The sequence below is a fragment of the Pituophis catenifer genome, unplaced genomic scaffold, assembly GCF_029215685.1.
Source record: "Pituophis catenifer annectens isolate HBS135680 unplaced genomic scaffold, rPitCat1.0.hap2 SCAF_1, whole genome shotgun sequence".
NCBI lineage: Eukaryota > Metazoa > Chordata > Lepidosauria > Squamata > Colubridae > Pituophis > Pituophis catenifer.
In genome coordinates, this window is record NW_027256881.1 from 114985844 (window position 1) to 115057932 (window position 72089).

Below are 72089 nucleotides of genomic sequence, written 5' to 3' on the forward strand. Positions count from 1 at the left end.
CCAAAGGTTCCCCCCTCCCTCTCCCCCACCACAAAGGTGGGGGGGGCAGCTGGCCTCAGTTTCCCGATTGGCAAGGCCGCCTGGGCCTCGGCAATCCCGCGAGCCTTCGCAAGATACCGCAAAGTACCTTGAGGACCCGGGGCTCCACCTCCAACCCTAAGTGAAGACGGCCGGGATTGACCCGGGCATCCCTTGCGTGAATCGACTCTCCAAGATGCGCAGGGCGGGCGCCTGCGCCGGGAGATGCCACCCGGAAAGAGGGGGCGGGAAAAAGAGAGGCGTCACGTGCGTAAGCGCTTACGGTCCATGCCCAAAGGTGCTGCAGCCTGGCTTCGGCGCCGGTTCTTCTGCCTTTGCCATCTCTCTGCCCCGGGCACGGGTGTCGTCCCCGGAGAGGCGGAGCTTGAAGATAGACACCCAGAGACAGAGATTTAAATTTCATTTCCACCTGGAAGGAGGGGAGCAGCAGCAGCAGCAGCAGCAGCAGCAGCAGCCCCGGCCGAGAGCCAAAGACTCGCCTGTGCTGAGCTGACCTAAGCTAAGCCTGCCGGTTTCTTCTTCTTCTTTTTTTTGCTGCTGCTGCTGCTGCTGCCGGCCGCTGCTACGACTGCTGCAAAGTCGCCCGCCCGCCTGCCTGCCTGCCTGCAGCCATGGGTCACTCCGGAGAGCCGGGCCTCATAGCCAACGTAGTGAACGACACCTTGGAGTTCTACCGCTGGACCTGGAGCATCCGAGGTAAAAGCAAGCGCCAAGCCCTTTTTTTTTTTTTTTAATGCTTAAGCCTCTCCTCTCAGCCGCCTCCCGATGCGCCGGCACTTGGCCTGCTTTCCCGTTAGCGCTCCTGGCTATGCAGCACCTGCCTGTCTCTTCTCCACCTCCTGCAATCCGCATCCGCCGGCCCGGCTGCTGCTGCCGCCTTCTCTGCCTTCCTCATCACCTTCCCATTCAGGCTCTCAAGAGGGGACTCCTCCCTGCCCCATACCCCAAAATTCCTCCTTGGCTTGTGACTGTCACACAACGGTCAAAATGGCTCCGTCTCTCTCTCTCTCTCTCTCTCTCTCTCTCTCTCTCTCTTACCTTGTCTAACTCAAAGGGAATCCTTTTACAAGACATTGGAAGGGGTGGGGGAGGCTTTTTCCTCATCCCCACATTTGGGGGTGGAGGTGGGGAACCCTAAGTCATAAGTAGAGAAGAAACAGCCCTACCATTTCAGTTTGTGGCCAGGGATGATGTTCCGTCTCCTTTTTTTTTTATATATATATATATATATTAGACAATCTTCTAATGAGAGTAGATAGTGGAAGCTTACCAAGCATTTAGAATGAGTTCTAAATTCTTCCTCTGAAAGCTGGTGCTAAATCAAAGCCAGGTTAGCCCAAGACTGGGGATGGTTGCTGCAGAGCCGTTCTAAAACATTGACCCTTTTAACTGTGAACATATCAAGGAAAACGAGCTGCTGCTCACAAGCTGCTTTACCTTAAAAAAAAAAAATGTTTGGAAAGTGCTTACTCTAAGTGTAACATCTGAAATATGCTTACCATAACTCCACCAGTCACAAATCTCACGTCTATGGAGGTGCCAAGTTGACTGGCTACGCTGATTGGGAGTGACTGAAAGTGGATAGTCAATACATCTGAAAACTGGTGGCCAATGCAAATTGGGGGAAATGAGACTAAAAGTATGATCCAGTGGCATCCTTTGCACTGTAAAAGGAATGTGCTGTTAATAAATCTTTAGGGATTTTCTTCCTTCTTTCTCCCTCCTCTCCCCCTCTCCCTTCTTTTTTGTCTTTCTGTCTATTTGCCTCTTTTTATGGAAATCAGATCATTCCTGATAATACATTCCAAGTTTCATGGTGTGGTTCTAATCCCAAACTTAACAGTTTATTTCAAAAAGGGAATGAAAAATATAAAAATTAGCTAATAGATTTATATCAAATGTGTTTAATGATATAGAAGGTATAATTTAGGATTGACATGGCAGGTGCAAGAAGACAATAGAACAAGGTGATCACATGGCTTGTTTATTCTGAAGAATAACTTTTTGTTCAGTGGACTTTAACCCCAGATAAATTACCTAAAGTGCAGCCTTAGATTGCTTCTTGTCTTATGCATCAGCAAATAGCTTTGTTCTGCATGCATGATAAATGAAACAATACATGGATAACTGGATGTTTGACATTTTCATGCTTATGACTGCAGATGATATGCATACATATTCTTCAGGAGCCAGGTTTGCATTTTATATTCGAGTGGCCAATACCTAATTTTAAATGCTAGGATGATTCTGCAACATACTGTATGGATTTCACTATAGGGAATAATAAAATTCATACTGTGTGGGTTATAAATTTTGAGAATTCATAGGTAAATGCTGGCACTTATTGGACAATGCCATTCTCACTTCAGAAACTTTGTTTTGTGTACCATCTGCCTAATTATTCTCTACTATCTTTTGCTTTTAGTCATACTTCAGATATAATCATCCAACATCAACACTAATCCAAAACTTTAAACATTGAATGTGTTTACACAGAGCCACCTTCTTTCTTGTTACAAGGCACAGCTATGTAACAAGTTGTTTCTTACAAGGCACAGCTATATTAGTTATTTCTGAAAACAAATTGTTAATTGTATGGAATTATCAACTTTTTAAATAACTGCTTTATCTTGTGATTGTTACTTTGTACTCCATACTACATAGCCAGAATCTCACTGAACTATAACAATTCTAAACTTTCAAGAATGGTACAATTTGGACTTCTGCTAAAAAAAAAAACCACTTTATTACTTCCTTCTCTTTAGAAAGCCTAGCTGTCATCTGGATAAATTAGAAAATGTTGCCTAACATCTCGTGCTGAGCGGACTAATTTGTACTACATTAAGTAATAAGGCAACATCTAAGACTGGTATATGTATATCTGGCATTATCTGATGTTCCCAAAGAACTTTATGTTTAATTACAATGATTAAAACACATTTCTCAGTGTATTGGTTATCTTGAAGCTCTTGAAATGAGGTGGATATAATTTAGATGGAGAAAAGCATAGAACTTCCATTGTATTCCTAGGCTGGATCTAGCAAACTCTTATTGCAAGAAACTTTTTTTTTGTCTATGAAAGACTTTTGATCCAATAAAAACATTTTCACTGCTTGAAGTGGGCAAGTAATCATACTTATTCAGCTACTCCTTCCCTTTGCAATCCTCTGAAAGCCTGCTCCAGAGATTTGGAGAGCTTCCAGAAAATAAAGGAAATGGTGGTATGGTTGTAGAGGGTAGGATATTTACAAAAAATCTTTCCTTCCATTCTGAAGGTGAAAGCAGGCAGAGCAGGTCTAAAGCTGGTAGAAAAAAAACTCTAGATTCATTATGAAGGAATTATATTAGTAATATGATTAGTTTCAGGCCATTAGAGTATGTGTGTCTCTATAGTCATTAAGGGATGTGTATGTGTGTCTAGTATTCAAAACTATTTGATCTGTTCAGTAGAGTTAGAAAAATACAATGATTTCATAATGCTATGGGAAGTGTTACATGACTTCTGTTTATATCACTGACAGTAAAGATTGCTTCCTATTATTCTAAATAACAATGTTGGCCTTTATTAACTTTGCCCAGTCTCTTAATACTCTTAATACTCTTTTAGACATTATCATCAAATGCATCATTTACTTAATTGTTAACAATAATTCCATTAATTATTCCTATTATCATTGTTATATATTTTTAACAAGGGGCTTGGCAAAGGGGATAGGACAAATAGTTTTCTTAACTCTTCCCAGTGAGTTTTTTTTTTTTAATTTAGGATTTCATTTTCTTAACTGCTATCCTTCGTTATCAATTTTACTTTGTCTAAATTTTCTTTTGGAAAAAGAGTGGATCAAATGCTTCTATTTCTTCTCTCCTCTAATCTAACTATGGATTTGCTCCTATGGTCCTTTTTATTTATTGTGAGAGAGTTTAGAAAAGTAAACTAATCTGAATTAAGCTTCTGTTGGACAGATGGTAGCTTTGGTCCTTCAGACAACTTTTTGGATTCCAACCTTCTACTTTTAACCAATTGAAAAAAAAAGAAACACATTCCATATAATCTTCTGAAAACAAAATACCCAAAGAATCTGACCACAGTAATGTGTCGTTCTTTGAACCTGATTACAGGATTCTCTGATAATAGCAATGGTGCTGCCAAATGGATGAATCAGTATACCTAGTGCTGTACCACAGCATTTTCAATCAACAACATCTTGAAATTATACCACGCTTTTCTGGCCTTGCCCAGCACCCTATCATAAAGGCCTGGCCATGTTTGGCTATTGCTCAACTCATGGAATATTTCACCACATTGCAAATATCCCTGCACAGCCACATTGCACAACAAATGAAGAAATTGTATTCTCACTAAGACACCTACACAGTTTCTCTCCATTGTTTTCAACATTCTTATAGTTCTAAAATCAGATTCTCAAATTATTCCTTCCCAACTCTAATCAGATGCTAGAGGGCCAATTCATGCAACTGTGCTCTCACTAAGTTGTGGGGGTGAGGTGATGGTGTAATAATTGGAAGTTAGTTACAAAGAATGTGTCATGATTCCACTTCCCTGCAATTTCAGCCTATCTTCCATGCTTAGATTTTGGTCTAGGCTTAAAATGGCATCTCAAGTAATTATTGTACTTCCTAACCTTTTTATGACGAAATAGAAGGGATGAAAGTGAATCCAACATGAGAACTTTCTTCTTCTGAATCTAGTATATAAGTTCTGAATTTTACGTCTTGTCCAAATCTAGAGATAGCTCATTTTTTTAATTTTCAAATTTATTTATTTATTTCCCAGGGTTTCTGTAAATTAAAAACTTGCAGGGTGCAGATAATCAAAAAGTATTGGGGAAAATATTCGATGGTTTACACATTATGTCAGTAATGTAATCCTGTGGATTTGTAACATTATTGAAGTGATACAACAGATTGATTTTGTTCCATGTATTTCAAAATGGCCCCAAAAAATCTTTTGAAAAACATAGGTTGTCTATGTTTAAAACTGACACAACATAATATATAAAAACATTTAAGAGTTTTTTATAAGATCCCTTTCAGTAGTATTAAGACCAGATAACCAAAATTCTAAGCAATATCATAAGTCATTCTAAAATTAGCTTCAAGAATGAATAAGTAAGCTATAGGCAACAATATAAGTCAAAATGACTTTTCCAAAAAATTAACAATAAAAATGAAACTGTTCTGCAAGAAAAGTGACATTCATGGTGAATGTCATCCAATTAATTGCCTCATTACTAATATCAAATTAAGCTGTTTTCTATTTTAAAAATCATAAAGATTGTAACATCCAAAATGTAGGTACTAACTACAATTAGAGAGAATGTGGTTAGGCTATCAGAGTAGAAACCAGGGCACTGTTGAGTTCTAATCCTGCCTTAGGCATGAAAATTGGCTGGGTGACCTTGAGACAGTCCCCCCCTCCCTCCCTCCCTCCCTCCCTCCTCTCCCCCCTCTCTCAGCATAACTCACCTCAGCAACAACAAGGTTGTTATTGTGGGCAAAATAGGAGGAGAAAGGAATATTAGATATGTTCACCATCTTGTGTTGTTTATAAAAATAATCAAGGCAGGATGTAAATAATATAAATAAACAGCAAATAAAATGTCTAACTTCTATCAGTGAGGACCATTAGGCTGATGTTATGCAGGACATAAATATTCAAACTATTCTCCATCAGATAATGCCACACTAAGGATATTTTGTCCCAAAATATTTCTGAACCCTTCTCTTATTAAACTCTAGGCATGGGTCAAAGTTAGAGAGTTCTAACACATTAACTTTTAATGTGGTACTCCAGCTGCAGAACCTTTCCCATTCATTTCAATCAAAACACACAAGCATTTGTTTGTACACATCACTTTCCCTTTTTCTGCATCAAAATGAAAGGAATGGCACATATGAAAAAGATGTATATGTTACACTTGATGATGACAGTGAGACTTCTAGACAATTTTTACTGCCATGGAGAAACTGTGCATGGGGATCAAAGCTTGGAGACCAAAAACAATACCTGAAGCATTTCTGTACATATATTTTGTGTACAGCTTTACCCTTTTGAGTTCAATCAGTTGCATTTTGCAAAGAATTGCTCTGGGGATGGATACCCAATTTCTTTTTCAGATGAAAACAAGAATAGCATTAATGGCACTGTCCAAGTGCTAGATTAACTAGTACTGATGTGCAAATTTACCCTCCCATCTCTCTCTCTCTTTTTTTTTTTGTACTTTTCAGAGTAAATAGTGGATTATCTATATTTTTTATCCAAGAGGTTGCACAATACTTTGTGATGACAGATATGCCTTTCTTCTTGATTTTCTTTTGAAGGTAGCTTATGAATGAAGCTTTTTCTTCAGGGAAATGCATGTCTGAGGCTAATTTGTGCAAAACATTATTGTGGCACTTTGTAAAATATAATATTTTATTCATTTATTTAATGTACTTAGAACATTACTCCATGAAAATATTTGTAAATGTGCATATGTTGATTATTTATTTCTGCTAATTTTGCAGAATTGTCTCATTTTGAATATTTAATTTAAAATTGTTTACTGCAAGGACAATATACTCTAAGTTCATTTAAATTCACTTCTAAGTTTCCAACGTCAGGAAAAACCCAGTAAAATACAGTAATCTTTCTCTCAAAATATCTATGGAGATTCTCAATCATCCAGGCAAGTGGTGGGATTCAGCCAGTTCGCACCACTTCGGGAGAACCGGTTGTTAACTTTCTGAGCAGTTTTGCAAACTGGTTGTTGGAAGAAATCATTAGGGCAGAGAACCAATTGTTAAATTACTTGAATCCCACCACTGCATCCAGGTCATGGTTGTCCCAAAGGGCCTTTTTAAAGAGACTTTAAAGAGAAAGTCCGGTTGCCTCTTGAAAAAGGGTTTCTCTAAAAAAGCTTGATACTTTTGTCTCTCAAAGGTGCTTTTTCAAAAGGCAACTGGACTTTATTTGTTTTTTCTTGAAGATATTTTTTTTGTTCAGTTGCCTTTTGAAAAAGCACCTTTGAGACAACTATGACCTGGATGACTGAGAATCTCCATAGACATTGATACTTTTGTGCACACCATCAGCAAGCATGCAAAATATGCTACAACTTAAATGACTTCTCATACTACTGATTTCTGACCATTATAAAATGGTTTTATATATGCACATTATACCTATAACCACATGTATTTGGCCATGAGTCATATGATAATAACCCTTCTGAGAATTATTAAGATTGCTCTGTTCTTTTCTGTTCTGTGCTGAAATCATTTGTTCTTATTGTTCTCTTTGAATTGGGTAGAGGTTTGGATCTTCTTTTAATTTGGGTTTCTGCTCAACAGCTCAAACCATTCAGCTATAACATGCAATAGCAACATTTTACATAAGGAGCCTAGACTGAACTATTTCCAACAAGAGAAAGAACGCACATTCGGGATCTCTTTATTTCTACTGAGAGCAGCTGAAAGAACTTGAAAATCTTGAGAATAATTTCCACTATTATAAATATTGAACAAAGTGCATGCTTTGGGAAACCAAAATGCATGCCTTGGGAAACCAAGAGCATGCCTTGCCACCATGAATTATTTCTTAGAAAAATGGTAAGCTGATTTCTTAGCTTTTGTGAACATGCTAAAAATTGCACTAAGGGGGGGCTAGTGCAAATACTAAACTTAATTTGATTGATGTGCAATTAATTGGATCTAATTAAATTGAATTGCAATTAATAAATGCAGTTAATATAATTGGCCCACAGTATTTAATGATTTTTGCTTTGTCCCAGTAAAAAGTACTTTTCAACAGTGAACCCTGAAAGGGCTTTATGAAGACCTGGGTAGGCAATTTTTACATCCCTGATATCAAATGGTCCTGTGCATGTTTCCTCAGGAGTAGTTCCCATTATATTTACTGGACCTTCTTCTGAACTAAGGTGGAACATAATTTGCTAATTGTTATCTAGGTACTCAAATGTTTTTCAGTTTCTTCAGATGTCTTTTTATTAGTGTGCTACATTAGCCTGTTGAAGTATAGAATGCCACAGAAAATTCAAATGAAATGTTATGATTTTAAAATATTGCTTGATTCCTATGATAACAAAAGAGTGTCTTCTTTCTTAAAAAGTTGGAAAGGAGAAGAGTAAGTTCAAGGCTTTACAAAGTCAATCCATTTTCAAATTCCTAAGCAAAGGCCAAAGATGGAAAATAAAAAAAGATGGAAAATAAAGCTAATTTATGTATTATCTAAATAATAAAAGATAAATAATTGAAAGCTTGTGTTGTTGTGTTCATATTATTCATCAGCTTTATTTTAACCCAATGAGCTAGTCTGGTCATGCAAGACCTGTGCAGATGTAACAGAATCCAGTAGCAATAACAATAGCACTTAGACTTATATACCCCTCCATAGTGCTTTATAGCACTTGCTGAGCGGTTTACAATGTCAGCATATTGCCCCCAACAATCTGGGTCCTCATTTTATCAACCTTGGAAGGCTGGAAGACTTGAGCCAGTCAGGATCGAACTCCATGCTGTGGGCAGAGTTAGCCTGTAATTCTGCATTCTAACCACTGCACCACCAGGGCTCTTGCAGAATCTAATCCTCATCTCAGAATGTTTAAGAGTTTCATGTGGTCCATGACTGTGGGTTGCCCACCCATTTAAAAAGTATGGATGGAGAGGTACATCATAAAATCTCCATATTCCCTCTGCCACTTTATTATAATTAGCTTCTGATATACATGCAAATAAGCTGACTTTGTATAAATATACAAAAGGATGAAGGCTATTGCTGAGCACATTGTAAGCCGCCCTGAGTCTTCGGAGAAGGGCGGCATATAAATCAAATTAAAAAAAACAAAAAAACATAAAGCCAGAATTTATTTAATATTAATGAAGAAGCTTGAGACAAAATGGTGAGGCAAAAATTAGTATTAGATAACTCAACTCTGTTTTCTTGCTCCTCCAACAACTTGGCTTCCAAGTTTCAATTTATTAGAGAGATAATGTGGAATACCATTTGATAAATGAACAAATCACACCTAACATTCTGCTCATCTTTTCAGTGAAGACAACATCTATATTCAGCAGTATGAAACTAACTGCTGGACTAGATAAAGGAAATGATTGATATATGAATGACTCATTTATACTGACTAAGCAATATATAATACCTGTATGTAGTACATTTTAATTATAGTATAAGGTTCCTCATCCTGAGGTATCTTACAACTATTATTAAAATCAGTCATAGACACAGTCTTTGTTGTGGTTTGCTAAGAAATATTAAGTTATAGCAAAATATGTTAATTAGAAGCAAACCACACCTCTTGAATTTATTCATCTAAAAGTTTATTATATATTGTATTAAGGCTGATCCAAATTTTTGTAGAATTTCTTTTTTAAACCAGACTCATCTGGCATGCAAATTTGCCATGCATGGGTTTTTCCTCACTATACCATGTATATTTCTGGCTGATGGGCATGATTTAAACATTAAATGTTTAAAAACAAGTTGCAGCAAACCTCAGGCTCCTGAACATACTTCATTATCTAGCACATCCACAAAAAAGAATGTGAATATTTTTATTTTTGTTTGATGACTAGAAGCAAGCTAATTTCATTGTAACCATCGGTTTATTTTTTACTATTATTACCATATTGAGTGGTCACCACTATTTTGCACTGAGATAATTCACAAAGTGTGGGTTATCAAAAAAATGGAATCAAAGCTTCAGAGTTTTTGTTTGAGGCCAAGTTGGAACAGAGGATTTGTTCATATACACATGGGGCTAGATTTATTCACCATTGTCTTGTGTTACATTGGAATGAAATTTCTAGCAAGAAGGTTGAGTTCACACACTCACTACCTTCTTACTTTTGGTTTAGCACGTTATGTAAACTAAACTGCTCTGAGGAGAATATGTATATGCATACTCACTCGGGATAATTCTGTATTCATCCACTAAAATGGTATTAATAATTATTAACTAATTATTATTAATAATTCAGAATCTATTTTCAGCAAATATGCATTGGAACATATATGCATACTTACAGGAAGTTTGTATTTCCTATAGAAGCTATACATGCTTATTTTAACAGTTCGGCATGTTTGATGCTGGAATTTCTCGGCAGTAAAACTGGGATACATCTATAGAGAGTTCTACATGAAACAACCTATCTGGATTTCACTCAGAATTCCAAGCAAGTCATGGAGGCAGAAACAGTACTGATCACTTAGGTAGTTATCATTAACATCAGGACCTAGGTGAGTCCCTTCTGATTCTTTTAGACTCTTCATGGTGTTTAATACCGCCAACCATGGAATCCTCTGGTCTCTTTCAAGGATTGGGAAAGGGACATTTGTTTTCACTTGCTATTTAAGTAGGAAGCCCAAACCACAGCCAGGAGGGACCTTTGCCCAACTTTGACTGCTGCTCCAGGTGTAGTCGTACTTGGATTAGAATGTTCCAGAGAGAGGTAAGTAGACAAGTCTCACAGTAAAGTTATCCCACTGCTATATGAGCAGGCAATTCTGACCTGTGGTGCTGGAAGAAGTGCTCATGTCCTTGGTTACTCAGAGCTGTCTTCTATGCCATTTAACATCTATATGAAACCAACAGTGGAGGTGAGTGTCATCAATATACTAATAACATCCACTAGTAGATTTCCCTCTGGGCTGAGCTAGAAATGCTAAGGAAGTCCTTAACCAGTTTCTGGAGGCTATGAGGGACTGGATATAGCAAAACAGCTTCAATTAACTCTTTCAATGATGAACTGGCTGTCCATTAACAGGTGAACAAGAGAACAATAGAGGAATCATCAATAAATAATGTGGCACTCTAACAACTCTGGTTACCCTAACAACACTACCATGTTTCCTGGAAAATAAGACCCTGTTTTATACTTTTTTGAACCCTGAAATAAGCGCTTGGCCTTATTGCCATGCGCTCAAAAGCCCAATTGGGCTTATTATCAGGGGATGTCTTATTTTGGGGGAAACAGGATAGTTACTCTGGATCGATATAGAAAATATGAACTTTCTCTTGTAAATGCATATCTGTTCCTATACATATTTGCTGAAATAGTATGGTATGAGACATTGTCTTTGGAACATTCTAATCCAAGTAGGATCTTAAAGGGAACAACAGTCAAAGTTAGACAATGGTCCCCCTGGTCATAGCTTGGGCTTCCTATTTAAATAGTACATGAAAGCTTATTCAAACTTAATCACCTTTCATCTGGATTATTGCAACATGCTCCGTGTGGGGCTGCCATTGGGGATAATCTAGAAGCTGTAGCTGGTATAAAACACCAGACTAGAAGACTATCTGGTCAATCCCAACAGTGCAGAAATCCTATTTTAAAATCATTGCCTGGGGTTCTGGTAGAATTCCAGGCCTAATTAAAAATACTAGTTATTCATCTTAATGCCACAAACAGTGCAATATCATTTTAATTGGGCAATATCTTGCCATAAAGAATCTGCTTCTGTATCATAAGTATAACCTGCTGAGGGAGCTCCTATTATCTGAGGTACGTAGAATGTAGACATAGTAGCTCCTACTTTCTGAGGTACATAGGATGTAGACACAGTAGCAGACCTTCTCTGAAGTAGCCGCTTATGAAATAAAATAATAAAATAAAATATGTAATAAAATATTGATCAGGGAACAGCTGTGCCAAGATAAAATTACATCACAGATATTTATTGGCATGAATGTTTCTGGTTCTTTTAAAAACAAAATGAGGGGCAATCACAGAAATGTTTATCATTAAGAGGTGTTTTTTTTTCTCCAATGAGCTATTTAGGTTATAATAATCATGTAGAATTCATTGTGAAGATTTATTACTGCTACTGCATATTAGGCCCAATTGTTCAGAAGTGTAAAAAAATGTTCTTATAAATTACATGTAAAATTATTTAGGGGGTGCTAGTTGAAACTTGTAAAACTTTCTTTGCAAATATTCATTTCTGCCTGTGAAATGAATACAATACTGTCATGAATCATCTGGATATAATCTTTTTGTTACAAATTTCCAGTGGAATTACAAAATTAATGGAAAGAATTGGAAAATATATAAGCAGAATTTGTATAGTATTCCATCTCAGGGAACCTTTGCATTGACCTGTAATATCTGCTGAGAGGAACTCAACAATTTAAAAAAAGCAGTTCCTGAGAAAAGCAAACTCTACCTATAGAGATGTATTTACAGTAAATGTTTCCCTCTTAGTTATTCAACTGCAGACATTAGAAGAGGTCACGCTGATTGAATAAAAAGGTGTGCTAGATTGGCCCTGTAAATGTCTTTGTGCTAAAAATAGCAGCCATAGCTATTAATACTTGGTAAAGCTCCACATGTGAATTAGCAAGTAGAAGTTTATGGTTAGGAATTTATTTACTTCAATTAAAATTGAACCAACAAACATTGATTTAACATTTAGCATTTATTTTATTAACTTATTTATTTAACTTATACACTATCTCAATTGTTGAAATAATTCTCAGTTTTTGGTTAGGAAAACTATATCCATGCTCAAATTTCCCCAAACTAGTAAAAATTTAAATGCTCAGCTTAAGGTTTTTATTTCTTTTGTTTGACTCATTATACTGCTTCCAAACAACTGGTAACACTACCAGCCAAACCAAATTGTTTAACTATTCTGCCCTTTTTTTAAATGGATGAAAGGGAAAAAGGTAGAAAAATACAGGAGGATTACAACTGAGAAGACCCCTTCAGTTTTATCCGTTTTTTTTTTTCATTTATCTCAAAGAGGTCAGCTGGATTTTGGAATTCCTTAACAAATTGATTATAAACAAAGACTGAATAACAAAATATAAATGGAATGTTATAAGCAATTAAATTTATTATTACTACAATATACAATTTTATTGGTTTAGGGGGCACTCATATTTCTGGTGTTATATACTGTAAATACAAAAAAACTGTTCTGCCCAGTGTAATAGGTTGAAGTTGCTTAGGGAAGAGTGAAATCCCCTGGCTGGCATACTGAATAGAAGTTTTCCATGGGATAATATTTAATCTCATCCTGTTTGTGTAGTCTGAAACATTGCTTATCATGATAAGCAATCCGAACACAGTGGATTGTTTCAAACAAAAGAATAATTTCAGTATACTTGAGAAAGATATTTATCATAAAGAAAGTAATAATTGGAAAATTAAAAGTAATTCAGGGAATATATTTTCTGTATTTTTCATTTTACTTTATAAAAAGATAACAAAATGCAAAAGATAAACAATTACAGTAGCACTAGGGCCTTGTTGAAGACTGTTTATTATTGGTTGAGAATAATCAAGATGGAGGAAGGGAGGTTACCAAAATTAGCGCTAATGGAGCAGATTATCTTAAGTAATAAAAATAACTGGTTATCAAGAGTTCTGAAGCAGGTATCTAGCTCTGGTATCCCTTTAAATTGGCAGCAGTACGACTATAGGCAGATCCGAAATTGGATTGCACAGAGATTTAAGGACATAAGTGCCCAATCGGATATTACACAGGTGACAGCAGTAAAAGTTTGCCCCTGGTTATCAGCCAATAAACAAATTTTCAAAATAGAAAAATATTTAGCTGTGCCTTTGTTTCCCGTCCTGAGAAGATTCTTTACAAAATTGAGGTTGGACCAACTTGGAACAAATATGCTCTGGGGTAGATATAAGGGTATTCCTGTAAGGGAAAGGGTCTGTCTATGTGGGACGGGGGAAGTCGAAACAACGTCCCACGTAATTTTTGATTGCCCCCTATATTCAGACCTGAGGGAACATCAACTGGGCAGGATCTTTTATACCAGCACCCCTAAGTCTAAAGAGCACTTTTTGCGAGATTGTTTGCTAGGTTCCAACTTGCAGTTGGTAAAATGGATTGCTAAATTTGTAAAATTGATGGGAAGGAGGACAAAGTTGGTGCAGCAAAATGCGGTAGATTGTAAGAATGATCACTTGATCTAACAATGTAATTTTAATAGCAGTTAACACTGATTGGGTAGATGCAGGGGCGACATTATAATATAATTTTAATTATATTTAAATGGTATTTTAAATTATTGTATTTTATCCCGATTTTATTTTAGATCGTATTTTATTCTAATTGTATTTTAATTGCAAGTTATTCCAATCTTACTTAATTTGTTTTACCAAACCTTTGTAATGATTTGTCTTTGTAATTCTGCACTTGATATGGCCCAAAGGGCTAATCAATAAATAAAAAAAAATACAGTAACTATTAGGTACGGTATGCTCAGTGGAATACTTCACTTGGAATTTAGTGTTGAGAAATAGTTGTGGTAAACCATTGGGAAGTGAATTAAGATAAATTAGGTAAAGAATGTTATATGATTCATGTCCAAACTTCCAGCCCCACTTAGAGATTAGCTTGGAAGTGATTAGGATTTGGCTAGCATGTAGAAGCTGTGGTACAGAGACTGAATATTAAGAAGCCTTATAGACTAACTACCACCATGTTAGAAGTGAGGCATAGTCAACACGCATTTCGAGAAAGCCAGTCTTTCCATCCCATAGTCTTCCGAATCCAATTTAAAAGATCCCAAGCAGTTTTATCTACTCAAACTGAGGAATGCTATGACAAAAGGTGTGTTTATAATTTGTAAATTTATACAATTTTCCAGAAACACCAACCAATTCTAGCCAAGAGTTGAGCAGGCACAGTCCATCAGACTTTGCTTGTCAATCATTAACTCACCTTCTGAGTTAATGATGTGTTAATGCTTAAACACTCATCCTTTCCCTTTTTTTCATATTTGTTTGGTTTTGTAAATTTTTTTTGGACATGATACTATTTTTGTGGGGACAAAATTATTTTCTACTTATCTTTTCCCAATATTATTCTGCTTGGTTTATAAAGAGAAGAGTTTCCATAGGAGTCCATGGCTCTCTTTGCTTCTGTTCTTCTGTAAGTTTTTGTAAACATATTTTATATCCAGAAATTTATTGGGCAAGTAAACCTAATGATCCTCATTTTCTCATGATTACCGTACTTGTGCCCACAAAATCAGTTTTAGTTATATATTTTATCAATATTTTATTTATTGTATTTAGTGTTAAAATAATTTTAGCCTATAAAATTAAGCAATAAAATTAAGCATGCTAGGTTTAAAAAACAATCCAGTTTAAAGACATTTTAAAATATTAATATTTAAAAATTTATTTCCAACATAATATTTCACAAATGTTTTCAGCATGAAATTTGTTGATTGATGCTTCATCCTCCTCAGGCAGTCAAACAAAATGTTCCTTGGGACATATTCAGTATCACAACTTTTAAAAGAAGGTAGTCTTTCACAGTTTTGATACATCATATCAAAAGAGAAAGTACTTTTGAAAAAAGTACTTTCCATCCCAACTGCAACTATTTGACACTCACTCACATGGGATACAATAGAAATACTCTTTAGTCATAATTCATAACTCATCATGCAATCAGGAGTGAGAGCAGAGGTGGGTTTCAGCATGTTCTGACCAGTTCTGGAGAACCGGTAGTGGAAATTTTGAGTAGTTCGGAGAACCAGTAAATACCACCTCTGACTGACTTTTAAATATAAGAAATATTAAAATAGAATTAACATGGATTCTTCTTGCTCTCATCTGACAGACCTTTTCTATTCCATCTATTCTCTGCCTCCCGAATCTCAGCTGATCGGGAGGAAATGGGAATTTTGCAGTAACCTTCCCCTGGAATGGGGAGGGAATGGAGATTTTACAGTATCCTTCCCCTGCCATGCCCACCAAGTCTACAGGAAGCCAAACTCCGATGGCAACATAGAATAAAAATCTATACATTCATACCTGCATTTGAATTATAAAAAGTGGATGCCATCTATTTTCCATCGGTTGAAAAATAGTGCAAACTGTTATCAGATATGTCACAGTTTTATCCCTCAGACTAAAACCAAATGGATTGGGATTCCCTCCTGCCTGCTTGCTTTGTTATAGTTTATAGGCCTATTTACCTATTGCATTGAGGGGATTCAGGATACTAGTTCATCTTGAGTTCTATAGGTAGTCCTTGACTTACTGCAGTGTCTTGTGATTGTGTATTATGGTAGTTTTGCCAAAAACTGGCACTTACTTCCATTGGTTTCCTTAATGACCACTGCATTTGCTTAACAATGTTTGCAAAAGATGTAAAAATAGTGACCAACCTGTTTTACAACCATAATGACATATGAGACAGTAATGGTCAGGCTCTATTACAATCATGCATCAAGGAATACATGTATGACAGGATATGTGATACCCTGCTGATTTTTGTCTAAAATAGAAAATTTTAGCACAGGAATATAGTAAGGAAAATTATTGAACAAGGATAACTGTAGGAAACTGGAACAGTGACAAAAGTTTGATATATACCTGGGGAAAAGGTCTGTCAGATGAGAGCAAGAAGAATCCATGTTAATTCTATTTTAATATTTCTTATATTTAAAAGTATTTATAGTTAAGATTTATAGATTTTTTTAAAAAAAATTATGAACAGAGCAACTCTGCTGTTACATTAAAATGGGTATGCTAAATATAAGAAAAATTTCCTAGAAACTAAGTGATAAAGATACTAAAATAGACAGTAATGTAGCTGCTTCTTTGAAACAGTTGAAATCTATTCTTTGAAAGAAATAACAGCAAGCACAGAGAAATGCAGTGTTGACATGTTGGACTGAGTAACTCTGTGTCTGTCAGCTAATACTGAAGAAAACTCTTGATTGATTTAGCAGTTCCAGAAATAATCCCTAGAAATTGTAATGACTATTGCAGTTCAACAATGAGCAGGAGCCCTGCTTGGAAAGTCTAAGATAAATCAATGTACTTAGAGGAGTTCTTTACTTCCAGCAAATAAGGCTCATTATTCATTCAGTTATCATATTTATATAGCCACCCATCTCACAAAATGTGACTTTATTCCTATATTCATGTACTTGGAATAAGTACTGAGCTTGGCATTTATTCCTTAGTAAATATTTATGTAATTAAGCTTTAAGTTCCAAAACGAATAGGCTATCTGAACTCTCATTTTTACTTTAACAAGGTCAATTCAACTTTACAAGCTGCTTTGTTTGCTCAACAGAAAAGTAAAGTGCAAACGTATCCCCCGCATTATAAGAGTTCCCTAGGTCAAAATTATGTTTTGACTACATCTGTTGACTGAGTGATGATCAGAAGAAGATTTATCATCATCTGTGACAGCAAAGGAAGTCGCAAAATGAATGTGATTGAATACTAGCACCTGATACATATTTTTTTATCAGTTGCTGTGAACACAGAATAATAGATTACAATGTACATTTTCTTTCCCTTTGTAGTTGAGACATTGATAACTTAAATCATGTTCCCGTTTTTCCCTTAGAATATTGTGACCCCACCTTATACACCTTTGGATGGATCTGTGTAGCTTTTAGGTGCTCAAAATCTGTCAAATCCCTGTGGACAGGATATTCCTTATGTAATGTTAGGCCTGCAGCAGTTGATAATTGCTTAACATAATTCCTTGGACATGAGCTCTTCTGTTCAAGGGAAGAAAAACAGCCTGTGCAAATTATGTTCATCAATTTCCTTTTTACTTCCCCCAGGCTGTCATTTTTTTCACCTCTGCTGCCTCCCCAAAGAAAGGAATATTTAATATTGTGTTAAGGAACAAAGGAAGCAAACAGTTTCTGTGGTTTCTGAAAATATCAAGTGACAAGCTTATATTTAGACAGATCGATCCTATGGAGATCAGAAGGGGGAGAAATCTGTGATGAGAAAACTGCAAGACTTATTTCAGATGAAATCAAAGGAGGCAAATAATTCTTCTTTTTATGTTTCAGTGCCAGTTGTTGTTACTACTGTCTTTGTTTCTCATTCTAATGGGAAACAATTCTAATGGGGCCCATTCTAATCGGTTAAAAATTTACTGTATAATACCTATAGTAGAGCTGATATTTTTTCAACCTGCCTAATTTTTCCTTATTATCTTTGGAGCCTGGGAATAGTTATGGGCAGTGGTGAAATCCAATTTTTTTTTAATAACAGTTCTGTGAGCGTGGCTTGGTGGGCGTGGTGTATCTTGGTGGACGTGACAGGGGAAGGATACTGCAAAATCTCCATTCCTATCCCATTCCAGAGAAAGGATACTGCAAAATCTCCATTCCCACTCCACTCTGGGGCCAGCCAGAGGTGGTATTTGCCAGTTCTCTGAACTACTCAAAATTTCCGCTACCAGTTCTCTGAACTGCTCAAAATTTCCACTACCGGTTCTCCAGAACCTATCAGAACCTGCTGGATTTCACCCCTGGTTATGGCAGAGACAACTGTTGCTGTAACAAAGAAGCCACCAGATTTCAGCTAATTCTGGAACTGAGTACATCACATCACATGAGCCTTGGTGTAAACTTCAAACCACAGATTGGCCTCCCCCAGCAATTTTCCCTGTGAATCTGTCCCAATGAATGTGTATGTCAAATTATAAAGAAATTTTGTGTGTTTCATTCATACATATTTATATTCCTTCGTGTATATTTACATACCTCTTCCTCAGCAGCTCCTTTTGGATATCATCAGGTGTATCAGGATAGATATGTAGTCAGCTGAACAAAATTAGTTTTAAAAAGGTCCCTTTTGCAGCTAAAAGAAAGGATACAACTTACATTTTCCACAGAGTCAATCAAAACTGTATGTAACAGTTGTACATTTGTATGTAGACTTCAGCTCGGTTTATAGAAATACTTTTAGTCAAACCTAATAGGCATAATCCCGAATTGTTTTGTAAATTTCACTTGAAAAGTCAATATTCAAGTAACAAGATTTTTCTGCTAAAAGGCTTATCTAAAAAAAGTCCCAGCTGCATAGGGGAATCAAAGAAAGTTGCAACTTTCTCCCATTTCTCTTTAATCTATCAATGGGTGACAGAATGTGAGAAATTGAGGGTGGGAAAGGAAGAGAAGAGACAGAAATAATATCATAAAACAGAGCAGGCACTATTTATGGAATAACAATTCAGCCCAAGGGAAGAAATGTTTCAAAGAATTCAAAGAGACTCCACCTTAATTAATTCATTATAAATTAGGCTGGGAATTCCTATTACAGTTTCCGGGATTATACATTGACTCCAGATTAACAATCTGTGTTTTTCATGATTCCTTGATCTTGCCCAGATGCATGGAATTTGACAGCAATTTCTGTTTGAGAGGTGACTACAGCATTTTCTTCCAGCAATATTTGTTGAGCGCAATCTATCATTTCTTCTTTCTCAAATACAGTAATTTTGATTTCTCGTATCCCAATTCGATTGTGTGAACTGTTATCAGTTTTATCAAATCTCCACCCTCCTCCAGAACTCACATAGCATAATCAAAGCATGTGAAGATTATTAGCAAGGTAACCCTACTACTACAGGCACCCAGGTATAGCATTATTGAGTCCCAATCTGTCTTTTTTTTCACCGTTTCTGTTAATGGTGTGCTATTGATGTCTTTCCCTTTCTATTAGGATTATATATATTAATGCCTTAACTTTTTCTTCCTGGATACTCTCAGAATTTACATCCCCTCCTGCTACAGTTAGTTTCAAACATGTGTCAAAGGAAGTGAACTGATCTCTGTCCTTTGAACTTCTTGTGCTCTGTACTGACCAATGGGACTTTTAAAAAGACAGTCAGCTTGTCAAATAATTTACTGATGCAAATGGTAACTCATGTTCAGGCTATAAATACCATGTCACTTGGTTTCACATAGTTGGAAGAAAAAATGTAGTTTAGTTCATGATCTGTATTCTTAAAGTGGTCTATATATGCGATAGAAAAACAAAAGTTCTTACCTCTCACATCAGTTCAACAGAATATGACAGTTCTAATGTCAAAAGCAGAGTTAATACTCTAAAATGATCTGTATGTATAAATATCAATGCATGTAAACCCAACTCACAGGATTGGTCCTTGGATTAAATGTTACACACCAAGCCTTTGTTTAAATGTATAAAAAAACGACTGCGAATACAAGTCGTAAAGCCACTTAAATATTTGTGGTACTCATTTGTAACATTTATAATGTAACCAAAAACATAAAACTCTTAGTTTGCAATTTTGTCCATATGACTTAGCATTGGAATGGTAATATCAGTTTTCCAAAGCAACATTGTTTTGTGACTAAAACAAAAACCCATAGAGAGGCAGCCTGAATTTGCAGGAGTATCAAACATCTTTGGAAAAAATAAATCCTCAGAGAGGAAGCAAAAATCGACACATAGCCTACAGAATTATTGTCCCATCAAAAAAGGGGAGGAAACCGAAATCTAGGGGAAAGACAGAAAATGCCACTGATTGGCTAAAACAATTACACTCCAGGCTCCCCATGTATGTGAATTTGTTTTAAAACAGGATGCAAAAGCCAATTATTCTCAGACATATTCTTTCTGTTTTCCTTCCAGATAAACGTGTTGAAGACTGGCCTATGATGCAAACACCTTTTCCAACCTTGATAATAAGCACATTATACCTCCTCGCTGTTTGGCTTGGGCCTAAATGGATGAAGACAAGAGAGCCTTTCCAGTTTCGCTTTTTGTTGATTTTTTACAACTTTGGAATGGTCCTACTTAACTTCTATATTTTCAAAGAGGTACGACTGCTTTCATGCTGTATATGGATAAGGACACACATTAGATAGGTCTGTAATGTACATATAAAGATAGCTACATATAAGTCCGGTCTTATAGTTGTCTTCTCAGAAGTCAGTGCCATTGACTACAATATGTATAATTGCAAGAGAGTACTATTTAGGACTGCAGCCAGATTTGCTATAGGTAGTCCTCAATTTACAACCTGTTGCTTGGTCACCATTCAAACTTCCAATGGATGTACCTAGAGGATACTTACGTGGATTTCAAGTTCCAATGTGCCCACCCCACACGATCATGTTACCGTACTTCAGGCAAATGGCTACTAAGCCACATTTACAGTCACTTACAGCATCCCTCAGTCACATGACTGCATATTACAATGGTTTTGCTGAAAACCAGTTTTTACTTCCATTTTTGGATAAACCATGCCTTAGCAAACCTTTGGTTCTCACTTAAATGATTGCTGCAAAAAAGATAATTAAGTCACACCAGTCACATGACTCACCCACTTTACAACCTGTCATGAGTTACGGTTGCGATGGGCAGTCATAACTGGAGGACAACCTGTTCTTGTGACTCATTATTTCAGGTGAAAATACAAATATTTGGCCAGCCTGATTTGCATTTAAAAGGTGGATGTTTCTGCATTCAGTTATCTATTTCATTGACATTGTTGAGTGAAATGCAGGAGTGTGCAGAGTCGAAGTTTGTGAACTGGCTTCTTACTGCGCAGGACAAGAAACAATATTAAATCCCTTCAGTAATGCCCATTCGAAACTCAGGAACATGCATGAATTATTTAGCACTACCAATTATGTTAAGTCCTGACATGATTTATTTGGTTTTAGCTTAGCATAGTTACATGAAATCTATGTAAACCATGGTTTATGGTGTAGAATTATGTGAGAATTCATTTCCTATGGCTAATTTCAACAAACCCTTGTTGAAGGTAACACAAATATAGAGGTAGTATCAGGTCTGCAACAATAGCAAAGCACAGTATAAGCAGACAGTGCTTGCAATTGCATCTTGCAGAGTATGCAAAAGCATAACAAATTTGCTTCCACTAGGAACCAGACATCCTGAGCCATCTACCAGAAGAGCAAGTGGCTATGGCTGTCTCAGCAATCCATCTTCTACCAGCTGAGCAGACAAATCTAGGGCTGCTCTTAGTCGCCAGCATTAAAAAAAATCTTGCCTGACTCTTGAAAGAAACATTAGATAATTAGATGTTTATCTTGGTGGAATGTTAGCATCAATTTTTGGTGAAGGGTTTTTTTTTTTTGGTCTTTCTTCTTCTCTTTTTTCCCCCCACGAAGATTCCTGATATTTTTTTATTTGTTCTAAATATTTTATGTGGTGGTGATAAAAGAGACTGTATGAGCTGCATTTAGGACCAGACCTATGAGATGCCCCCTCCCCCCAAGACATGTGAATTGCTTAAAGAGCCCTTATATCTACATCATGATGAATTGACCCTGAATAGCAACAGGGAGAAGAATCAGTCACAAACTTGCAGTTCAGTAAACTAAATCATTGTTATTCTCTGACCATATTTCAGAGGTACTATAACACACTAATCTAGTAGGAAGGAGTAAATAATGAGAAGGTCACTCAGACGGGTTTATCAAAAACATTCCATTGCCATGTTGTTATTTACACTGCGTTTTCCTTTGTCTTGTCTTTGAAATGTAGTAGGCCAGAGGTATATATAAACTGTGGTTCTGCTTTGCTGGGAGCTGGGTGTACACTGTACTGATCCCTGCTTAATCAGTTCAAAGTGATTTGGTTGCTTTAGGGACAGAGGTTTCGTCCATAACAATGTATAGAGCCAATTACTGTGTAGGCAGTAGGAAGAGCCTCAGAATTCTATAACATTGCGCACAATGTCTCATATCCTAGTTATGGTGTCATTATCATATCATGTTTTTTAATCCAAAAACAACAAACAAAAAACAAACAAACATAGTGCACTAAGTAGCTGGAATAGTAGATGGCTGGAATACCAATACGAGGAGTAATCGCTATCAAAGTGTACCTGTTCATGGTCTATAATGTCATTTGGTAAGATATCCAGACAGCTGTATCACTGATAGTTTATACCAAATTTAGCATGAACCCACCCATACATAAAGGCAACAGTTCGGTATTGTGCTTGTATAATGAGACAGGTATGATCCCTCACTAATACATTCAATGTCCAGTTTTATTGCAGTAATTATTACTACACTCCTTCTAAATTATTGATGTGAAGGCGGGGCTGCACTTCATCACAGAGTATTAAGAAGCTTGCTTTTGCTCAGATCCTGTTACAGCAGTAATCCTCTTTCTGCTGAGTAATCTGGACATAAGGGGAAGGGCTTTGCCAAAGCAACAAGTTGCGTGAAGCACCCTTTGCCAACCTGGTGCCTTCTAGCAGCGTCCAGGAACTTCCTAAAAATTAAGACAGGGATTAGCAGTATTTTTCAAGCTAAAGGACATGCTTGGTTTTTTTAATGCTATGCTGAAAGCCACTTCCAAAAACTGTGAAGGACCAGAAGAAGGAATATGCTTAGGACAAAAACTTAAGTTTGATTTGGTTTGAATATAGACAGACAGATCTAATTTCATATATATAAATTCAAGTAATACAGTTGTTGGGTTAAGGCAATGTTAGTGTTAATGTTAAAGTGTTAGTGTTGAAAGTCTTATATAGCTTAGAAACTGAACTGCAACAGAATAAGGATTACATTTGGCCAGTAGTCTCTTTTGCCTCTGATAGCTGTCTTTTTCCAATCCAATAAAAGAGAATATTTGTAGCTCAGGTTTGAAATAAGGAGCCCTTGGTGGTCTCTGAGCTTGCTTGTTTTCTTGCAGACTTTCATTACCCAAACTAGGTAACATCATCAATGCTGTCAGTGCAACCTAGTTCCCTAGTTTGGGTAATGAAATATCTGCAAGAAAACAACTAAGCTCAGAAAGCACCAAGAACCCTTCCCCCCTCCCCCCAATCATTTGGATGCTTCCACTTATGGCATTTGTAGGCTTTTATTTGAGGTGTTCTTGCTTTCTTTTGTGGTCATAATTGTAAGATGCCTTAAGTCTTCAGTGGAATAGAAAAAAAAATCCAAGAACTAAGTTAAATGAATAAATAACATAAGTTTCATGTTCTCTCACACCAAAAGCTTTGATGATGGTGCTCCATGGTACCTCCATAGGGATTAGGTACCCCAGATCAAAGGAAGCAGCCTAGGATTTACAGGGCACATTGAGTTTAAGTGCCCCTTTGAGAGGAAAAGGAGAGCAGAAATTGAAACCGAAGCTTTATTAAAGGAGTTAGTTAACTTTATTAAAGCTAGTTAGTTTAGAAAGGTTGTTTTTAAGTGACAAATTTTTGCAATGTTAATTTGTTGAAATCCTTCTTTCAGCTGTTTTTGTCATCAAGAGCTCGAGGATACAGCTATATCTGCCAGTCTGTGGATTACTCAGATAATGAATATGAAGTTAGGGTGAGTAGTAATAACAATTCTTCCTATATCACTTAAATTATTTTTATAGGTTAATATTACTATGTCTCTTCCTGTCCTTCTAGTGAAAAACTATTTCAGCACACAGATAATGTAAGAGCTCTTGTAAGAGCTACGCTACATGTTACTTTCAAGAAGTTTTTTAAAGTGTGTTTAAACTTATTTTAAACCTTATTTTAAAGAAACATGCAGGACCTTATAAAAATTGGGATTCTTCCCTTGTTTCCAGCCATACCTCCTCCCAACTCTCTCCTCCCCCTCAATTTTAAATTTAAAATTATACTTCCTAACTTTTTCTATATACTTCAAATTGGTTTAAATACGATATGAGAAATACCATGAAACAAGTAAAATGTCCTGCTTCTAGAAATATGTGTTTTTATTGCTTAGGAGCAAATAATATCCCCTATACTTAAGAACTGCAAGTTAATGTGTATAGGTTAAAAGGTATATCATCTAAATATCATCAACTAAGAAAATGGGAAACGTCCCTAATGTGATTTATTTTGCAACTAAGTCACATTTTCTTATTATTGAAGGCAATTTGCCTTAGCCAATTCAGGTTGTCCTTAATTTACATTAATTTAAGTTATTAATTTAGCAACCATTCAACATCATAATGGCACCCCAAAAAAGTGATTTTACAACTAGTTCTCACATTTATGACTGTTGCAGCATGTCACGTGACCAAAATTTGGTTGCTTGTCAACCAGCATGTATTTGCAATAGTTGCAGTGTTCCAGAGTGATGTAATCACCATTTGTGCCAGCTGGTTTTCAACAAGTGAAGTCAATGGGGGGGAAGCCAGGTTTGTTTAACAATCGTGTTATTTGCTTAACAACTGCAAGGATTGGCTTAACACCTATGGCAAAAAAAAAGAGGTCCCAATACAGGTAGTCCGGAGCCCAAAATTTATGTTGCTAAGTCAGGCATTTGTTAAGTGAGCTTTGCCCCATTTTACAACTTTCTTGCCACAGTTGTTAAGTGAATCACTGCAGTTAATAAGTTAGTAACCTGGTGGTTAAGTGAACCTGGCTTCCCCACTGACTTTGCTTGTCAGAAGTTCACAAAAGTTGATCACATGACCCTGGGACACACCAACCACCATAAATATCAACCAGTTGCCAAGCATCTGCATTTTGATCACATGACCATGGGGATGCTGCAACAGTCGTAAGCGTGAAAAATGGTCATAAGTCACTTTTTTCAGTGCTGATGTAACTTTAAACAGTCATTGAATGAACTGTTGTAAGTCGAGGACTTGCCTGTATTGAACCCTGACTCACTTAATGGCTGCCTTGCTTAGCAATGGAAATTCTGGCTGAAAATCAAGAACTATCTATTCTGTATTCATACAGCTTTCCAGAGCCCTTTGTTCCAATTAATGGAGACACATAATAATTCACACTGATTTTCTTAGAATTTCATGGACTGCCTCTGATCTGAAGACATCTGAGATTATTCTGAGAACAATAAGAGACAACTCAGAGAGCTATCCCAAAGATGCAGATTCAGATTCAGATTTAAATGCTAATCATGTTTCACATCTTACAGTAAGATACTGATAGCTTCAGCCAGTTTTCATGATATCCTTGCAATTTCTCCTTAGGCTTATGATGAAAGTGTGCTGAACCATGCAGGAACCAAGTTTAATTAGCATGCTAAGCTACAGGCTCCCAGTGTGAATCAGGCCTTCTAAGCACTGACTTCTACAAAATAATCAGAGCAAGGGATATCAACAGCAGGCAACCTTATATTTTCAAAGGAAGAGAATGCACTTTTACTGGATGCATGAAAAATGACTGCTTCCAGCTTATTATGCACGCAGCAAGGTTGTAAGAATCCTAAGAGTTTATTTAGCTAAAAAAAATTTTTTTAAATTTGATTTATATGCTGCTCTTCTCCGGAGACTCAGGGCGGCTTAGAATGCGTTAAGCAATAGCCTTCATACTTTTGTATATTTATACAAAGTCAGCTTATTGCCCCCACAAACTGGGTCCTCATTTTACCTACCTTAGAAAGGATGGAAGGCTGAGTCAACCTTGAGCCTGGTGAGATTCGAACTTACAGTAATTGCAGACAGCTGGTGTTAATCACAATGCTATCAGTCTGCTGAGCCACCAGGCCCTTCATATTCAATATTGCCTATTTTTATTTTTTTAAATAATTTATTTCCTTCTAGAAATTAATGACAATCACAACTATTATCACTTCTTTACCAATTGATAATATAATACTGTGTTTCCTTAAAAATAAGACCCAGTCTTATATTTTTTTTCCACCAAAAAAGGTACTAGGTCTTATTTTGTGAGGGGGATGTCGTCCACTGACTCACCTCACTTGCGCACGTCACCCCCGGCCTCCTTTTCGCTGTCAGAGGCCTTTAAGAACTTCTTTGGCTTCCGATAGTTGCAGCCAGGCCTTGCACACCTCAGCCCATTTCTTCTGCATTCAGCAAGGCTTTCCTGAACGCTTCTATAGCCGATAACAGAGCTCCGGATCGATCCAGAGCTCTGTTATCAGCTACAAAGGCCTTCAGGAGAGAACATATAAATGTGAGACTATTAATTTGGTGGCATTTGTTTTTATTTGATTTCTTAAATATTTTTGAGGCAGATAATACTAAAGCTTGATGATAAGAAATATTCCGTGATCAAGAATTCTCTCCTCAATGTTGTGTTTAAATGTTGTGTTTTTATAGCCATCTGTCTTTTCAGAAACTAGGTAAAGGGATGTGTGAAGCAAAATTCTACAAAAAAATAGTTTTTTTAAAAAAAAAACCTCTGCAAATTCCAGCATCATTCTAGCCTTTACTTAAATCAGCTACAGTTAATAGCAGTAATAGCAAACATATTAGGGATATATAACATCACACCAACCATCACTGTGACATTGTATCACTTCTGCAGTAGCTTAACAACACTAAAAATTGCTGGTACAAACAAGGTAGGCTTTCAAAGAAGGCTTTCAGTTAAAAAATATCTCACACTAATAATCAATGCAATGTCTCTGTCTCTCTCTGTGTATGTGTGTGTGTGTGCTGTACATACATAAACATGTATATATATGCATGTATCTGTATGTGGAGAGAGAGAGAGAGAGAAACACAAGTTTGATGCATCACACCTATATCTATATACATATGCATATGCATTTTATACACACACATACACACATGTCTGAGCATGAGCCACCAAGCAACTAATTCTACTATAGAAGTAATAAACACAGAAACAAAATAAACTTTTTATTTTTAGCATAAAGAGAATAAAATAAGAGAACCCAAAGACAAAAAGAGCTAATTAGTTAAAATAAGTTTAAATGTAAAAAAAAAAAAAAATCCTTAGCAGACATAGTATAGAGGTTATGGGCCTCTTAATCATAGTAAACAAAATATTTTTATATCATTTGGGGGTCTTAGCAAACTGTACATATATGCTTGTTGACAATAGTCTCATATTTCTGCTCTTATTTGGTTAAGTTATTTAGAATGTTTTATGTACATAGAATGTTGACATGCTTACAGTCTTTGTGAGTAGTTTATACTATATTTAATTGAAGACAACAACAGAATATAATAAGCACTTTCAATATTTTTTTCTAGTGTGGATGTTTATTCAATAATCTGTGGTCTGAGGAGGCCACAATTTTACTCACTCATTAGAGATACAATGAATTGGTGCAAGATAGGGCAATTAGTAGGCCGAAATTAGGGGAAAGACCTGAGGTTGTATCTCTTGGGGCCATTATGAGAAAATTGATATCCTGCGATACTGGTTGTATAATGTCTGCTTCCCCAGTCATGGATTTATCCCAGTCAGAAATTGTGTATTCCAGAGTATACTTATTGTAATGTCAGGCATGAAAGACTAGGTCAACATGTGAAAGTTCAATTAAACTGATTTATTACTAAAGCCTATGCACATAGGCTTTAGCAATAAATAACTAACAATCCAACTAACAATCAACATGCTTGGAGACTCCACATAAAAGAACTAGGAGCACACAATAGTAGATAGAATCTCCATCTGCTCACCCGTGGCCTTGCCCATATAGGGGTTAATTGGCTGCCAGGAATAGTGGTTTCCTCCCTGCCACCTCTTTAACCAATCTCTTTATACTCTTTGAGTCATTTGGCTGCTGGACTCCCCACATGCCACTTGTATTCAATTTAGTGAACTTTTCCCAGGGAGTCCACTGGGAATTGCAAACTGTCTATTCACACCTGGCAAATGTAAATTGCTTTGTTCTCATTGGTGACACTGATTATTTTTCTAGCTTTGAGCAACTGCTTAAGAAGTGCTTTGAGATTTATTGTTTTATTTATTTTCTTCTCAGATGAAAAGTAGGATAATAACAGTTGTTTATAGCGTCTACCTATAATATTGCTAATTGAATTGTTTGCATTTCTCTTTAAAACTGACATTTTCTGAGCAACTAGTACATAAAAAACAAAATATATGTAATTGAGCACTAAAGGCTTTACATATTTTTAAGGTTCTTAGGCAGAAAGATGTTAATGTCATTTTATATCTAATAATATGTTAGCAGTGCAGGTAACATCAAAGTCAATGCAGTCATTTTTATGATTTTTAAAAAGACTTTTCAGAACTTGTTCTTAATTAACATGTAAGACATTAGCTTCATTCTTTCTGACTATGAAACAGGGTCTTCCTGTTTCACATGTGAAGAAAACAACATGTTTTACATGTTTCAGTTTTTTATATATAATTGTTGTTTGTATAAGTAACAGCTTTATTTCTTTTAATATATTTGTAATAACTCAATATCCTTCGATATTTACTCATTTCCTAGCTGAATAATTTATATGACATTTGTTTGTGTGTGTATTTGTGTGTAAATCTAATACAAAGTAAAAGAAAGAAAATAGAATAGAAATGGGTAAAAAGTGCAAGGAAAAAAGTAACAAAATAGTGTAATGGAAAAATAAAAAAGAAATATATAAAGTAGTACTTCCAATTTTCATCACAATAAGTACAAACAAATGTAGTAATTCTTCACTCTCGCTAAGGTTACAAACATTTCTTTCTTCATACCCTATGCTATGTCTTATCTATAAACAAATCTTGCAGACCTTTATAGTATTCCTGTACCTAAAATCTTTAGTCCCCTCTAGTGTTCACTTTTTGAAAACATGAATTTTTTTATCCACCTTATGTCTTGTAAAAAACAAAACAGGATCTATAAAGAGGATGTGGTGTTGCCTTAGAGATAAGAAATAACTACATCTGTATAGAAATGCAAAACAGAATGAAAACTTTCTTGAACTCATTTGAGTTAATATAAAAGAAAAAAGGATTTATACTTTTTTAATATAAAAGAAAAAAGAAATGATATTGCCAAAGGTGTATACTACAGACCAACCAACCAACCAAATGAAATAGATGAACTTTTTGCTAATTAGTTAGCTAGAGTATGCAGGAAACACCCTACAGGTATTTTCACTACCCTGACATCAACTGGGAGATTAAGTCTGTAGTAAATGGGAGATCAAACAAGTTTCTGACAAATCTAGCAGACAACTTTGTCACCCAAAAAATGGAGGAGGGAACTAGAGGGTCCATTATACTGGATTTAATCATTACTAACAGATTTAACATTACTAACTCTATCATTACTAAAATGATAGAGCGGTTGAAATTGTGGGGACTTTGGGGGAGAGTGATGATATCATATTGGAATTCAACATAATGCAGGCATACATACTAAAACAAAGTCAAACTAATGTCGAATGAATGAATGAATGAATGAATGAATGAATGAATGAATGAAACAAACTAAGCTATTAGTAGAAGCCAACACTGGTTTGGCAAAAACAAACCATGCTAGACAAACCTTACGGCATTCTTCAACAAAATGCCTAAATTATTTGATCAACAAAATGCTGTGGACATAGTATACTAGTATATTTGGACTTTGGCAAGGCAAGACTACAGCCTACTTCTTGGTAAGATACTGTGGGATAGACAGCATTACCACCAGATGGATTTGTAACTGGCTGACCAACTGCATTCAACTGTAGTTCTCAATGGAACTACATTGACATGGAGGGAAGCATGAAGTGGGTTACCCAAAGGTTCTGTCTTAGGCCCAGTACCCTTCAACATCTTCATAAACAATTTAGATGAGGAGATAGAAGGGGAATTCATCAAATTTGGAGATGACACCAATCTGGAATAGCCAACACTTTAGAAGACAGACTCAAGATCCAGGAAGATCTTGACAGACTGGGCTCTATCCAACAAAATGCAATTCAGTGGTGAGAAAAGCAAGGTTTTACACTTATTCAGGAAAAACGAAATGCACAGGTGTAGAATGGGCTCAACCTATCTGGCTCAACCACAGTACCTGTGAAGGGATTTAAGAGTTCTAGTGGATCACCACTTAAGTATGAGCCCGCAGTGTGCTGCAGCTGCCAAAAAAGCCATGCAGTTTTAGGCTGCACCAATAGAGAGATAGTATCAAGATCACATTAAGTGCTGTTATTGCTTAATACTGCATTGGAATACTGTGTCTAGTTTGCTCACCACAATACAAAAAAGAAGTTGAGATTCTAGAAAGAGTGCAAAGAAGAACAACAAAGATAATTATGGGACTGGAGACTAAAGCATATGATAAACAATTGCAGGAACAGGGTATGTCTAACAAAGAGAAGGACTAGGGGCAACATGATATCAATCTTCCAATATTTGAGGGGCAGTCACAGACAAGAGGGGATTGACCTATTTTCTAAAGCACCTGAAGGCAGGACAAAAATTATGAAATGGAAACAAGCTAGAATTAAGGAGAAATTTCCTGGCAGTGACAACAATTAATGAGTGGAATAGCTTGCCTCCAGAAGTTATGGTGCTCTATCACTTGATGTTTTTAAGAGATTGGATAGCCATTTGTCATAAATGGTATAGTCTCCTGCTTGCACAGGGGTTGGACTAGAAGAGCTCCAAGGTCCCTTCCAATTCTGATCTTCTATATTCCCATGAGATGCTGTTTGTATTTGATAATTAATTCCAAAATTTATTGTAAAAGTTTTCATATGCCAATTTTATCTGAACCCTAGGTTTTGAACCCTAGGTTCAAAATCTTATTTAGCTTTTTGCTGTTTATTTCAAATTCTTTAAATTCCTATGCCTACGATTGAATTTTTATTTTGTTCAGGATTAAAGGCAGCCTCAGCCAGTGTATTCAAATTTGTCTTTCTGAAGGGCTTTAAAACAGCTTAGCAATAGTTAATGAACAATTTCTGAAAGTGATTAGAAAATGAGGTTTGTGAACTTAGGTTCCTTCAAAAGTCTCTATCATGGTTGCAACAAGATGGCTAGTTCCATCATCTTCCTGTACTCAAACTCACAGAAAACTGCTGTCCTACAGTCTCATGTTAAGCAGCCAACCCAAATACATGTGGATGATCTCCTGTCCTCTTTTTATCTAGAAAACTTTCAATAACTTTCTCTACTCACTAGTAGTTTTTTGGTCTTTACCATGGTTGTTGACTGTGCTTTCACAGAACTGTCTTCAGATCGCCATATTTCCTTTGATTTATTGAGATTTTTTCAAAGCATTTGGTATCAATTACCATCTTAGAGAAGTGATGCAAACGATGTGCGATGATACTTTGAACTTTGCGCCTTTGCAAAATCTCACATTATTGCAGCTTTTATCCTGAATATGGACAGAGATATGGGGGGTTCAGGGAACAGTTGCATGCAATGTTGTCTGATATTAACTCATCTGATGAGTTTTATCACCTATGCCAATTCTTTATGTCAAAGATTTACCTGGCTGTTTGTTTATCTTACTCTTCTGTTAGAATTTGTTTAGACAGGTTTACTCTGAAGAAAAGAGCAAGATACACCATTACATACATTATAAGACAATTCCTTTATATAAATAGTAGTGATAGTGATAGTGATAACACATATCTCAGATAGTGGTAACACATATCTCAGATTTTTTTTTTAAATTTCTATGTCCTAAAGCTCACTTTATTAAGGAAGTCTGATCTGGGCTGCATCTGTACTAGATTACTAGATGGCAGCAAAAAGCTAAAATTATTTGTTTGCTGCCACCTAATCATTATCCAGACATTTGCAGACCAAACTTGGTAGCCCTGTCTTAATCATTCTTGACACAGATTATGTTCTTTAGAAGATGCTAGTACTTTCCACAATAAATTGGTTGATAATAATGTAAATTTTATTTTTATATTTGTGGGTTGTAGAATTTATTTTCAACAGCATACTTTTCATAGCTTCAAAATGAAGGCACCAATCTAAAAATATATTCCATATTGAATAGCAATAGCACTTAGATTTATATACCGCTTCATAGTGCTTTACAGCACTCTCTAAACAGTTTACAGAGTCAACATATTGTCCCCAACAATGTGGATCCTCATTTTACCAACCTCAGTTCGATGGAAGGCTGAGTCAACCTTGAGCCAGTCAGGATCGAACTCCTGGCAGTGGGCAGAGTTAGCCTGCAGTACTGCATTCTACCCACTGCATCACCACGGCTCTCATTGAATATATGAATACTGAATATACTCCATATTGAAAATTAAAAATATATTCCATACTGAGAGTGGAGGTTATGCAACAGTTGAATTGAATATAAATTCATGCTCTGTATTCTATTCCCTTTAGCGATGTGGTTAGTTGATGCACATAAAGTATATTTCTCCGTTGAGGGTTTCCAGGTTCCCTCCTCCATAAAGATTAAATTGGGTCTCTCTTTATGATCAGTAGAAGCATTGTTTTCTAAATTTGTTTATTTTTTAGTTTGTTGTCTTTATTCAGTTTTAGATTTATTGTGCCATATTTTTTATTTTGCATTTTTTATTATCAGTTTTAAAAAATGTGTAGTATGATTATTTAAAATATAAAATAACTTGTATATATGAGGACTCAAATATTTTTTAAATTAAATCACATAACTTTCAGGTGAGTCTGAAGGCATTTGACAGCCTCTGTGTCAGTGTTTTTCAATCTGAGCAACTTTAAGGTATATGGACTTCAACTTCCAGAATTTCCTGGCCAGCCTGGGAAACACTGGAAACACATCTTAAAATTACTGAGGTTTAGAAACATTTTTCAAATAATCCAATATTACATTATTCCTGAATATTCACACATGGTTTCTCACAATCCTCTTATCTTCATAGTAATGTATGAGGAAGTGAAATTGAAGGAGGAGGTGGCTGGACCAAAGATAATGAGTGCCCAGTATAATTAAGTGGGATCTAAACTTAGGTTCCCCTAGCCCTAGTAAAACTCTCTATATAGAAGGGAGCAATTCTTCTTATATGGATAATTCTCTAATAGTGAATAATGTGAACAAATATAGCATTAACAACAGTTTTGAAAATCAGTATTACAGACATTTAAGACAAGTGGCAACCATTCAGTATCTGATTTAAAATAAATTAGGGAAACCGTGCAGGACAGCTGAGGTCAAAGGAAGTATTTGGCTTTTCTACTGTATAATTTTTTATTATTATTTTGATTTATATGCCACCCTTCTCCGGAGACTCAGGGCGGCTTACAAGGCGTTAAGCAATAGACTTCATACTTTTGTATATTTTATACAAAGTCAGCTTATTGCCCCCACAAACCGGGTCCTCATTTTACCTACCTTAGAAAGGATGGAAGGTTGAGTCAACCTTGAACCTGGTGAGAATTGAACTCGCAGTAATTACAGGGAGCTGGAAGCTAAATACTACCTTTTAACAGTAGCATTAGTCTGCTGCGCCACTCAGGCTCTTATAATGACGTAACCAGTGTGTTTCTGCTTTTCCTTCATGTTGTATCTTTGTGTTTTGTGGATATGTGTGCCTTAGACAGCATAAATAGACTGTGCATGCTTTGCTTTGGGTCACATGACCAGGAGGGAGGGGTTTAAAAGGGAGCAATTGTGGTTTTCTCCACAATGAATTTCTTGGGTTTGTTGTTGTTTAACTCAATGTTTATCATACTTCTCTCTCCAAACCATAGTTCGTTGTGTTTCTTGGAGAGTTACCTTGCTGATGAACAGACGTACAGATAAAGTCCTGAACTTCCTTATATAATTTATTTCCAACATTTTTTAGGTTGGAAAGAATAATTTAAGCAAAATCAAAAACTGCATTCCTTACAGTGATATCAAGAATCATCCAAAGTATAAATATAAACTTTGAAAATACAGGGCCCAATTTGATATGGGGAAAAAAGTTAGCAAACTAATAGTCATGTTTGAAAGAGAGGCTGATCAAACTACAATTTGCAGAGACAGAGGAAGAGAAAGAGAAAAATTTCCCTGATGTATTCATCTGAGGAAGGTAAATGGCAGTTTCCTTCCTTCCTTCCTTCCTTCCTTCCTTCCTTCCTTCCTCCCTCCCTCCCTCCCTCCCTCCCTCCCTCCCTTCCTTCCGCCATGCGGTACCATGCCTACCAATTCTGCATAGCATACAAACAGAAACAGGAACTTTAAAACAACAAACCACAATGGGACTATAGTGATGCTCCTCATCTGAGAGTACCACTATTGTCACCTTGTATTTTGTGATTTTTTTTAACAGGCCTAAAGTTAATGTCCCCCAAATGTCCCATCAAACTACACTGCTAAAAAAATCATCAGGAGTTGTTGCATAGTATGTGGGGGTTATTGCAGATACCAGCAGACCGAACTCCTTTGGGGATGGGACTCTAAGCTAGCCTTCTCTCCCTGATCCCAACAAACAAGTTGTCAGTATAAAACTCAAAGGGATTTGCAGTGAGCTAATATACAGTTTCAAAAATAATGTTCTGTGGTTTGCTGATGTATTTTTAATGACAAACCAATGATGGAAATCATGCCCTTCTAACAAAAAAAAAAACAGCAAGAAGCCAGTCAACCACATAATTCATTGCAGTGAGCAAATGCACCTAAAATACCTATTTTTTTGTGTGGGCTGTATCTTGCCTCCAGTCTCAGATGCACTCTACCTTTTAATACCAGTTGATGAAAAAATACAAATGGAAAGAGTCTGCTGTTGTGCTTGGCTGTTTCCCTTAGGCATTGAATTGGCAATTGTGGGAACAGAGTGCTGAACTGGAAGATTTTGATCTGAACCAACACGTATGCTTTACAGTAACATTTAATGATGGCTCTCTTTACATTTGAAAAAAAAATGGGATGTATTAATATTGCAGGATCCAATCTCCATCAGACCAGACATTTTGTCTGTTGTATGTGGCTTTTTAGATGTTGATTGGGGTGTTGATGGCTGGCTATTAAGTCATTGGCTGTTGTTTGCTTGTGCTGCCAAGCCCTCACCTCCTTAGCTGGTGGTCAATCATAGCCAGCCATCAACACCCCAATCAACATCTAAAAAGCCATAAAACAACAGGCGCCATATAAATACCACACACAGAACAGCCCAAAGCATACACTCTGTTAAGAAGAAGTTCCCTGAAGGTGGGTTCCAGCATGAGTCTGAAAGCTTGGAAGATTGGTCCCGGTGACCGTCCCAGATTGGATCCTGCAACATTTGTGTATTAATATTGTTAGCTATGAAATACTGTTTTAGAAAGCAGGGAGAAATTACTTCTGCTTTTTCAAATAGCAGCAAAACATCAACTTTCTAGATTGCTGTGTAATAACTGGAAAACGTTATTTGTTTATTCATATGCTTTTCATGCTGTCTTTCCAGGCTGCCTAGTTCAAGCCAGTTTACAGACATATAAAAATATTTCAGTTCAATAATAAAACCGACCTAGAACAAGGATATATGAACATCTGAACAGTACAACAATAAAACAAATTCAGTATTTTAAAAAAATCAACTTGAAACCAATGCTCACTATTATAGAATCATTCATTCAAAAGTTGAGAATGGTAAAATTATTATGCAGATGATAAGTTTTAAGCTCTGAAGTATGTTGAACAGCATCATCTCAATTAAAAACTACAGTACTTAAAACTGAAAAATGTTAAGGAATTATAAGACATGTGAATGATAGGCAAAGCAACAAATAGGGTCTCTGATACCAATCTTAATTTTAAAAAATTGTTTATACAAATGTAGTAATCCTTTAGATCAGGGCTGGGCAATTTATTTTCCCAAGGGGCCACATGAGAAACTGGGACTGTTGTGGAGGGCCGAACCAATGTACACACTGATTTGATGTCTTCAAACTCTGTCACCTCAACTGCTCTACGTGAGGGGTGAGCCCTGCGTAAGGGCAGAAAAGTGCTCTCTCTCTCCTCCCCTTCCCATGGCCACCAGCCGATTGAAGGGGTGCACAGCAATTGCGCAGAGTACGGCCTGACATGGATGCTTTTCCTGCCCCCTACAGTACACTTATTTACATTTAATTTCTGATTTCCAATTGACGTCATGTGAGCCAGACGGGGATAGTCAAAAGGCAGATATGTCCCAGGGGCCGTAAAATGCCCAGCTCTGCTTTAGATTATGCCAGAAATGCATTAATCCTACTGCAATTAATACAAAATAACAGAATATTTTATTCTGAATATTATACTACATAACCTGTTCTAAATGCATGTAGGTACTCCTTGACTTATGACCATTTGTTTACCGGCTGTTCAAAGATATAGTGGTGCTGAAAAAAGTGTCTTGCAACCAGTCTTTGTGCTTATGACCATCACAGTACCTCTATGGTCATGAGATCAAATCATCATGACTGACTTAATGATCATCTCCCTGAACAATGGAAGTTTCAGTCCTAATTGTGGTCATAAGCCTGTAGTCCTGACAAGTGCCCAAGAAGCCATTTGTGTAAAGTCATGAATTGCCTTTCAAAGCAGCTCAACCGTAATAGGATATTATGACTAGGCAAGGTATTAATGCATGACTGACTGAAGGCAAAATCATGCAGTGTGCTTCTAAGAACGGGGAGCAGCAGGAACCAATTGTTTATAATGTTTTCCTGAAATAAAATAATCAGAATTAAATAGAATTGTCTTCTGAGACATGGAATATTTAGGAAAGATTCATCCATTTATCAGTATACTTTTCATAATCCCATGATTAGGATTAACCGTGTCTTCGTTGTGCTATTAAATGATATTTGAATAGTATTACAAACACAACCTGAGGTGGGAGAGTAATTGCAACAGTGTCCATAGTAAATCTTGATGATAGCAAAATGACAACATGGGTGCAGTAGCATTGTACAGATTTTTGCCATTACTTACTTGCATGCCAACGTCTGATGCAGGTGTACAAGTTCTGACATTTGAATGATGCTGTTGCACACATTTTGCCATTTTGTCCCTTCTTGTGTCCCCTGTAGGTTCCCAAGCCTGGTTGTTTCTTCTAGTCATGTGTTACAAATGACATGAGTTGAAAGGACACGGTCAAGTGATCTAGACCAGTTAAGGTGTTGTTCCATGGGGACAACGTGAACTATAACTTTTATATTTTTAAGAAAAAGAGAGCCATCAATTGTCCACTGTGGAAAGACTCACATTTTAGAGATACTGCTTAAATAACATCTTATATTCTCTACTCTTACTCCATATTTTTCAGAAATATTTATAGATCCTGAAAGTTTTAAACGTGTGTAGTGTGTTAGAATTCTTTTTTTAAAAAAATATTGTTTCACATAGTGATACCGTGTTACATATAAACATCACTCCTACTCACTTTATTTATAAATTAAGAGCACTGATTTATTATATTCTGAGCAGAAACTGAAAAGTAGTAAATGTTTAAGTGGTTAATCTTGGTTCATAACAGTTAAGAAGTTATAACCACAATGATTAGAACACTGAAGTATCTTTAATTTCATTAGAGAAAAGACAGTATCTGTTTACTGTATGCCTGTAACCTTGTATGTATGTATGTAAAAATGTATGCTTTTAATGTTTAAATAGGACAGACTATAGAAAGAATAGATTTATAGTGTAACTTTAGAGAAAGAGATAAATCTACAATTATACTTATAACTGCTGTAAAGAAGATCAGAAACCAGTCCTTTATATCTTTTTTCTTTTCTATTTTTCTTCTACCTTTTTTCTTTGTTTTTTGAACTTCGGCTCTTTTATGTCTTCCTTTTTTGTTTTTACTCTATTTTTGTTTGTATTTTTCTCTTGTTTTTGAAACTTTCAATAACTTTATTTATTTATTTATTTATTTATTTATTTATTTATTTATTTATTTATTTATTTTTATTTACTATGTAATTTATATGCTGCCCATCTTGTTGTCCAGAGTGATGCCAAGTCACTTACAAATAATAAAAATAGCAATATAAAAACAAATTATATGCATACATTATCCCTCCCTCCCTTCCCCCCCCCCTTCTCTCTCTCTCTCACACACACATACACACAGAGGATTATCTTTTGAGAGAGTGAGAGAATATTTGTGAATGTGTAAATGAAAATAAGAATATTAATCATATTTCTGCACTTGTAGTATAAGATGGCTAGGCCTGATGAAGTTGTGTGCATATCTAATTTTATCTTAATTTCCAAGTCACACTGCTTGTTCCATAAGAAGACTTCAAATGGCTAAAATCAGGAGAATGTGGGAGATCTTTTTAAAAAGATTTTTTTAGGAAAATGAAGTACAAAATGGTTTCACATCTCTTGTCTTAACATGACAAAATAATGTTTAACTCTTCATTTAAATACCTACTAACTGAGACAAACAATCAAGGAGAAAATACTGTGTAAATTGTGCAGGAACTTCTTAACCCAGAAGGTCAAATTAAGTAATTAAAACTTCCGTAGTGACCCACATCCTATGCTACGTGGTGCATTGGTCTGATCTTGTCTTTATATTCTTCTTTCATTTCACAGATAGCAGGAGCTTTATGGTGGTACTACATATCAAAAGGGATTGAGTATCTGGACACAATATTCTTCATCCTAAGAAAGAAATTTAATCAAATTAGTTTTCTTCATGTCTATCACCATTTCACTATGTTTACTTTATGGTGGGTTGGCATCAAATGGGTTGCAGGAGGACAAGGTGAGTAAACTTGTCTACTAAGTGGAAAGTAAATATTGAAAAGAAAATGAATATTCATATGGAGTATTAACATATAAATATTTTCTATACTACAGTTATAAAAATGAGTATGTCTTAATTCTGTAGTGCTAATAGTTTAAAAGTATATTCTTTCTTGTCTGGGAAATGAGGGGGAGTAAAAGTATATTACTATAGTCTTGTGAAACGCTTTTCACACTGGAATAAGTGCATGATTCAGATTTTAAATCCATATTCTTCCCCTTGTGTTTAAGTCTGTGAACTGCATGAAGCAACAGATAGATCTAACTTGCTTAACTAAAATTCTGCAACTACAGGCAGATAAATTTTTTGACTGTGCCTTGCTTAATTTAGCATGGTGATGAAAGAATCTAGTCAACCAAGTCATAATAAATTCAATAAGACTTCCATTTTATGCTTAGAACATCTGTATTTATTTTATTCTTGTGCACTGTGAAAACTAGTTTTAACTGCTTCATTTTACTCTGTGGATAAAAATTGTACATAAAGATTATATCAGGCTGTAATACATATCACACTTTCTTTTCATTTTTTCGTTATGGTTTCTTAAGTCATACAACTCTCTTTCTTTAAATCAGAATCTTGGCCTTAGCTTGCATTTTCTGTCTTTAATTATGCATGTTTCCCTGTGTATACATTTCCATAGATTGCCCTATAAATTAGATATTTCATGCTCTTATTAAATAATAAATTTGCAATTTCTATTATATGGTATAACCGTTCATATGATTTTGCAGTCCCTATATACTTTATAGTTGTAAACTATAACAGTTTGAAAGGATGCACATTTACCCAAAATCAACAATCCATCCAGTACAAGTCTAGAAAAATGAGTCATCACAAATAACAGTTTTCTGACATGATCAAGTTTTACATTTGTGTGTTCAGTCCAGCACAAGAAAACTGTGGAGATTATCTCTTAGCTAAGTCATTATTACAGCTAGTTCTCCACTTACAACCATTCATTTAGTGACTGTTCAAAGTTACAACAGCACTGAAAAAAATGACTTAGGACTGTTTTTCACAACTTAGGACTGTTGCAACAACCCCACGGTCACATGATTCAAATTTGGATGCTTGGCAACTGGTTCATATTTATGTCATGTGTCCCAGGGTCATGTGATCATCTTTTGCGACTGTCTAACATGCAAAGTCAATGGGGAATCCAGATTCACTTAACAACTGTGTTACTAATTTAACAATTGCAGTGATTCACTGCATTGTGGCAAAACTCACTTAACAAATGTTTTGCTTAGCAACATAACTTTTGGGCTCAATTGTGGTCGTAAGTGAAGGACTATCTGTACAACTAGGTGTATGGAAGAGTTATTCATTGCTTAGCCTCTATTGGACTCAAAATGGACATGTAATCACCAAACATTTCTACTCTTAGTTGTGCTGTGTGTAGTAAAATTACAAAATAAGTTTTTCAGGCATACATATCACATAGAACAAGTGATGTGGGAATATGATAACATTTTTCGATATTTGTAGCAGTTTATGGTTGCAATGAAATTGTAGCAATGCATACAAGCTATAGAGTGCCTACCTATAGAGTCCCTTAGGTGGGCTTTTACATGAATAACAGAGGAATCTCTTACTTTTTTTTTTCTTGTCCTTTGATCTACTCCTGAGAAATTATAACTTTTTAAAACTATAAGAAGAAATGATGAGGGAAACTGATATTGAGGCACTGTGCTTTCTTCTCCTTGGTGAGAAAAATGTAAATATCATTGAATATTGAATACCTTAATGATTTACGTAATGTGCTTCTTTTGTTTCTTCTACCCAACAGCATTTTTTGGAGCTCATATAAATGCTTTCATTCATGTTGTCATGTACATGTACTATGGACTAGCTGCCTGTGGCCCAAAGTTCCAAAAGTACCTTTGGTGGAAACGATACTTGACCATAATGCAATTAGTAAGTAATGTTTGCTTTTTTTAAAAAAATCTATCAGTTCTTTTTTAAATTGGGTCTTTTCAGTGTCAGAACTTTGAAAGTAATAAGTACACAGACACCACTTTTAGAGAGGGTCTTTTCCAACATGAGGAAACTCACATAGATAAAGGAAGAAACCCCCTACCACACGCTATTGCCATCAGCATAAGATACTCACCTAGAGTTCTTATAGCTGTTCTCCCTTTTCCCATACAATCACTCCTCATTTAGTGACTGCCCTCCATTCCAATAATCATGTCATTAATCAAAATAATCACTAAGTGAGCATGTATTGATAGAAAAAGACCAGTAGTTGATGCTGTTTCATTCAAATAAAATTCTGCCCTACAAGTCCTGTGACTGATCCATTGTTTCCTCCCTACCACCTTTCAGAGTGGTGATATTGCTTAAATAAGCTATCTCTTCCTGAGCTGCTTTTCTTCACAGGGCAGAACCTCCCTAAAAAATGCTAATCACAAGTTAATAAGCTCAGGTCTGTGACTTTAATTAGTTGAGTAGAACCCTCCAGCCAACTGTGCTACTGCCTGAAACTGATCATTTTTTTACCATTGTATTTGTGAATGATTGCTAATCAAGATAGTCACTAAACAAGGAGTGGCCGTATGCAGAGTATATTTCTTAAGAATAATGGGAGAAAGCTTATACATAATAATCATTTAAATCTGCTAAATATAAGTACAGTTCATATAACACACACAACTCTAGTACGCTCTCAATTCTCAGTAAAAAAATAATCCTAGTGACTTTTTTTTTTAATTTGATTTATATGCCGCCCTTCTCCGGAGACTCAGGGCGGCTTACAATGCGTTAAGCAATAGCCTTCATACTTTTGTATATTTATACAAAGTCAGCTTATTGCCCCCACAAACTGGGTCCTCATTTAACCTACCTTAGAAAGGATGGAAGGCTGAGTCAACCTTGAGCCTGGTAAGATTCGAACCTGCAGAAATTGCAGGCAGCTGTGTTAATAACAGGGTGCATTAAACCACTGTACTACCAAGGCTCCTTTTCTCCAATAAATATGAATGCATGTGCAAATCTGTGTATCTATATACATATAGACAGACAGCACTCTAAAAGCAGGCAAGACCTTGAAAATAAACTATTTATTTATTTACTTACTTACTTAAGAAAATTTATATGACCACTCAGCTTGCTCTCAGTGACTCTGGGCAGTTTACAAGGATAAAAGTCCAATACAAAAACAACAATAAAAAAAACACAATAGCCCCACTCCACACTCCTGGCAGCAATACAAAAGCAAGCTTAGGGTTCCAAGTCATGTTCAGTCAGCTTGCTAGCCTCTTCCTCCTCTCACTTCTAATTCATATTCAGGGGATTCATGTCTGCAAAGAAGACCTGCTCTATCTAGAGTGGTGACCTCTATCAGTCTGATTTTTCAGAGATACTCTGATGGCGAGCCTCTGTAGATAGAGGAGACCTTGCAGATGTTTCCTTCTCCTGGGGAACTTCAAGAGGAAGGCAGGAATCACATGTTCATCCCCTTTGAAGCAATGGTGGCAATCATTTCCCTGTTTCAACAGCATCTTCCTTCATTGCATTCTCAGCAACATAATGTAAAATGATTCTCCTTCCTTTAGTTCGCAGATAATTAGAGAGCCCATCATGGTTTTAAGTAAATAAAGAAATGTATGAACGATATTCAGACACATTTTCAAGGGGGGAAACGCTCACATAAACTCTTAACAGAAATTTAATAATCAGGATTAATGGACCTTCTGTTATTCTACCTTTCAGCTTCAGTTCCACGTGACTATTGGCCACACCGCCCTGTCTATTTATATTGATTGTCCCTTTCCTAAATGGATGCACTGGGGTGTCATTTTCTATGCCAGCACTTTTATTGTTCTGTTTGGTAACTTCTACTATCGGACATACAAGATGCCCAAGCAGCCCAAGGAGCTCAAGCAAAAAGAAAAGAATGGCAAGATCACCAACGGCGTAATAGCAAATGGTACAAGCAAGCCAGAAAACGGTGCAATTAAGGAAAATGGAAAAGTGCAGAAGAAAGCCAAAGGAGAGTAACTTAATTCAAGCCTTAAACATTGCGAGCAGTGAGGATTCTTCAATCTGATAATAAAAGAAAAGGAAATACTGTCCTGTCTTTACCAATTGACCTTTAGGTTGTTGAAGAGATAGAAAACATTATTTATGAAGATTGTTTTAACAACAAAAATCCTATTGTAATTATGTAATTATTGAGATTCGTTAACTTTATGTAAACTTTTAGACTGCGGGTGTTGGTAATGTAAGAAAGAATTGCTGAAATATTCTTTACTGTCAATCCAGTGGTTAAAATTGCAATTAACCATGGATACAATTGATTTATTGAAACAGACATCTTTTTGAAAAAGAGAGCTTACGAATTCTACCATTTCTAATCAATGTTTTAAGCAAAAGAAAAAAGAAAAAAAAAAGCCCTCAATGAAAATATGGAGAGGGAAGTTTGCTCTCTTTTTTAATAATTTGTAGTTTCTTCATCTAAATTATACAGTATTGCTGTATTAGGTTGTTCTAATTTTCCCCTTATGTCTGTTACATTGTTGTTCATTGTGTGAAAATACACCTACCTCTTTATTTGGTAAAAAAATAACAACTACTATTAAATATTCATTTCTGAAATAAGGAGCCCGTAATATATTATTTAGAAAAAACATTTGTCTCCCATTAACAAAATGTACTATTTATTAACAAGCATAAAACCACATTTGAACATATTTAACGATTCTTGTATCCAATGGCAAGAAATGCATGGGGTTGATGCTTTTTGAATGGTTGGATGTACATAGTGGGTGGATCAAGGATAGAACTCAATTTTTACTTTGCTGATGGCCTACTTATTAACCGTGGGACAAATTCAATATAAAGAGGAGAGAGATCCGTAATTATAAAGAACTTTGCATTTGAAGGCTTGAAATCCACAGTTTACTGGAATTTAATTGTGGCAGCAAGTACTTCAATGCCGTGACCAGATGCACTGTACCTATATTGTTGTGAACTGTTTATTCACACAATAATCTTGCTCTTTGGTACTGTAAAACCTCCAGACTCATGTGTTTAAAACAGGCTCTGTGCATGTAATGATGGTTCTTGCAATCGCATCCCTGCAAGAACAATAACGGTCTGGTAAGATTCTATCCTTTCCATATCAGCTTCTCCAAGTCTTATTTCCATGGATGCTCTTCTCATTCCTTCTGCTGCACCATTGTGGCTTCTCTCTAAAGTTTGAGAGGGTACCTCAAGCTCTTCTCTACTATGAACTGCATCCATTATATTGCACTACAATGAAGAAAGTTCAACAATGACTTTTCATTCGCACAACCAGGGCAATTTGGAGAGAAGTCATGATTTGCTCCAGCTTGGAGTGACTTGGAGGGAGAGCTGCATCACCCAGAAGGTCTTTAGATTTCTCCGTTCTAAATACAAGAGCCAATCCTCATGTATTTTTCAGAAACAGTTCTTTCTAGCAGCATATTTTATATCATGGAAATAAAGTTATTTAGTTGAGATAGAAGTTCACAGAATATTCTGTTTTATTTTACCTGTCTTGTATTGTCTACAATAAACAACAGGAAAACAAAATCACATTTCTTGATATCCATAATGTCTCTGACTTGAAATTTTTCAAAATTAAAGATAATTTAAATGTTTAGGTAAATAGCTTGGCTTTGAAGGTAGTAACAGATTAACCTTTAGACTTGTATCCATAGTAATCCAATTTAGCAATAAAATACTGATGAGCTTCAGTCCTCTCATACATACTCTGCAATAAGTCTGTATAAATTCAATTTTACTTCTATGATCTAAACTGATGTAAGACCACATACTAATAACTTGAATTACTGTTGATTTCAGTGAGGGGGCATTACAGTTTTTATTGGTTCTTTAGTTCCTTCACTAAAGTTCCTTAGTTCTTCCACTGAAATCAGTAGGATGTCCAATTTTAGCTAGAGAGACTTACCGTATTTTTCGGAGTATAAGACGCACCAGAGTATAAGACGCACCTTAGTTTTTGGGGAGGAAAATAAGAAAAAAGCTGATTATCGGGTAGATTGGCCTCCCAGAATACCCTCAATCAGCTGTTCTCAGAGGTGAATTTTAGCAACAGGTTCATTGGTTGTGAGCTCTGTGCCTTGCTTTTTTTTCAGCGTCTGAAATTTCTGAAACTCGTGTCTCAGAAAAAACTTTTTTTCTCCCTCTGAAAGCCTCCAAATCAGAGTTTCAGAAAAAAACCTTGTTTCAGAGGCTTTTTTTTTCTGAAGCTCTGTTTCGGAGGCTTTTTTTCTGAAGCTTCATTTCGGAGGCTTTTTTCAGCCTCTGAAACCTCCGTTTGAGAGGCTGGGTGGGGCTACATTCGGAGTATAAGACGCACCCAGATTTTCACCCTCTTTTTTTGTGGGAAAAAGGTGTGTCTTATACTCTGAAAAATATGGTAGGTGTCAGGAAATAAAGTAAAATTTGTTTAGATGTATTCTGTCCTTTTAGTATATTATAATTTCACTATGGTGTGGTATAGTGTTCTGTCATAATTCAGATTGAGTAATTATTTTTATCCAATGGCAGAGTATTCAAAAGTATAGTTAAGCATGATTATCGTAAATCTTGCTACCTATTTTCAGCCAGATTTCATCTGACATAATTTGTTACATATCTAAATCTCCATGTATTATATGTATTCTAAATTCATATGCATGAGTACAACTTGAGTTTTGCTACTGAAATTCTTGATCATTTAGTTCTTGTACATAAGGCCCATGTTGATGAATTACACCTGCAGTAAGTTCTTTCTTGTCATGCTTGAGTTTGTGAAACACTATTCTGCAGTGGCTAAGATTTAGGATTATTCCATTTTCATTTATTTATTTTTCTTAAATTTTTGTACATGTGTACATAATTTGTATATTGCCCATGAAGGTAGTCCTCAACTTATGACAGATTGCTTAGCAACCATTCAAAGTTACAATAGACCCCTTCCCAAAAGATACTTATGACACAGTTCTGAAGTTTTGACAGCCACACACATACCCATGGTCACATGACTGCATATTGGTCACTCCGCAACTAGCCTGCACTTACGGCATTAACTTCTGATTTTTGGCAAAGCCAACCCATAGTGAACAATGGGTTTGCTTTACAACTGTGTTGTTCACTTTACGACAGGGGTGTCAAGCTGGATTTCTTCAAGGGCTGGATCAGCATTGTAGTTGTCCTCTGCAGGCCAGCCAGGGGCAACGGAGATGGGATGGCCACCTCCTGCAGCACCCTGCTGGCCAAAATGGGCCATAAGGTGACTGCACGCAGCCCCCCAGGCCCTGTTTTCAGTCTGGGCTGCCTCCTGCAGCACCCTGCTGGCCAAAACACAGCACGGGGTTCCCTGTGGCTTGCTAGCAGAGGCTCCACAATCCAGTTCTTTGCTATTTCCAGATTGGCCCCACAGGCTGGATCTGACCCGGGGGCCTTGAGTTTGACACCCCTGCTTTACAACCACAACCTACAACTGTAGTGGTGGACAGGTTCTACTATGGATCTTGAGTCAAAGACTACCAGTATTGATGTACAACAGCTAGAAAGCCATCCATTGACCATTTACTCGTGAACGCATCCTTGAATTTGCCTAAAAAGACAAAATTTGTATTTGTTGATTTGATCTTATTACTTACTTTCTCACGGAAATTCAGTTCTACTAAATATCAATAAATGAGGAGCAAAGGACCATTTGGGCCAATAGAGACCTTCAAACGACATCTTATAGATAACTCTCCATAAATGTATCTCATAGAAAGGTTTGCCTGTAGAACAAAACAGCTTGGTGGCAAACCATGACCCTGGCACCAGCTCTACCTATCAGGTTATTCCCTTTCAATGCAGTTTCCCATGGTGTCTTTTCTGGGTAGGTGGGCACTTTCTAAAAACAAGCACTGGACTACAGCCTCTATTTGTGGTGTTATTTAACAATATGGAAAGGATGTAAGGCTCAAGGTTTCATTGGAAATAAAAACTATGCCACAGATGGTAGTTTCCTAGCTGCCTACTTTATACATTTGGTTTAAAATATGCCAGATTCCCATTTTGTAACTTGTTTACATTGATAAGATCTTTTTAATGAAAAATTAAGCTAGATGGACACTTAGAGAAATATCCACAGATACCACATGACCTACCCCTATGTTGTGATTGTTCAATATTGGAGCCTCTCTATTTCTAGGCTCCCATCATTTCTCCAGCACTTTTGAGAACAGATTTCAAGGAACATAGTCAACTAATCTCCTAAAATACCTATAATATCCTGTCTACTTGCTCCTTTTTCTAGAGCTTTATTATTATTATTAATTCTCAGCCTGTGACCACCTTACCTTTTTACATTCTCTTTGCCAATAGCTGGGAAGGAAAATGAAGCACAAGACATGCACAAATTGTGCCTGAATATCTTTTAATCTTTCACTTTTGACAGATCAACAACTTTCCCATCTCAATAGTTAGGTGATATATGTTGGGCATGCACAGGATTGCCCGAATTAGTTTTGATACATTGCAATTTGGTTGGGAGCGATAATTCATTATTTATGTAGGACAAGTGACTCTATTGCAAGGGACAATATATGCAAGGGACAAATGACTATATTGATGGCGTTGGGGGAGGTTAAAGCTTCACTATAACACAATATAACATGACAGAAATCATACACCAAAATACATCATGTTTACAAACAACAAAACCTGACTTCAGATTAATGGAGTTGAGAGTGCTATGCTTAACTTTGGTATATCTGTATGTATTATGTCTGTAATGTCACCAGCTAAAGTAAGTATATTTATGGTCATTTGGTTTTCAGCTAATATTTCTTCTTTATTTTTTTACTAAAAGGTAAACTAATTACACTTCTGTAACTACCCTGTTTCCCCCAAAATAAGGCATCCCCTGATAATAAGGGGATGTGCATGGCAATAAGGCCAAGGGAATTTCGTTTTATGGGTATACTGTGTATATACGTAAAATGACAATAAACTTTAAACTTTATTTCAGGGTTCAAAAAAATATAAGACAGGGCCTTATTTTCGGGGAAACACGGTATATATTGTTAAATTGCTAGAATGATTTTTTTCCCCTTAGTACATAGCTCCTGGAAAAATTGGAGGCAAAGGTTTGAGGTGCGATTTGTTTTCTTTGTTAATTTAAACTCTCAGGCATTTTTCATGGCCTTATGGCAGGCTTTATGATAGGGAAAAAAATCAATTTGTTTTTTCCCACATACTTGCTAACAGCCACCATGTAAGAAAGCAACTATTTGTAAAAAAAAATTAACCACATGTGCAGCTGGTCCCTGTCATTTCCTCTGGTTAGGATTAGAGAGACAGAGCTGGAAATCAGGTAAGATGGCATGCTCCACATGCCCCAAAATAATAAGACCTCCCCGAAAATAAGAGCAAGAGCTTATTTCAGGGTTCAAAAAAATATAAGACAGGGTCTTATTTTCAGGGAAACATGGTAGCCTTTATAAAATATGAATTAAGAAATTCGTGCTCAACAAATCCATTTGTACACATTTACACTAGTTGACCAGGTTTCCTGCCTTCACTGTCAATTAAAAAGTTACAAATTGATGTTTCATTTTTTGCATGAGAATAATTTTATTAATTTTTTTTAAAAAAGAAGAGAAACTGATAAAATCTAATATAAAGTAAGAAAAAGGAAAGGAAAAATCTTAGAGAAAGCTAAAAGTGCAAAAAAGGAGGAAAAAAGAAAAGAAAGAAAAAAGATATCTGCTTTACGCATAATTATAAATTTACCTTTTACTCTTATGGCTACATCATCATGCTCTTCTTTCTATAATCTATCCTTTCTAATCATCAGAACTATTAATCATATGTTCAATTTTTTTCTGTTTTATGCAAAAAAGTTTTATAAAGTGTTAACATTCAGCAATAAACATAGATACTGTCTTTTCTCTGATCAAAAAAAAAAAAACCATTTCACCAACTCAGCAAGTTCCATCATCTTCAACAACCATTCCTCCATTGTGGTAGTACTGAATCTTTCCATCTTTGTGCATACAGTACCGTAATGTCACAGCATCTCTCTCATTTTATTATGTACAAAAACAAGATTCCATGACTTTTTCCCAACTGTTTGTCCATCAATCCCAAAAGAAAATCTCTGCTTTCACTCATACACAACAGTGGTGGGTTGCCCCTGGTTTGGACCAATTCGCAAGAACCAGTAGTAAAACCGGCAGGAGGCTCCGCCCACAGACCCTAATATCATCAGGATGCTTCTGCACAAACGCAGAAGCACAAGCACATGCACACGTGAAACAAGCAAGCAAGCGCGACCCCATTGTGAACCGGTAGTAAAGGTAACTAGAACCCACCCGTGGTACACAATAGATAGAGATTTTCCTATTGTCTCACAAACTATTGATCACTATTCAATGCTCCAATATCAGACTTAAGTTATAACCAGATGATTCAGATAGTCCTTATGGTGGTCTCATAGGTGGGACAGAATCTGCTATTAATAGTTCCTATACTATAACAATCCCATTCAACTGCAGCAGCCATAGCCCTGAGACATCAAGTGTCCATTTTCCTCCTTCATGGGAATCTTTAGGAAATAGACTACCTTCTTCACTTAGTCTAAGACATGAGGTGTGGTTTATACTTGGGCTTCATACAAAGAGAGTTGCATAAGAAATAAACTCTTTCTTATGCAGAACAGCTCAGTCTTTGACAAGCATGTCAATTTTATGACACGTCTGAGAATTAATCTCAGTGATTTAGCCTGGAAGGAAAGAATCTCAGTTGGCCATTTTAAAAAAGGATTTTCAGATACAATCCAAGAGTAACTCTTTGCCAGGACTCTCCAGAAACTTTATCTGTATGATTCTATAGGTACTGGAGTCAAATACAGATGGGAAGGGAAATTGCCATTATTATTTTTTCTTTTTTTCTGTTTTTGAGTTTTATGGGGTTTTAACAATTAAACAATTCTTATTCAGCTCTTGTGCATGACTGTGACTATTTACATATCACACTAATATTCTCCTATACTCTATATAATTTTACAGAATCTACTATCTGTTATTTCCCTTTTTTTCTATCTTCAATCCAATTATACCATTTCTCCCATATTACGTAAAAGTCCGAATCCATCTGTCCTTTCAGTTCCAATGTCATTTTATCCATCTCGGCGCAATCTAATATCTTTCTAATTATTAGATCTTCAGAGGGTGTGTTCAAACTTCTCCAACATTGCGCAAATGCCAATCTTATTGCTGTTGTCATATGTAGCATAATATATGTTGTCGTTTTTTCGTATTTCTTTTTCCTTATTCCTAGAAGAAACAATTCTGGTGTATAATCTATCTGGAAGTCTGTTACTTCCTATATCCAACTGTATTTTCATCCAAAGTTTTTTTTGTTTCGGAGCATAACCACCATGCATGAAAGAGGGAAATTGCCATTATTATTTCAGTTCCTTTTTCTTTTTCATTATGGAAATTGAAATCCTGTAGCTGGGAGTTAGCACAGCTTTGCTAACTGGCTAAGAAAGGTTGCACCAACGTATTTATTCTGTGGGGAATCAGACCACTTCGAGTAGGAGTGCAGTTGTACACTGCAGTTGTTAAGTTAGTAACGTGATTGTTAAGTGAATCTGGCTTCCCCGTGGATTTTGCTTGTCAGAGGTCACAAAAGGTGATGGTGACACCCCAGGATACCACAACTTTCCTAAATACGAGTCAATTGTCAAGCATCTGAATTGGGATCACATGACCATGGGAATGCTGCAATGGTAGTTAAGTGTGAAAAACGGTCATAAGTCACTTTTTTCAGTGCTGTTGTCATTATGAACAGTCACTAAATGAACTTTTATAAGTTGAGGACTACCTGTATAACAGGGTTGAAATGTAAAATTTGTTACTACCGGTTCTGTGGGCATGGCTTGGGGGGGGGGTTAATGTGACTGGGTGGGCATGGCCAACTTTTTTTTTTTTTTAACTTTTCAAAGCATTTTTTCTACAACCTCTTCGGCTGAAGAGGTTGCAAAAAAATGCTTTGAAAAGCCTCTGCCCATCAGGCAACTCAGCTGGGATCGTCAGAGGCTTTTCAAAGCATTTTTAACCACCTCTTTGGCCAAAGAGGTTGTAGAAAAAATGCTTTTAAAAGTAAAAAAAAAAAGCCTCTGATGATCGTGTGGCTCAGCTGGGCATGGGGTGGGGCGCAGGGATTTTTGCTACCGATTCTTTGAACCACCCGCTGCCATCACTACCGGATCAGGCGATCCAGTCTGAACTGGGAGCATTTCACCCCTGCTGTATAAGTATGAGATCAGCAAAGAAGAGAAGTATACGTCATCTTTAAGATGTCTTGGAGTACTTGTCAGACAGCTTATCCTTCAATTATTTCCTGTCTACAAACCTGCTATGGGGGAAAAAAATTTTATTTGTTCTTGATATTGTCCCCAATAAAATATTACACCCAGGGACAAATGATAGGAACTCATCTCTTATCTAAATCAGTCCTCTAAATAAATAGGAGTATAAAGCTATAATATAATATATATAATATATAATATAATCCATGATACAGAACATTGCTAACAGAAAGCTTCATATCCTTATTACATGATGTCTGTCACTGCTGAAATTTTTAAGAGGCACTAATTATCCAAGATAATGGACAGCCATTAGTAAGTAATTCAATATATATTACAGCATCACATTATTTTGAAATTGTAGTATGTGTTTCCTAATGTTGCTAGAGTCTACTGTTTGCTAGAGTCCAGTATGTAAACAAGGAAATTGATAATTCAGCTAAGAACTTTCAAATTCCATAATAATACTCACCATGGACCTTGAAAGTTCCTAGCTGAATTGTCAATTTTATTAAGATAAGCATCTAAAGATATTTAAATGGTGGCATTATCAAACCACATCCTGGATGCAGGAAATATCATTATAGGGAAAAACCTCATCCAAGTTTGCAGGAAATACAATGATATTTCCTGCATCCTGATTGAGGTTTGATAACACCACCATTACATACCTTTATGCACTAGAAATCATATTATATTTTGATAATACTATTAAGGTCCTGTTAAAAGTGTTATTCTGAAATGCAGCAAACAATCATTACAATAATGCAATAAAGATTAATCACAAGTCTTTATTGCTGAGGTTCAGTAATCACTTTTTGATTTGATGGTTTCATCACTCAGTCCTTCAATATATTCCTGATCCTAAAACCCTGAGTGATTCACACAAACCTCCTAACTTCACCTTGAATGCAAGAACAGAAAAATTTTGCTGGCATCTGGACTGTAATGGTGGAAAAGACTTGAAAGGTAGTTGGAGACTTACAACCACAATTGAGCCCAAAATTTATATTGCTAAGCGAGACGGTTGTTAAGTGAGTTTTGCCTTATTTTATGACCTTTCTTGCCACAGTTGTTAAGTGAATCACTACAGATGTTAAGTTAGTAACACAGTTGTTAAGTGAATCTGGCTTCCCCATTGACCTTTGAGAGGGTCTCAAAAGGTGACCACATCATCCTGGGACATGTCATAAATATGAACCAGTTGCCAAATTTTAATCACATGATCATAGAGATGCTGCAACAGTTGTAAGTGTGAAAAACGGTCATAAGTCATCTTTTTCAGGGATGTTGTAAGTGTCAGGTTCCGGTAACTTGCAGGAAAGAACTCAGTCCTGGTTTCAAAAACTCCGACACGAACTGACGATCACCAAAAAAATAAACTCAGGGCTAACCGCCCAGTGCTCCCCTCCACCATTTGAGTGCTTACCCAGCCCCGCCCAGCCACGTGCGTACCCCACCCCTCATGTGGAAATCATCAGGAACTCATCAGGTAGGCATGTCCAATGTGCAGGTGCCCACCCTGCTTCTCAGTTATTGCAGCTGTTTTTCAGTAGATTTGGCCACTTCATAGCCGCGGAGTTAGCAGCGGAGACCAGGTCCAGCCGGGTCTGGTCTGGTCTCGGCCATCTGTCAATCCAGGGATAGTGTTTGGTGGGCGTGGCATGGCCACGCAGCTCTCCTTCCCTCAGTCAAAATGGTATGGCCCCGGTCACTCCTTCCCACTCTGGAATGGCAGCCCCGGGTCGCTAGGCACACCAGGGCTGACAATAAGTTTAAAAGGTCACTAAATGAACTGTTGTAAGTTGAGGACTACCTGTATTTACAGGGAGAGGATATACAGCAGTTAAAATATTTTCAAGGTTTTTTTTTTAACCATTTCCTATTCCAACTATGCTGGTCATTCTGGAAAGTAGCAAGGAAAAACTGTTCTAACTGCAGGTAAACTGCAGGTAACTGCAGGTAAAATGCCTGCATGATTCCATGCAATGGAAACAAGTTTATGTTTGAGCTTTTTCTAAAATGAGATGTTACCCACTCTCATTTTCAAGCCATAAAGAAGATCATTTGCCTTAGAGCACAATTTAAACATGAAGCACATATGAGTGCCAACTGAAGAGCTTCAAAGATGCTAGCACCTAGTCAAGGAAAATAATTCTTAAAAAAATCAATAATTACATAAATCAAATTGCCCAAATCTGTAAGATCTCAGCAATCGCAAGTAAATTTTTGTGCAGCTTTTGATATCCTCATACAGGATCTGAACATTGCACTGACTACACAATTGTACCCATGGTCAGAAATCATTGTAATCTGATAATTGGGAGTGACTGAGATAATGTGATTTTATTGTGGTCTCCCCAAAACTGTAATTGTGAAATCCTTGTGTTGCTTTGCCTATCTATGAGCTGACATCTCTAAAAAGAAGAGCGGAAGAAATGTGAGATTCTTAACACTTTCCCAGACTATATCTTGGCCCAACAACAAATACTCTTTGCGGAAAATATTACAGGAATATATTATCCTAGCACAACTCAAAAAAGTTACCTAATAAAGATGTAATCGGGTGCAGTGATTATATATGCATATTTCAAATGTTTACTTTTTTTAACACATAATTTCTGATCTGAGTTGTAAAGGCCATCATCTTATCAACTGGCAAATTATATGTTTGTCCAGTTGCATAAATTCTTCAGAAATGTGGGGCAGGTGTGGTGCCCTTAGTTTTTTAAATGAGATACTAAATCAGCACACCCTTGCATTAGCCAATAAGAATGACTCATCTATGATGGTCCTGCAAAAACCAGCCAGTTACTAGTTGGCTTGAAGATTGTCTGTAGGAGATAACAGAAACAGAATAACAGAGTTGGAAGGGATCTTTGAGGACTAACCCTACACCATTCAGACAAATGGTTGCCTAATCTCTTTTTGAAAACCTTCAGTGTTGGAGAATTCACAACTTCTGGAGGCAAATCTTTCCACTGATTAATTGTTCTAACTGTCAGAAAATTCCTCCTTAGAGAATGTTACAAAAGTAAAGGAGAGAATATTGATTCTCTCCTTTACTTTTCATTCATTGCTTGTTGTCCTGCCTTCAAAGAAAAGATTGAACCTCTCTTCTTTGTGGCAGAGCCTTTCGATATTGAAAAAATGCTATCATATCACCCCTAATCAGTGGTGAAATCCATTTTTTTTTACTACCGGTTCTGTGGGCGTGGCTTGGTGGGCGTGGCTTGGTGGGCGTGGCAGGGGAAGGATACTGCAAAATCCCCATTCCCTCCCCACTCCTGGGGGAAGGATATTGCAAAATCTCCATTCTCACCCCACTCTGGGGCCAGTCAGAGGTGGTATTTGCCGATTCTCTGAACTAATCAAAATTTCCGCTACCAATTCTCCAAATTGCTCAAAATTTCCACTATTGGTTCTCCAGAACTTGTCAGAACCAGCTGGATTTCACCCCTGCTCCTAATCCTTCTTTTTATTAAACTAAGGTAAGGGTAACACATATGTGCTAGTTGTTCCCGACTCTAGGGAGCGGTGCTCATCTCCATTTCAAAGCCAAAGAGCCAGCGCTGTCCAAAGATGTCTCCATGGTCATGTGGCTAGCATGATTAAACACCAAAGGTGCACAGAACCCTGTGCACCCTTCCCTCCAAAGGTGGTCCCTATTTTACTACTTCCATTTTTTATGTGCTTTCAAACTGCTAGGTTGGTAGAAGCTGGGACAAGTAATCTCCTGTTAGGAGGCACTAGGGATTTGAACCACTGAACTGCCGACCGTTTGATCGACAAGCTCAGCATCTTAGCCACTGAGCCACCATGTCCGTTAAACTAGACATTATTTAAACTGTATTACCAAGAGCCTTGGTAGTACAGTGGTCTAAAGCACCCTGTTATTAACACAGCTGCCTGCAATTACTGCAGGTTCGAATCTTACCAGGCTCAAGGTTGACTCAGCCTTCCATCCTTTCTAAGGCAGGTAAAATGAGGACCCAGATTGTGGGGGCAATAAGCTGACTTTGTATAAATATACAAAAGTATAAAGGCTATTGCTTAACGCATTGTAAGCCGCCCTGAGTCTCCGGAGAAGGGCGGCATATAAATCAAATTAAAAAAAAAAAAACTAAACTAGACATTTATTAAACTAGACATACCCAATTCCTGCAACTGTTATCTGTATGTTTTATTTTGTTAGATAGCACTCAGTGTTCAAGTCTGTCAAGATCCTTCCATATCTTAAGCCTATCTTCTAGAGTGTGGGCTATTTCTGCCAGCTGGTGTCCTCTGAAAATTTGATGAGTTCCCCATCTATCCCCTCATCCAAATCATTGATGAAGATGTTGAAGAGTAACTGGACCTAAAACAGAGCCTTGGAGTACCCCACTGCATACTTTCCTCCATGTAGATGCCGTTCCATTGAGGACTATAGTTGAGTGTGATATTCAAAATAAATTGCCTTTTGTAATAGTTTTTCTCCACATTTTTTTATCTTATCTCTTATCTCATTTCCTGCATAATTTTGCCACTGTTTCAGATGATAAAGTTTAAGGGGAATTTGTCATAATAGCTTTGCTTATATATGCCTGGGGTTGAGTAATAAAAATGAATGAGATTTCCTTCAGCAACAGCTGATCAGTTTCACAACACATTAGCAGGGTATGTTGCAAATATATTAGATCCACACATGGGTATCAAAAAAACTTTGGCTGCACCCAGGAGAATGGTACACAATAATTAATAAAAATTGACTATGCTCTACCTTGCGAAAAAAAATGCCATAAGGGGAAGCTAGGAAAGGAAGGGTGGTTACAACAATCTGGGCTTGGTGCCTTAGATTTTCTTGGGGAGTTTTGACTCAATATTGCTTTCTTTATGAAAGCAAAGAAGTAAAGCAACTTGTCTTAAGTAGCACCTACAAATTCAGCAAGCACTACTGGAGAAATTTAAGAAGACAGCATAGCTTCAAACCTCTCCAGCAGAGGAGACTTTTGTCAAGTGTTGTACTGAACAACAGCCATGAAACAGAGCAAAATGAAATAATACGGTAACTTTACTTTCTTCCTAGAAGCAAGGGGCATGGTGCTTTGTGAACCAGGTTCACCTAGATCTTCCTCAGATCATGGCACCCTTTTCAAAGACTTCCACAGTTCTGGGGGAAAAAAGTCAACAAAAACTTTGAAATCCTTCAAATGTTTCTAGCTGCCTCACTGCCAATTCCCTCTGAGTCAAAAATGCTTTTTGGACTTGCAAAGGTGAAATGATTCTGGGAATTTTGCAATCAGCCATTGATTATGGTTACATTTGCTCCAGTAGCTACATTAGGGAAGGAAAAGGAAAGTTATAAATATTTTTATTGAATGAAAAAGACTCTCAAAACAAGGGGCCTAATTTTTGCCAGGGAAGGTGAAGGAAAGAGTGCGATGAAAAATAGTTTGAGCCCAGAGACTGGGTGGTAGGGTGCAGCAAGAGTTCCCATAAATAGGAAAATAGATTATGCATGAAATATGAAGAACTGCAACAAAAGAATATACTAGCTTTCCTGCAGTTCTCTATAAATTAGAGCAGAGTAGAAATAAACTTCCCAAATTAAACAAGGCTGCAATATCAAACTACCTTATTTGGAGCTAATTCCCAAATATGCAAAATTTAAATACAGAGGTACCATCTCTGAAAATGGATTGAGATGTGATGCCAGTAATATTTTTTTTTCATTAACCTACAATCAAAATAACTCACACGAATCAGTGTCCCCACTTTAGGCATAAATAAAGTAGGGAAATCAAAGAACAGAACTTTTAACATTTCTCTACATAATGTGAAAATTTACTAGCTAATTAAAGTCTAGTTTAGGCATATATATGTTACTTGAAGTCAAGTATGTATTAAGTCACAATCTTAGCTATAAATTAGAATTTTATCATAATCTCAAATAAGATTCTAGAGGGGGAGAAATTGTCCCCCTTAGAATGGGCTTGCAATTTGGGTGTCCTCCTAGACTCACAGCTAAGATTAGAGCAACATCTGTCAGCTGTGGCTAAGGGGACCTTTGCACAGGTTTGCCTGGTGCACCAATTGCGACTCTACTTGGATCAGGAGGCTCTCCTCACAGTCACTCATGCCCTTGTCACCTCACGGTTAGATTATTGCAACACGCTCTACATGGGGCTCCCCTTGAAAAGTGTTCGGAGACTACAGTTGGTCCAGAACGCAGCCGCACGAGCTGTCGTGTGTGCACCTAGGTACACCCACATTACACCAATTCTCCGCGAGCTGCACTAGCTCCCTATTGGTCTCCAGTCACAATTCAAGGTGTTTGTTATTACCTTTAAAGCCCTACATGGCTCAGGGCCAGGTTATCTTCAAGACCGCCTTCTATCGCATAGCTTCCAGTGACCGGTAAGATCCCACAGAGTTGGTCTCCTCCGGGTCCTGTCAGCTAAACAGTGCTGGCTGGCGGGCCCGCGGGGGAGAGCCTGCTCTGTGGCTGCCTCAGCTCTCTGGAACCAGTTACCTCCTGAGATCCGGACCATCCCCATCCTATTGGCCTTCCAAAAAGCAGTAAAGACCTGGCTTTTCCGGCAGGCCTGGGGCCGTTGATCTCACTGTTGCGATCTGGCGAGATCCAGCCATGAATGGTGTGAATGGGTTTTAATTTTTTTAATGTTTTAATTTTTAATGTTTTTATATATGGTTTTTAAATGCATTGTAAGCCGCCTTGAGTCTTCGGAGAAAGGTGGCATACAAGTTGAATAAATAAATAAATAAATAAATAAATAAATAAATAAATAAATAAATAAATAAATAAATAAATAAATAAATAAGATCAAAGAAAAATTCTCACGGACCTTCCAAGACAGAAATCAGAAAAACTTAGTTTCCATGCAAAAGTGTAGTTGCACTCTCAAGAAAGATCTAAGTAATGTCTTATCACTGGGAAAATAGATCCAAAAACTCTGAGAGAGATGGGCAGTTAAGAAATATGAAATATAAATAAGTAAATAATAAAAAGAATTGGGTAAGGGAGGACATAGACCTTATTGTTCTGAATCTACAGCAGCTGTGATGTCACAGCAAAAGGATTAAGGGTGGAAATATACTTGAGAGATTGCTTAGCTATGAACACAAGGCCTGCTCTTGGGGTGATGGCGTACAATTGTTTGTAAAATTGAGGTTAGGGTCAAACTGAGGATTCTGGATATGTACTGTATTGGTTACCCTTCTGCAGGATCTCTCCTGAGCTCCTCAAACTCAGTTTTGGACTGAGCCCTACCTCTACTGATATCAATGTCTTGTGAGAGATCTGGGAAAGCTCAGTAGCTCATGATCTCCATAACAGCCATGTGCTTATCCCAAATCACCTCTGCCTAATGCATATAGCTGAATATGTGTACTTGAGCTCATTTTTGTCTCAGATAAGTTTATGTGTGATCTGCAATGGAAAATACTCTGAGTTCTTTGCCATGTTTTGATCACTTTCTTGTCCAGGTTAGATTTTACACTACCCAGAATCTCCATGGATAGCTGGACAATTAAGATGGCCCTAACAGATTCATAGATACTTGCAACTTTTCCCTAACTCTTAGTAGGCAGTTCAGTTGAGTCTCTGATTGAGAATTGGAATCGGGAGATGCTTGAGGTGAATGCCCTTGAGTGGACTCTTTCTGCTCTCCCTTCCCACAATGGCTACTCGAAGTGAGGTCTGAAGTTCCAATAAAGGAACTTTGTATGAGCTCATGCTGAAGCCGACACTTTGGCAGTAAGAACAAAGAAATATCAGTATTTATCCATGCTTCTTGCTTCAGCAATTGATCATCCAAAGGCATTATTTACAGAAACTCCAGCCAAGATCAACAGCCAAAACTGTTAATTTTGCACATTTTGCTAATAGTTGCTCAAATTGCCAATTTTCATGAGTGATGCAATGGCTGAAGTAACATCTTATACTTTGGGCTAGGATTTGTTTTTAGTTATGGACTTGGGTGAAATGGATAGGTTATTTTCTGATATTAGCTCCATGCCAGTGGTTTATAATCTATATTTCTCCTGGCTCAGTTCACCCATGATTCCTGTGCTCTCTGGCTGTTTTTCACACCTTCCTGGGCAGCTGTCCAACCATGCCAGTTGTTTGTTACTGGCTCGAGGAATAAATTCTGAACTGAAAGCCAGCTTCACGTGTCTCTTTACATTTACAGATTATCCTCGATTTACAACCAGTTGCTTAGAGACTGTTCAAAATTACGAGAGAACCGCCCCCCCAAAGTTACTTACAACCCAGTTTCAAAATTATAACCACTAAAAGGCCCCTACAGTTGTTCATCCTTACAACTGACTGCAAGAGCGCTGCAGCGTGCTACCACCACCACCAATCCCATCCAACCGGCCTGCTGGGTCCCCACAGGCCTTTGGCCTCCTTCCCACCTAGCCACTCAGTTACCCAAGAGAGCCTAAAGCTGGGCAGCAGAAGCTACGGTTCTGCTGCCCAGAAAAATCTGGTCCAGTTCCAAGCCGGGAGAAAGGCGCTGGAAATAAAATGGAGGCTGACTGACTACAAGGAAAGAAGATTTATTTTGTTTCCAGAAACTTCAGTGACAGCAGCAATGTTTCTGGGGTGACTGACCAAATGGCTGAGTGAGTGGATGGATCTTTATAGGGTTCTGATTGAGATGCTCCAGGTGGTTGTGCAATGTAGTGAGCCTTGTGTCTTTTGCTATTCAAATGGTGGTGGGTTAATCCTATTATGTCCTAAAGGTCATGTGCTGCCCTTAGAATTTGAATGGGGGAATGTAGAGGTGATGCCTGCTGCAGCAAAGAAACAATGAAGTTGAAACTTTGGATTGTGTTTTTATTACACCACACATGGTTTGCCCCACTAAGCTTCTTTACTCTGAATCAGATGAAAAATCTCAAGTATAATAATTTGGGTCACCTCATTTTTTTTTCTTTTTATTTATTTATTTGTATCCTGCTTTTGTTATTTTTATAAATAACTCAACACGGCAAAAATATTTCCCCAATAATAATAATAACAACAACAACAACTTATTGTCATTGTACGTGTATACACAGTATACTCATACAATGAAATTCACTTAATACTCAAAGACCAGGTCCAACACACATAACAATCCCCAAACACACCCCCATCCACCACAAATTCCCCACCCCTAAACCACCCAAACATCCACACAACAGACCAAGTAATGCTGTCCAACAGTTCACTGATGGTGGCCCTTTAGTTCATTGTTGAGTGCAATTATAGCTCTGGGATAAAAACTATTCCGAAAATGTGTGGTCCAAGTTTTAATTGTTCTGTATCTTCTGCCAGAAGGCAACAGTCCAAAAAGATTGTAAGCAGGATGGGAAGAATCTCTGAGAATGTTATACAACTTCTTCAAACAGCGAGATTTGAAGATGTCGTTCAGGGCTGGTAGCTGGAGCCCGATGATATTCTGGGCAGTTTTAATAATTCTCTGTAGGGCTTTTTTGTCCACTACAGAGCTGCTCCCATACCATGCAAAAACGCCATATGTCAGGACACTCTCAATGGTGCTGCAATAGTAGGATAGAAGTAGATGCTGAGATAGATTTATCTTACTGAGCATTCTCAGGAAGTACAGCCTGTAATAACTGGGTGAGGTGGATTGGCTGAGAGAGTGACTAGTCCAAAGTCACCCAAACCGACTTTCATGGTTAAGGCAGGACTTGAACTCAGGGTCCCCTACTTTCTAGCCTGGTGCCTTCACCAATAGACCAAACTGGCTCTCACTATTTTTAAAGCCTTGACTTCAAGAGAGGTTGATGTGGGGAGAGGGTGTGTGTGGAGCTCAGACTATTCAAGAGAACTCTAATATTTTACACAATGCAATTGTGTTTTAGTCTTTGCATTGTCACAGGGCTTGGAGATGCAGTTCTCAGCCTCCTTGAACTCTGGGTTAACTGCTAATTCTACAAGGCCACTGCCTGACCATTTGAGTTGCTCACACAATCACTGGAAAAACCTAGAGAAATAGAATTAAGAAATGGCAAACTCCATAGATGTGAAGTCCATCTCCTCTGTGGTTGAGGAGAAATTGCCACAGACAATTATTGGAGCTGCATTTGTTTGTTTCCTTGCACGTTCCTTTTGTCTTGGCAATAAACTGGCTGCAGAAACATAATACTGATATTTGCTGGAAGCAAGGGAGTATTTTCTTTCTCAATCGTATCAACAATGATATCGCTTGCAGGCATTAGATTATTTTCTTTCCCCTTTGAACTGTTGCCCAAATCTCATTTCTTGCCAGAAAAGCATGCAAATTTTCCTGATATTTTTAAGAACAGGAAGCTGCCTCAGCCAGGCATGCGACTGTACTATCAACTTGTTACATCAAGCCCCAATCCCAGTTAAATAACAACAGCCCATGGCTATTCACGTATTAACACTTTAAAGGAATTTCCAGGTCACAATCCGAAGAAAAAATGTATTCACTATTTTTTTTATCTCTTACGTCTGTGCTGTTTTTAAAAAAATAAAAAGGAAAGGAAATTCTTCAATACAACTTCATGACCATCAACTTCTCAATTTGGTAATTATTAGAGGCCACTGCCCATTGCTCTTATTTCAAATCTTCTGGATTGCTTTCAGAAGGCAAGCATCTCCATTAAATTGGATTGAGAGGAGCATACAGTTTGGAGAGGCATTAATACTTAACAGTCTTTGCTATTCATTATGGCAAATTAGAATATGGTAATGCCTTTTGATCTAGTTAAGTCTCCAAATGTCTTTTCCAGATTCATGAATGATATATTCTGTGGACAAACGTGTAATAGTTTACCTGACTGACATCTTCATTATTTCAAAACATCCTTTTCTGCATTCTACTCATGTGTTCAAGTGCCTACGCAAAGAGAAGCTTTATGCTACATTGGAAAAGTAGGTCTCCCAAAGGTGCTTTTTCAGGAGGCAACTGGCCTTTCTTGTTTTTTTTTTTTTCTTTTGAAGACATTTCACTTCTCATCCAAAAAGCTTCTTCAACTCTGACAGGATAGTGGTAATCTGCATCCTTTTAGAGGGTCATTGAAGCACTTAGAGATTTATCTGTGTCCTCAGAGTCAGCTGAGTACTGCTCCTGGTTCCTGTAGTCTGCAATTTTTTTCTCTGGAAATCCATTCCTACTCCCACACCATTCAAAGGGTGTTCATCCCAAATTGTATAGTTAAAAGTCCGTAGAGATTCTACAGACTTTTAGCTATACAATTTGGGACAACCATGACCTGGATGACTGAGTACTACTCAGGTGACTCTGAAGACACAGATAAACCTCCAAGTGATTCAAAGACCCTCTACAAGGATGCAAATGACCAGCTGTCTGCAAGGAATATAAATCCTTCCATTCCCCACTATCCTGTCAGAGCTGAAGAAGCTTCTTGGACGAGAAGCAAAACACCTTCAAAAGAAAAAACAAGAAAGTCCAGTTGCCCGCTGAAAAAGCACCTTTGGGACAACCATGACCTGGATGACTGCGAACCTCTACAGAGGTTCTCAGTCATTTATTTATTTATTTATTTATTTATATATTATTTTATTATTTTATTATTTTATTTTTTATATTTTATTTATTCATATTTTATAAGTTTTATAAGGGTTTTAGAATGGGAATTTTAAATTCGGCCAAAATTGAATTATTTTAATATGGTTTTTAAATTTGTCTTGTATACTGTTTATTATGGCTATTCACCATCCTGAGTCCTTCGGGAGAAGGGCGGTATAAAAATATAATATAATAAAATAAATAAATAAATTTATTGAAAAGTGAGCATTTGATCTTGCTGCCTAGGAACATTTCTATTGTCAGCTTTCTAGAGAAATGGTGCAGATGGATCCTACAAAGGTACAATCCATTCTCATATGGCAGGCATCCAGAAAGGTTAAAAATATCCAACTTTCAGGGGTTTTGCCAACTTTTACACATGATTCATGGTTCAGTTTCGCAAGTGCTCAGATTGGCTAACTCAGCTCTTGAAAAAGGAATGCCAACTTAACTGGCCTACTCAAGAACAAACAATCTTTCAGGATTTGAAACTGGCTTTTTTTTCTCCCAGTCTCTGTGGCATCATCTGACTCCCAGATGCCCCTTTTTGTGCAAAGTGATGTGTCAAATTCTGCTTTGGGTGTTACTCTGTCACCCTGTGCAATTTATTTTAATCTCCTGCCAGCTGAATCTTCAGTAAAGAGTTGCTACTAATAATCAATGTCATAGTTCAGCAAAGAAGATATTTTTACAGGGAGTGGTCCACCCATACTAGTACAGAGAGATACAAGAATTGGAATAAATTTGGGGACTTCCGGTGGCACCGCAGGCGCTGACAGACGCTCCTTTTGGATCGTCAGCCCCGTGATTTCGTTAAAACCGCCAAGACAGTGCAAATAAGCTGTCTGGCAGCTTGGAAACCTTCCCCTCGGGAGAAGAGAGGAAGGCAAGCAGCCAGACAAAGGTAGAGCTTCCCAAAAGCCCTAGGAGCAATTCCGGGGCTTGGAGGGTGAGAGCTCCCTGGTAGTTCGACTGAGCTCCGAATCTGAGGCTTTTCTGCTTCAAGCAGAACAAGACGCCGCAACCACCTCTACAATCAACATTCAGATTCAAAATAAGCTTAAAGCAGGCAGAACAAAAACAGGAGTCCTAGCAACTGCAAATACTGAACTTTAACTCTGTGTCTATACTTCTTCCTTCTAAGACTTTTAAAATGAAAGCAAAAATGGTGCCTCAACTGTAACAGGGTGTGAAAGTGAAAGTTATAGTGAAAGTGATAGTTAACATCATTAGTGCTTCTGAGGCTGTTTAAGATTATGGGGTTCTACAACAAAGAAAGAAAGATTTAAAGTGGAAAGACTACAGTTTGGACTTTAAATAAACTATAATACTTAAAAAAGATTTTGAAATATTTGGATTTATTGATTTGGTTGCTGTAGGAAGTATAAATTGAAAGCTAAAAATGGCTTCTAAGCAAGTAAAATCTGGCTTTAAAAGTGCTGGAGGTTCACCAGCACAACCATCAAAACTACAATCTTTTTCTACTTCAAACCCACAAATATTGACTTTGGAAGTTCTACAGGAATCTCTGCAGGACGCTTTGAAGCAACAAACTTCTTTTTTAGAGGGGAAAATTAAGGGAGTGTCTGAAGAAATGGCTGAAATTAAACAAGTTATACAAATTCGGAATAAAGAAATAAGAGAAGACATAGTAATGGCATTTCAGGGTCTGGCAAAACACATTGAATTGTTGGATGAAACAGTAGAAGAAATTAATCAGTCCAATTTGAATTTGGAAAATAAAATGGATGAAGTTCAGACCAAGGTGGATAGGGCAGACGATGAAGTGGTGATGTTACAGTATAGAGCGATGGAATTTGTCCTGTGAGTAAGAGGTCTGAGAGAACACAATCGAGAGAACTTGAGAGAGATCTTTGCAGAGGCTTTTGCAAAGATAACTGGGGAGCAACAAGCAGATCTCTCATTGCAAATTGACAAAATATATCGTGTTAATTCCTGGTTTGCCAGACAGAATCAATTGCCAAGAGACATTGTGATTTACTTTACAATGAGGAGGACCCGAAATGAAATTTTACAAGTTTTCTATAAAAATAAACTTCAAATTGCAGGACAAGAGGTTTTAGTGCTGAAAGAAATTCCCCCAAAAATGTTGAGAAGCAGAAAGGAGTTTGCTTTCTTGGTGGATGAACTTAGAAATTGACAGATTCAGTTTAGAGGGATGTTCCAGTGGTGAATTATATGGGAGAAAAGTATTGCCTTAACACAATTTGGAAGGCAAGAGATTTTTATACTAATGTATTAAAGGCTGGATGCCCACCATCTCAGGAAATGAGGAGAAGAAAAGAAGAGCTGGCGATACAGGGATAGAAGGAAAGTAAACAGCCACAAGCTGCAGGAGAGACCTCGCTTATTGAAGAAGATTTATTGCAATTTTTTGGTACTGATCAACCTTTGGAAGTAGTAGAAAGAAGAGAAGAACCAAAAGGTCAAAGGCAGACTTGCGCTGCAGCAAAGTGAAAAGAACAAGATTTAAAGTTGCAGCAAACCCAAATGAAAGCTCAAGAAGCTACAAAAACAGAAGCAGTGGGAGGAGCAAGGCCAAAGAGAAAGATGAAGGAGGATCTTCAGCTGGCGCTCTTAAAGCTTCAAGGTGCCAAGAAAGGTAACTAAATTTTTGACCTGGAATGTCAATGGTTTGAATTCACCACAAAAGAGAAAGAAAATATTTCACTATTTGAAACAGTTTAAAAACAATGTAATTTGCCTACAAGAAACACATATTAGAGTGACAGATCAAAAATACTTGATAAATTCAAGACTGGGGACACATTTTGTTGCATCTGCTCCAGAGAAGAAAAATGGTATAGTTATATACCTGAGGACAGATTTAACAGCCAAATTAATTGAGGCAGATGCTCAAGGAAGATATATTGCAATTGAATTCCTAATAGAAGGGAAGAAAAAACTTTTAATTGGAGTATATGCTCCTAACCAACAGCAAGAAAAATTTTATAAGCTTTTGCATACCAAAATAATACAATGGGATTATAAATTGTGTATATTAATGGGTGACTGGAATGGAGTATTGGATACCCAAAAGGACAAAAAAGGATTATTTCAAAATACCCAAAATCATGCAAGATTGCCTAAATCTTTTTTTGCTATAATGGATGATATGGAGTTGAGAGATATCTGGCGGGAACGAAATGTTGAAGAAAAGGATTTTTTTTTTTCTGATAGACATCAATCCTTTTCTAGGATTGATTTCATACTAATTACCAATGATTTCTTTTCTAGGGATATGTTCAAGAATTTTATTTGATCATAGTCCGGTGTGGATGGAATTAGAGCAGGAAAAGGGAGCTAGAAGGTCTTGGAGGCTAAATGAAAATTTGTTTAGATATGAGGAAAATATGAAAGAATGTAAAAAACAAATGAAAGAATTTTTCGCTATGAATATGCATAAGGGTACGCTTATGGAAATGGTTTGGGATGCAAGTAAAGCATATATGAGAGGAACCTTAATATAGTTGAATAATAAATATAGACGTACACAAGAAAAGAAACAGAGAGACTTAGAAGAGGAAATAAAAAAGAAAGAGCAGGCATTTATATTAAATCCAACAGATAAGAAAATAAAGGAAACAATAAATTTGTTGCGAGGGCAGTTTAATATGTTGATGGCAGACCAAGTGGCAACTAATTTACAATATGCTAAACGTAACACTTTTTGTAATGCAAATAAACCAGGTAGATGGTTAGCCTACTTGTTAAGGAAAAAACAAAAGCTACATACTATAGAAAAAATAGAATACAAAGGTAAAGAGGTATATCAACAAAATAGGATTAAAAAAGCTTTTTTAGACTTCTATACAAAGTTATATGCTAGTGATACAATTCAAGGCAAAGATATAGACATATTTACAGGAGGAGAATATTCTGGTAATTACACCAGAGCAAAGGGAAGGACTGAACCAGCCAATAACTTCAGAAGAAATTATTTTAGCAAATAAACAGTTAAAGGTAAATCTCCAGGCACAGATGGACTGACAGCTGTTTATTATAAAAATTTGCAGTTAGAAATGGTAGAACCGCTTAAGGAATTATTTTGCAAGATTCAAGCTGGAGATGTAGCCCCTTCCTGGAGAACAGCTTTTATTTCATTGATTCCAAAGGAGGATCAAGACCGTAGTCAACCCAAGAATTATAGGCCAATATCGCTTTTAAATACTGATTATAAGATTTTTGCTAAAATATTAGCAAATAGGTTTATTTTTATTTATTTATTTTTAATTTGATTTATATGCCGCCCTTCTCCGGAGACTCAGGGCGGCTTACAATGCGTTAATGGTAATCATGCAACAAATGATTCATAATGACCAATCTGGATTTATAAGTGGGAGACAAATGAAATGTAATGTAAGACAAATTGTAAATTTATTGAAATATTTGGAAAGGAACAACCAAGTCCCTGTAGCGCTTATCTTTTTGGATGCGGAGAAGGCATTTGATCGATTGAATTGGCAATTTTTATTGAAAATAATAGAAAAGATGCAGTTTGGAGAATACTTTACACTATCTATTAGAGCAATATATCAGAGACAAACAGCACAAATAATAATTAATGGTGGTTTAACAGAAACATTTAAAATTGAAAAAGGAACGAGACAGGGATGCCCTCTATCACCATTATTGTTTATTTTAACTTTGGAACCTTTATTGAATAAAATACGAGGGTTAAATAAAATAAAGGGAATTAAAATTAGACATCATGATTATAGATTAAGAGCATTTGCAGATGACTTGGTTGTTACTTTAACTCAACCAGTACAATCAGCTACAGGTTTAATGGATATAATTAGCCAATATGGAGAAATGTCTGGATTTAAAATAAATAAACAAAAAACAAAGATAATAACTAAAAACATGACGGCAAAGCAAAAAGAAGAACTAGAAAGACTAACAGGATTTGAAATAGTAAAAAAGGTTAAATATCTAGGGGTATATATCACAGCCTCAAATGTAAAATTATATAAAAATAATTATGAATTGTTATGGCAAAAAATACAGAAAAAGATGGAGAATTGGGGAAAACTACAACTATCTCTGTTGGGAAGAATAGCAGCAATAAAAATGAATGTTCTACCTAGGTTTCTATTTTTGTTCCAAATGATACCAATACTCAAGAAAGATGAAAATCTGAGGGAATGGCAGAAGGGTATTAATAATTTTGTTTGGGCAGGGAAAAGACCGAGAATAAAGTTAAAAATAATGCATGTGAATATGTGAAAGAGGAGGTCTTAAAATGCCTAATTTAAGATTATACTATGAAGCAGCTGTCCTAACAATAATTAGTGATTGGATTAACTCAACAGAAGAAAGAATATTGAACATTGAAGGATATGATTTGTTATATGGCTGGCATGCTTACTTATTATATGACAAAAAGATGGATAAGACCTTTAAAAGCCATATATTAAGGAATGCCTTGCTACGAGTTTGGAAAAAGTATCAGTATAAGTTAAATTATAAGATACCTATATGGGCAATACCCAGACATGCGATAGAGAATATAAGTGTAGAACAAAAGCAAGAGGTGATTACTTATAAAGAGCTTCTTAAAATGGAAGGGGGTGTATTGCAGTTAAAATCTTTAAATGCATTAAAAGAAGAAAGAATAATTCAAACTTGGTTTCAGTATGGTCAGTTGCAAGCTAGATGGAAAGAAGATCAGAGAATTGGTATCATGCAGAATGAGGAAAATTTGGTAAAACAAATTAAAGACCAAGGTCAAATGCATATAAAAAGATTATATAATGTATTGATAGAAATAGATTCAGAAACGGAATTAGTTAAGGATTGTATGATAAAATGGGCACAAAACATTCAGGAACCAATAGTGATGGAAACTTGGGAAAAAATATGGGTTAGAAATGTAAAATTTACGCAAGTACAAAATTTAAGAGAAAATTTTTATAAAATGTTTTATAGATGGCATTTAGATCCTAAAAAGTTGGCTTGTATGTATCCGAATTTACAATCTAAGTGTTGGAGATGTGATTGTGATGATGCCACTTATTATCATATATGGTGGACTTGTAAAAAAGTTAAAGCATTTTGGATTAAAATATGGTGGATTATCCAAAATATTCTTAAAAAGAAGATAAAGTTTACTCCACAATTGTTTTTGCTGGGTATAATTACAGATTGTACGGTTATAGAGACTAAATTGATTTTAAATTTAATAACTGCAGCTAGACTTTTGGTGGCGCAATATTGGAAGAAGGAAGATTTGCCTACCATTGAAGAATGGACATTAAAAGTAGCGAATCTGGCATGAGCAAATATTTGTAAAAAAAAGTATTTTTTCTTCTTTTTGTAAAACTCTTTAATAAAAAAAAGAATTGGAATAAAAGTAGGTTATAATTAGTGCAACTTGAAATAGTTCAAAATTCATTTTAGTGTGATTTATAAATTGATATCAGGTTGTGGTTAGTGCAAGCCAACATTCAAGTGGTGTGAGGCTAGTACACAGTTGAAGCTAAAGAGCACACAGCTGAAGCTAGTGCATGCTTGCTTGCTTTTGGGGTTTTAGACACGAATCCTCCTTTGGGCAAATAGAGAAAAGGAATGTCTATGGAGATTCTCAATCATCCAAGTCATGGTTGTCTCAAAGGTGCTTTCAAAAAGCAACTGGACTTGTCTTGATTTTTTTCCTTGAAAACATTTCATTTCTCATCCAAGAAACTTTTTTGGTTCTGGTTAAATGATGGGGAATGGAAGGATTTATATTCCTTAGCAGTCATCTGATAGTTAGCACTCTAAAGATCAATCTTTAGCTCTTTGAGAGTTGTTGAGGCCACTTTGGAGGGTTTATCTGTACCCTCAGGGTCATATGAATCAGAGTGCAACGTTCTTAGGGCAGCTGAAAGGACTGTGTTGTAAACAGGAAAGAGATAGTGTTGTATCCCTCCTCCTCTGTTGAGAGAGAGAGCTGTTCAATTTTAATATAGGTGGCCTCTTTGATTCCCCTTTCAAATCAGCGGTCCTCTGTGTCTAGAAGAAAAGAAAGTTTGAGGAAATTTCAAAAAAGAGGCTCATTTTGAAGAACTATAGCAGAATAGAAGAGGTAACTTGGGATATGGATTTGTCCTCTTTTACCGTTATACTGTATTTCTTTAATAAACTTATGAACGTATGTTTTTATTGCCTTTTTCCATCAGGTTAAAACCAATTACCCTGTTTCCCATAGGAATATCACTTTGAATAGTGTCAACTCGAATAATCCAAGCATTTTGTGGCATTTATTAACTGTACTAATCATGACATCTTTGTAACAAAAGAGGGGTCAAACTCAACACAGGATCAGCTGGACACAATTTTTCTCTTGCTTTAATTTGAACATTACTTAGTTTCTTAGCTCACAAAATAATATGCAGATGCTCAGTCATGCAAGCCTGAATATGACCTTCCCAAGCCATTCATTCCTGCTGCAATGTTTAAACCTTCTAAATGTTCTCCTTCCCCCGAGAATGGACACTCCCCCCAGATTAAGGATGGAGAAGTAAGTAGTGGATTGTTGGATTGTACTTTCAACAATAGGATGTGTATTTAATCCATTGCAAGGGCTGGAGAGAGTGGGGGAGGGATGGAGACAGAGAAAGAGAGAGACAGAGAGACAGAGGGAGGGAGGGAGGGAGGGAGAGTTGATAGATGTGGGAATAATATTTAGTGATGTTTCATCTCAATGTTTTTAATTGATTGTAAGCCATCTAGTGATGGGTGACATATAAATTTATCAATAAAAATAAAATAAATAAACATGGGAAAATCTTCCTGCCAGGCCACATTCTCAAGAAGAAGCATTATCATCTAAATTATTTTAATTTATACTACATCACTCTGTTTTTCTTATATTTATTTGATTTAGAAAGATACATATTGTGTACAAACTTCTATCATCATTTAAACATTCCATGTTTTCTCAAAAATGTATTCATGCTTCCTAGGTATCTGATTTAGTAACTACCTATACTTAAAGTTCATTAAAAACGGTTTGAATAATTTATGTGTTATACAGAGTAACTCATCTCATATAATCCTTTCAAACATTTCTAAACAAACAATAACTTTTATGCATTTTGGTTGCTCCCAATAAATATACTTTTTGATTTTTCTTTTTCTTTTTTTAACCTCTTCTAAATGATACATTCAGTTGTGTGATTTTTTAACAACCACTAGAGAGCAATAGCAATTGAATTAACATCATCTATTCCATTCATTTATTGTTAAAAGAAAGAAACTTGGAGCAGAGATTTGTTTTATACGATCAAAGTAAATCCATGATTTCAATTTAAGACACATTAAAAGTATTAGTTAAATGGCATTAAATAAAACAGATCCTGAAAGCAAAATAATAATTCAGTTTTAAAAAATGAAGTAAAATGGTGGTGAAATCCAAATTTTGTTACTACCGGTTCTGTGGGCATGGCTTGGTGGGCATGGTGTGGCTTGGTGAGTGTGGCAGGGGAAGGATACTGCAAAATCTCCATTCCCTCCCTACTCCAGGGGAAGGATACTGCAAAATCCTCATTCCCACCCCACTCCTGGGGGAAGGATATTGCAAAATTTCCATTCCCATCCCACTCTGGGGCCAGCGAGAAGTGGTTTTGCTGGTTCTCCAAACTGCTCAAAATTTCTGCTACCGGTTCTCCAGAACCTGTCAGAACCTGTTGGATTTCACCTCTGGTAAAACACCTACCAAGTTGTTTTACCTTATTTTGTTTGCACTGCTTTTGTTTGCTTTTCAATTTATATTCCCCTCCTTCCAAGACTGCCATATCTGGCATGGAAAAATGACCTGCAGCCCTGCACTAGATAGACTGTAATTATATAATATAATAGCCACAGGGGAGGAAAAGTGAAAGAAGTTGTCAATAAGTCAAATATGAAGGTATTTATTTAATACAAATATACTATGTTGAGGCACATACGAGAAGGCTATGGAGGTACCA

At 36.7% G+C, this 72089-nt stretch overlaps 1 protein-coding gene across 1 annotated transcript; it reads left to right on the plus strand.

Moving 5' to 3' along the window:
- The first annotated feature begins 650 nt into the window (after positions 1-650).
- Positions 651-43197, plus strand: ELOVL4 (ELOVL fatty acid elongase 4). The gene is made up of 6 exons (XM_070954370.1): positions 651-735; positions 20479-20666; positions 24075-24155; positions 38979-39150; positions 40985-41112; positions 42910-43197. The coding sequence occupies exons 1-6, from the start codon at positions 651-653 to the stop codon at positions 43195-43197; spliced, it is 942 nt and encodes a 313-aa protein (XP_070810471.1).
- The last annotated feature ends 28892 nt before the right edge of the window (positions 43198-72089 follow it).

Coding starts and splice junctions, on each gene's coding strand:
- ELOVL4 (XM_070954370.1), top strand. CDS start 651: ATGGGTCACTCCGGAGAGCCGGGCCTCATAGCCAACGTAGTGAACGAC. Junction 736..20,478: donor CTGGACCTGGAGCATCCGAG/GTAAAAGCAAGC, acceptor TTTTCCTTCCAG/ATAAACGTGTTGAAGACTGG. Junction 41,113..42,909: donor ACTTGACCATAATGCAATTA/GTAAGTAATGTT, acceptor TCTACCTTTCAG/CTTCAGTTCCACGTGACTAT.